Source organism: Eleginops maclovinus, chromosome 6 (assembly GCF_036324505.1).
Source record: "Eleginops maclovinus isolate JMC-PN-2008 ecotype Puerto Natales chromosome 6, JC_Emac_rtc_rv5, whole genome shotgun sequence".
Taxonomy (NCBI): Eukaryota; Metazoa; Chordata; class Actinopteri; order Perciformes; family Eleginopidae; genus Eleginops; species Eleginops maclovinus.
Genome location: NC_086354.1, coordinates 6576694 through 6647827, shown reverse-complemented (window position 1 = coordinate 6647827; position 71134 = coordinate 6576694). Strand labels below are relative to the sequence as shown.

Sequence of the window (71134 nt, the reverse complement as noted above, 5' to 3'; positions counted from 1 at the left end):
ATCAATCATTTTCCGTAACTCACTTTTTCTATAAGGGTCGTCCTTGTCATAAGAAACTCTTAAACTACTTTTTTAAATTCCACTTTTATACATAAAAAGTGTCCCCTTTGTTAGGAGATTCGGAAAGTTTCAGGAAAAAAAGATTCTCTCTCTTTTTGTCCTGATCCATTTATATAAAAACCTGTCCAGAAATGAGCAGATCAGATCTCACTTTGTGATGTCACATTGTTTTTTGAGGGGTTTTGCACCTGCCCACTTTATCACCTGGATCTCCTCCTAGGTTGCGGTCGAATTGTCGGTTTAGCTTAGGAAGGTTCCTAACAGAGCGAAATTACCCGGAAGTACCTCAGTGGCAGCCATGATAAGAGCTGTTGGAATTCTCTAGATGATAGGAAAGGAGCTCTGAAACTTCCTTTATGACCTCCTTGAGTTTGAGAAAATGCTGTCCCACAATGCTTTGCGGCCGCAACCTTTACCATGACACAACATTCGGCCGTTCACGGAAACAGCCGATCATGATGAGAAATGCGTTTCCTGAAAGTTATGGTGCTTATTAAGCAGTTTAAAACGTATACCGTAACTTGCTTTAGTGCTTTGTTTTGAACGTTCAGCACTGTATTAATCAAAAGGAGAAATATGAATGTTACTTTTTTACTGAAATGATCCAATAATGTCCACATTGCAGTGTTTACTGAGCTGTGTGGGGTTGCTCAAACGTTTTAAAACATGTTTGAATTGTGATATACAAAGTGATAGGTTAGGGCATAACTAGTTTATAATAAATACATTTGTATTTATTTAAAAATATTTTCATACAATCGTATGTATTGGGATTCATGTGGATTAACACATGTGGACCGGAGGGTGAGGGTGACAGCATAAGTTTCACTTTCCTTTGTAATTTCAATTCCAACCTTTGTAATGAAGAATATATGTCTCTCTGTGGTCCTCGTTCATAAAGCATAAAACAGCACCATCAGAGCACGGTGCAAAGTAGATGCGCTTTCAGTAGTCCGCTTTATAGAAACCTGTAGTTCCCAACAGCAAACGCACATCAATAACGTCCGCTGGCGCATCATGAATACTTGGGATAGTGTAAGTGCAGTCGGATTCTCAAAGCACCGCAGTCTCTTTTCCTAAGTCCTTTTGAATTACACGTAACACTGTGACGTTTCAAGCAAAGGTCAAGGAATAGTAGATAGGAATAGACGAAAGGAGCTGATGTTTTGCCAATTAGACGGTACCCCTAGAGCAGCCTTTCTCAAAGTGGGTGCCGCGGCACACTGGGGTGCCCCCTGACTGTGTCAGGGGTGCCGCCAAAAAAATTACGTATTTTGACAAAATAAAAAAAATTAAAATCCCTCCCCAAAAAAAATATTTAAATTTGAATACATAAATACATTATTTTACCTACTAATGGATTACTAACATTGTGAATTAATGTTGATAATGTATATAATTTTTATTTAAAAAAAATAAATTTTAAAAATCTGACTCGCGGACCCGCCCACCGGGGTCAGATGCCAGCGCAGCGCATTGTTTGATTTAACTGCGAAAATACATTTAATTTCAAAAAGAGCAAGGAACAAGCAACAACAGCATGGATCGTTTTTTAAAAAGAAAAGCCCCACAAGAACCGGACATGATTGCCTGTAACATGGAGCCTCAGCCTGCATGCGAGCCTTCGTCCACCAGCCCTGAGTCTGCATCATGGCTTGTTTGTGTAAGTGTGAGAGCGTGCCTGCGCTCTGCGTGCACGTCGACCTCTCTCTCTCTCTTCCTCTCTCATTGTGTGTGTGTGTGTGTGTGTGTGTGTGTGTGTGTGTGTGTGTGTGTGTAGGTGCGCAGATGGCACGGATGGAAACACGGACTATGATGACATTTTTTAACCTGCATCTTTTTCTTATCTTATTCATTGTATCTCATTTTATTTATTTGTTGTCATGTCTACCCCCTTTATTTTATTTTAACTGCATCCGGCACTTCATTTGAGTTCTCCTGGTCTCAATTTGTTGTTGAGTTCTTGTTTACTTCTTGTGGTTTTATGACATTTGTGACTGGTTTATTGTTTTCTGAAGCACTTCTGTGTTTTTAAAGGTGCTGCTAGATAAAGTTCCTATAAAGTTGTTATCATTATTATTCACAGTTCGTGTTGCACTTTACTGTCCCGTCTAAATAAACAGGACATTTGCATTTATGTTTAGGCTATGCAGTTATGCAGTGTCGTTTTTAATCATATTTTACATTGGGGTGCCTTGAGATTTTATGCACTTTTGAAAGGTGCCCCGACTGAAAAAAGTTCGAGAAAGGCTGCCCTAGAGCGCCATTGTTTTTTTTTTAACCAATCATCTCTCAGAGGGGCGTGGCCAGCAGCAGCTTGTTAGCATTTAAAGCTACAGACAGAATCAGCCCTTTTTGAACAGGGCTGAAAGAGGGGTTTTTGGCATGCTAAAATGCATGCTCTGTTTGGTATTTTGAGCACAAAAATTCAGAGACATGTTCTGTATATATCATAGACATATCCTATATTGTTGAAAAAAGTATAATAGGGGACCTTTAAGGGTGGTCCTTGTCATCAGAACTCTTGAACTACTATTTCTTTAACGGTCCCTGTTGCCCGAAGTTCCCTTTTGCTCAAATCTACTATAGGACTCCCCCTTGATGTCCAGATTTATCTTCGTGATAATATTCTGTTCTGGTTCTTACCGTCATTATGCGGTCGTTAAGGATACGGCACATCTCAATGTCATCCATGTTGCTGTTCTGGATGTCTGACGCCAGCTTGGAGGAGGCTCGGCTGTAGGAGCCGTAGGCAGACATCAGCCATTGCATCGTCAGCGCCTTGGGCAACACATGCGGCTGCACCTGCAACACACGGAGCAACACACTGTCGCTAGCTGCTCTGAAGACCAAAGAAAAAAAAAAGGAATGCACATCTTCTAGCCACCTCATCAGGGAGTGGTTGAAGTATTCACAGATGTGGAACACAATATTTAGAACTATGTTTTTGTTTAGAATCGTATATTTACAGCACCGTCAATAAATATATTTTAAAAATATACTTTAAAACTTTATGGTACCCTTTAATACTTCTTGGGGTTTTCCCCTTCCTGTAGTGTGTTAGGTTTTAGTGCATGTAAATGGTCTGCAAAGGCTAAAATCCCAAAGTTTTCTCCAGAGGGAGCTTCTCTCCCAAACATTCCTCCCCCCACCCTGCCTGAAATGCCTTCACTGGACTCTTTGATTACTTCCTTACAAAATGACATCACTATGTAATACTGGTGTTACTATTTGCTAGCGCTCCAACACATTGTCATCTCTAAGCGGTTTACCAAATCACAACAGAGCCGGCCAGCTCAACAATCAGAGCAGACTGGGCTCTGGTTTCAGACAGAGGGTGAAAAGGGGTGCTGCAGCAAAGGCAGTATGAGAAAAATAAAGAGCTTTTTGATCATTAAAGCATGGAGACGCAGTAGAGGCACAAAATATGAACTGGGAAATAAACATAATATGGCCCCTTAAATAATAACTTCTACTTGTACTAAAGTAAAGAGTCTGAGTACTTCTTCCGCCTCTGCACACTGCTCCTTTATTCGGCCACTTTACAAAGCTGGACTATCATTTGGGAGAAAAGAGAAATAACAGCGGACGCATACAAACTTACCCGCAGCACAGAGTTGAACTTGTTGTTGATCTGAGACACGCGACTACTTATGATTTTGCTGTACTTCATCACGTCCATGCGCAGCAGATGATCATGGACCAGCCTCAGCACCATATGACCTGCGAACCGCGTGGCGATCGCCGCCAGGTCGGGCACATGGCTGTACGTGGCTAGGTTCAGTTTCGCCCGGGTGTCCAGCATGGTGCGAAAGAACGGGTAGTCCTGAGAGGGGAACAAAAGACATGTTAGAAATAGAGACGACACGATCTTTAATGTAATGGTTCTTCAGCTTCAGAACGTTTTACAGACATGTTTTAAATGTCAGTGTGTGGCTGCAGGAATAGATTTTTTGGAAAGGTAGAGCTAGGTGTAATTTGCATAACAACAAACATCATGGTGATGGGGGGATTAAGGCACTGGATTATTGCTTTGATGATTCTTCAAGTTTGTATTTTCATTCATTTTCATTGATTAACGAGATTTTCAGCAAAAATAATAATAGTTCCATGAGAACTTGCAGTGCTTGTAATGTTTCAAAAACATTTAATATAATTTGTAAGGTTAAAATACTGCTTTGTAACAATTGTTTATTTGACATTGTTCATAAAGTTATTTGAATGCATTACTTCTTGTCAGAAAATGCTAGAAACTCACAGAAGCCTCATGTTTAGGCACCGTTATGATCTGTTTGCATCTGCATGGAAAGACTGACCAATCTATGTATTAAATAGAAACATCGAGGTTTGTTGGATGGAAATATGTTTAAGAAAAACTTAATGTTATATTTACTATGTAGGTAAGGGTGTTTGTACAGAGAACACAAGACTAAGTGTTTTTGCTTTCTGTACTTATCGTTACAGTTTTCACTCCATGTCACGGGGAAGGAGTTACCAGTAAAGTTTTTCAGCTACAAAGCTGACTCTTTTCCTTCATTCTGAGTTTAGCCTCGTGTTGCGGCTGATACAGCCCTGGAAAAACAATTATGAGACGACTCCAAATTCCAAAAATCATTTAACTCAAAGACATATAAATAGTACAACCAGAGAAACTGATAATGCTGCTCAGTCAGTAGGGGCTTGAACTGGGAATCGTAGGGTCGCCGGTTCAAGTCCCCGAACAGACTTGAAAAAATATGGAAAGTGGACTGCTACTTGGAGGTCCCAGTTCACCTCCTAGGCCCTGCTGTGGTGCCCTTGAGCAAGGCACCAGACACCTCCAATCCCCCCTCCCCATTGCTCCCCAGGCGCTGCACAATAGCTGCCCACTGCTCCTAGCACTAGGATGGGTTAAATGCAGAGGACACATTTCACTGTGTGTGCTCTGCTGTGTGCATGTATGTGACAAAATAAAGAGGGTTTCATCCTCCGATTCTATCTATCTGGTCCCTTCATTTTTTCCGGAGCTGTACATCCGGATAAGAATACTAAAGTAATAGCAATGAATATTGAAAACCAAAAACGGGAATTTATTAAAGTTTGTAAAACAAGTTTAGTTTTTTAGTTTGAAATTCTAATAAACCGTTTACAGTTTATTGAATTTTCTTTGGTTGTGTGTAATTATACTGGAGCAAATGTTAAAAGATGGATCACTGTATGGTTCAAACTGATGATGTGGCAAACTAATACAATACTATGAGTCTAAATAATTATATTTCAAAATAAAAAATAAGATCATAATACGCTTATTTTGCTTCTTTTGTGTAATTATACTGGATAAAACACTTAAAGGATGTATGAATCACTGAATTGATAAAACTGATGATGAGGATGAAGGTGCACGCTATAATATAAAAACTATGCAACTTTAAATAAAAAAATACAATCCTTATACTCTGAATGAGTGGCTGATCACAATTGACTGACAGAGGTCTGACAAAATAAACAACATCTCACAGATGTATAACAATTTTCAAACAAATGTTGCCAAATTCTGATTGGTGCAAGGAAGTAGGTGTCATCACCACATTTGAGAAAGAAGGATGTTCTGGGCTAGGTTGAAATTGGCAAAACAGGGGATGACTTACCAAGTTCCCGGAGGTGAATCTGAACGATAATGACGGGATGCCCGAAAAGGCGAGGAAAGGATACGCAGCGTTATCCAACTTCAGAGGCTCCAACCTGGGAAATAAACAAGATGGTGCTTGAGCTGTGCTGGGAGGAGAACACTATCCTATACATTCCAGCAGGGGATGTGATTCTAGTGTGGACGAGGAGGGGATGTATGACACGGAGGAGAGCAGTCGGACTTACACATTGGCTTCCAAGTTGTTCTTTGCGAATTCAGAATAGAGAGTCACAGCTTTGTTCAGGGAGGTCACCTGAGGAGGAAATCATGGTAATGCAGGTTCAAGCTCAACATTCACACAAATATGGAAATCACCGCTGCCCACCGTGCACATTTTGGGGTTTTTCTGTTTGCTGTGTATTATTGATTTACGTCTTGAATATAAGCGATAGCGTTTATTTTTACTTAAAACGTTTTTTTATTATTTGATTCATTTCAAACGTGTAAACAATAAAACAAAAACTAATAATAATGAAATGAAATAAGAGAATTATGAGACTGTACAAACTTAAACAGTATGAAATTGATAAACAAAAAATATAATTGACTTACAAATGATATATAAACAATTGATCTGCCTGATTACACATCCGAAAAGATCTTTATTTTAACATTTTTCTCTTTTTTAGTTATTTTGATTGTGGTACAGTTTGTGACATGATCGCAAGCAGTGCCGCCGCTCCCATAACGCGCATTACGCGCTGTGCGTAGGGCACCAAGTGTCGAGGGGGCACCACCAAAAATAGCCTAATGAAAAATCGTCATAATAATTATAAGGCCGAAATTATTTCAGTAGACTATAGAAATATGAGGCACTTTTTAGGCATACTACTCAAAGGTACCGATGGTGCCCCCCTCTCCCCTCCCCCCTCCCCTCCCCACTCACTCATCACAACTCATAATGTTTTTTTATTGGGGGGGGGGGGGGGGAGGGCATCATGAAGGAATTATGCTTAGGGCACCAAAATGGCTAGCAGCGGCACTGATCGCAAGGTGTGTGTATTGCCTGAACTGACAACTACTGGTCCAGTAAAAAAATTGGAGGTCAGCTTGTAAATAATTCAACTTCTGACAATCCTGCAGGCTTGTATTTATCCCCCTTGTTAAAGTCTGTGGATTTACCTCCTTCAGAGTGCTCTCGATCAGGCCGTGCAGTAAGGGGCTGGCTGCCACTCTGAAATAATTCTGACCTGGAAAAGAGGATTTAAAATCAGGCATTCTGAACATCACATATTGCAGGTAAACTCTAGGAAGCTGTTACATATTTAAAAAAGTCTAGAAATCTGAAGCCGATACCCGTTACAACTCCATCCAGGTCGATGTAAGCGAAGGCTTTCATGCTCAGAGAGGAAAGATAGCCCTGGATTTACAAAAGAAATAAAGGAACAACAATCAGGTTTACTGTTGCATAAAAGCTGCTGATAAAGAAAAAGTCGATGTGCAATTCTCACCTCCAGCCACTCGGTAGCGCCAACACTCCCATACTCTCCAGCGCTCCAGCTGGCAAACACAATGCTTCTCCTGGGCTTGAAACCATCTGTCAAAGAGAAAAGAAATACATGTTAACAAAACAAGAATAGCTCTCGCTATAAAGTCAATAATTAAGATTTAGACTAAGCATATTTTTGGAGATTTTCTTAAACCTATTCAAAGATTTCAAATCAGAAAGGATCTGGCATGAAGTGTAGATCCATCCAATCAATATTATCCTAAATCAAAATACGGCATTATGACATATATAATTATCAGCTCAATATTTTAAATGTCTTATATTTAAATGAACATATGGAAGGAATTACAGGTCTAAAATGACCTGTTTTTTTAATAAGCTTTTTATTTTTTTAAAGGGTGGAATTGATGGGCTAGCTATATAAAAAGGACAGATATGACATCATCAACGGTATGTATATATAAAATATTGTGTTATCAATAAACTGGCTAAAGCAATGCATGAATATAGATCACTCTTCTACTAATATGTTTAAATGGCAGGAGTCCCCCTGTAGAAGAACGTACGGAGGCTGACAGCTGCAAACACGTTACAATGGAGAACCCTAACAAAGGAGAAACACGCTGCAGCATCAGAAAGGATGCAAAAGAAATATCTTCACCGACGTATCGAAATATGCGCAGAGTTTACTAAAAGTGCTGCATAAACAAAATGCTGCAACAATAATATGCTGCAAATACAGAAAGAAGCTCAAAACCAACTGACACTAGGGGACACAGCAGGGACCGGAGCTATTGTGGACATTGGGGATTATAACGGTGGCCAGCTGTCACTGTTGGCAGAGTTAGTCTGTTTCATAACTGATAGTGTTTTGTCAGTACATTTGAAATAGCTAGGTTAACTGGCTAGCTTACATTCAGGTTTCCTATGACAGTTAGAAAAACATTATAACCCCAGAAATATGCATCCCTTTAAAGTGTCTCCTGGTGTGCGTTGTGTTTTGATCTGGCAGAATTCAATATTTGCAGCAGTTTTAGTTTCTCTGCGTTTCTTTTACTAAACAATGTGCTTTTTTTTATCAAGTTGGTAAAGATATTTCTTCATTTGCATGTGGGGGGACCCAGGTACCCCTCAAAAACAAGCCTTTTTGCTATTCTGGCTCCTATATGGTGGAATGAGCTCCATCAGGACAGCAGAAACTTCTTTTGATTGTAGCTTGGCTAATAAAAAAGTACTTGTTTCTGCACTTTCCTTGTTGTTTGAATCTTTATGGTTTTTGCACTTCTTGTAAGTCGCTTTGGATAAACGCTTCAGCCAAATTTAATGTTGTACATTTGTGTTTTTATAACCGAATCGTATCTGAAGCTGCAGCGTGTTTCTCCTAACCGAGTTTTGGGCCGATGTGATGCGTTTGCGCTAGTCGGCCACCGCAAGTATCAGCTGGAGATTGCTTAAAAACGGTATCCCTAACTAAGCCTACTGTAGTCTTCACCATATTACACAACTGGGTCGAAAAAACAACCTCACACAATCATAAAATGAAAGCTCACCATCTCGTTTTGCATGCGACTCACATAGCCGTTACTAGAAAAAGTGTCCGTGGCAGATACAATGGTTACGTCTTTAAAAAGTAGCCAAAAGTGGACATTATGCCCGGAGTGATTTACACATACCGGACATGAACAGACTTTCCCAGTTTGACTGACATGAATGACCAGGTAAGGCTGAATCAGCTGAGTCTTACCGTTCTTCACCATATCTGAGATGGAGCGTGCCAGCTCGACAAGGACGCTGGTGCCGACGGTTGATGCGGCAAAACCTGCACCACAGGCGTCCCTCTGTGCGCCAATGACCACATATCGATCTACGCCAAAAAGACATCACCACTGTTACACAAAACCCAGAATTCTGAATCACAGTATTGGTTATTGTTAGATAAAAATCTCCTTGTACCTGGATCCACAAAGCCTTTGAAGACCCCGAAGACATTAGTAATCTTTTTCTCTCTGAGCACGTTGTTGACGTTCACAGTAATAACATCGTTGCGACTGCCAAGTTTGTTGGAGGATACCCACTCTTCCGGCGCATCGGGACCCCCCAGCTCTCTGTAGGGTGAAGCATATTAACGCTATGTGAGCTGCAACAGGGTCAAATGTAGTGCATTGTTTCAGGGGGTCCACAGATTATTGAGGCATACTTCAGAATGCTGTTGGCCATGTCGAAGGTGATGGTCTGGGCCAGGATATTTGGCAGGCCTGAGGACTGGACAGGTGGGAACTGGGTGTGGTTGAAGGAGGGGAAGCCTGGGGTGTAGGGATCCCCTGAACCAAGGTGGACCTGTGGGAGAGGACAAAAGACGGTTGGATGAAAAGACAGGCATTTTACGATTGCTCAAAAATATGATTTCTAAGGTTTTATTTTAGTTTTAAAACTTCATCATTTGAAATTAAGAAAACTATATGAAAAAAAAGGGGTAATATACACATTCACTTCTAAACTCTTAAGTCATCTCCTTCGCCAACATAAGTCATCTTAAACCAAAGACTCCTGTTGAAGAATTATTTTAAAGGCTTAATCTCTTGTGCTAAGCATTCAACTGCAGGCTCTACTTCAAAATGTTTTTAGGAGAGAAAAGTGGAGTTGTCACACTAAATACAAATAATGTATGGTTAAAAATGGTGTTTATTATGTTGGTTGTTGGTTTTATTTAAAATCATACATTTCACATTGCCTTGTCTGAATATTGCTGATAATGAAAAGTTAAATTCTTTTTTCTTGCATAAATTATCATCATTATCTTTATATTTTTGTGTATAAAACCAGCCTACAATTACTATATCATTTATCCAACTATTTCCAGGACAAAATATTGGCGAAAAAAAAAGTGTAGTCGAGTTACAAACAAACAGGGATCAATAAATCGCTATATGGCACAAATGGGTTTCATCTTCCAACAAAATGTTTCTGTACAGTCCACACTCACATGTCCATAGAGCTCAGTGGTTCCACCAAAAGAGGAATCAGAGGGGTATGGGTAGATCAGCACAGCAGCAGCACCCATTTTGGCAGCATTGGCTACCTGAAAGAGAACAAAAACATTTTGAAAAGATTAGTCACCAACTATAAAATCATTTGTAAAAATCCACACAAAAACTAATATTATTCATACTGAACTTCTGACTCAAACCACCCACCTTCTCAGCAAAGCTGATCCGACCAGCCCTGACCAGCATGACCTTGCCAGTCATATTGATGTTATGATCTCTCAGCGTCCTAAAGTCCTTCTCCTCCCCGAAAAACGCATACAAGACTTGACCCTTGAACAAAGATTCAAAAATGCAGTTAGTGTATAATTCTCAGCTTAAAAAAAAAAAATGTCTAATACTTTCCATGACGCTCATGTCTAAACAGTAGAATACATTCATGAACTGCCTTATAAAATTCTTAGAACACAAGTTATATACATAGTTACAAGCACTTAGTCATAACACATTACTGATAAATGCTGGTCACTCCCTGACATTCTTGGCCAGGGTCATGTTGTTTGATTGTGCCATTTTAAATGACTAGCACTCTTGGCTTATTTTGCCGATTTTATGATTTTTTTTAAACAAAAAAATCTAAAGATTCTAATTTATTAAAACTATGGGAATTTAAATTACGTACGATCCACGCAACAAAAGAAAACGTGTCAGTGAGTGAAAAGCGATTGAAGTATTATGAAACTGACTTTAGAAGTCATATAATGATTCACAATTCCTTATACTTATTAAGGCTTTTTGAGGATTTAATACAATAATTAAACTATAAAAGTGGCATTAGCAGATTATAACATGATAACTATGTTAATAATGCCATATCCACGCTGGTGCTTACCTTTACTGCTCCGTTGGCACTGTAGGACAGGAATCCCTCTGGATGCTCCTCCTTCTCCTTGTAATGATATGTGTTGTAGCCAGACGCTGGGGGGTCCTGAACCTTAACAAAGTGCTCGTCAGTCCAGGTTTTCATCCCGTACTCTTTGAACCTATTGAGCACCTTTTCTCCCAGAGCTTCATCACCCGGGGAACCCGCCCGATGGTTGTCACTGGAGAACTCACTAGGACAGGAGGGAATAAAACACGATGGGGGGGAAAAAAAAGGGAGACAAGAAAACAGGAAGCGGCTCCCTTTTAAAAAGACATTCTTAACCCAGACTCTTAAAAAGGCAAACTTTGGGGTTTATATTTACCTAAAGACAGAATCAAGTTTGTCTGCCGAGACTTTTTCAGCAAGCAGCTTTTTGACCTTTTCCCAGTTCATGAGGGGGGCAGCACCCGTCTCGACGGCAACAACTTCGTCAAAAGGGACCTTGGAGGCTACACACGTGGGAACCAAGTCCTTCTTCTCATGAACCAAGTAGCCAATCAAGTAGCCTGTAAATAGTAGCAGCTTTGTATGAGGAACAGGCAGGGAGACAGAGACAAACTGAAAGCAGCATAACACTTCCCCTGTCAAATGCAGTAAATTAATCAAATATTTTATACAAAAGGCTGAATAGATATAAATGCTTGTAGGTGACACCAGTTTTCCTGCCCATTGGCTTAGAGCAGGTCCTCGGAACATCAATGTCCCTGAGACAACAGCCTATAACTGATTTGGTTTTATGCTGTGTGATTTCCCTGTTTTCTTGTAACAACATAAAAAGATAGGAAGATAATAAAAATGAGTGGCCCCATGATAGATCCTAGAGGAACTCCAAAGGTGTTTTAGAGTCATCCAAACTTAATATAAAGCACAGAATCTTCAATCAACTGCCTCTTACCGATGACAAAGATGAGCAAGGTGGCGACAGCCATGAAGCAGAGGTTCTTTGGTGTGCGCTCGATCTTTTGAGCCACATGGGGATTGCAGTTGGAGTTGTAATTGTGGTGGTCTCCCACGCCGTTGCCCCCTGTCTCCCTATCCATGTCCGACGACAGCTTCATTTCCACCTGGCTGTTATCACCTTCCATGTTCTGGGTCAGGTTGAAACGTGTGTAGGAGTGAGGCTCCCCGTTAAACTGTAATGACAGAAAGATATGAGGAGAAAATATGGTTTATTATTTGGCTACGAAAAAAGATTTGAAAGAAAAAAGGAAGCAGGCCATCAGCAGGCCAAGATCTGAAGCATTTAAGTGTGATAAACCTGCAAGAAAATAAGAAATCAGAAAGGGGGCAAACACTTTTGCACACCACTGTAAATCTTTTTTTAATGCCTAAATAATGAGTAACATCTGAACATTTGCTCGGTAAACTGACTTTGATTTCTGAAGAATCATAGTGAGGCTTTCAGGCAGAAAAGACCACAATCTCCTAATGTGACAATAACAATAAAAAAAAATGAATAATATGATTATATTTAGAATTTCAAACAAGTATATTACAAAATCTACGCCTTTGTTTCTGGAGAGCTACAATAGAAAAACACGGAGGGCCTTTGCCTTGAGAGACAAATGGAGAACTATTCCCTGTTTCGGCCTTTTTTTATTTTTAATTCGGCAAAAAGTCTGACAGGAAGTGGTTTGTCATTGGTGGAACCAAAACGTAATTTCTGTGCATCTTCAGTTGCCTTTCTATTAAAGATCATTTTGTCGTCTACTTGTTTCCCAATTGTATTGATGCACGTACTGTACTTAAAAAGGGTTGGGTTGTTTCTATATTTAATATCAAGAACTATACATTACAACTTATTATGCCTTTGTAAATGATGCCTTATTTAAAAGTGGTACAGTTTCACTTCCTTGAGATTCATTTAAATAATATGCAACAACAACCGGACTCTTCAGGATAATTTCAGCATGGTGTTGAGGTCAAGTAACATTTATTTGTTCCCAGGATGAAAGAAAAACCTTTAAATTATACAATATAGTTATTTATAATGAAACGCGTTGTTTTTATTTTAAGAGGTAACAAGGAAATGACACAAGGCATGTCATTTTAGGATTTATGTTTTAATACTCACAATTTTTGATATTGTTGACCTTGCCTGGTCCATGGTTGCTTCAATCTAAAAGATGAAAACAAAAAAGGATATCATGAGTGAAACATTGTCAAAGTTCCCTGCAGAGGGAGTTTGGCCTCCATTGGACTCCTTTGTTTACTTCTGTAACATAGTGACATCACTATATAACACTTAGGCTTCTATTGGCTAGCCTTCAAACACACTGAATCTGATTTGCTGAGGGGCAGGACATCTCTTACCAGTTGACAATCACAACAGAACCAGCTAGCTAAAACCATCAGGGCAGACTGGGCTCTGGTTTTACACAGAGGGTGAAAAAGGGGGTGCGGCACATGCAGTATGAGAAAGATAAAGAGCTTTTTGAAGCACAAAATACAATGTTGAACATGACAATTAACATATGTCCCCTTGACTGTCGTTAACCAACATTAACCCCTCATAGACTTGATGGTTTTTAATAAAATACGTTTTCTTTTATTAATACAACTCCCTTTTTCAGGTTTAATTTCAATACAGTGACTACATTGTTACAGTTTCACTTCTGGGAATAATTAGGTGTCCAAAGAACACGTCCCACCTCTTGCCCAAACATTCATAGGGTTTCCTTTTCTGCTAACTTGAAAGACAGCACTGTTCCTACACAAAAGACCAGTGTCCAACACGGGTCAACACAGACACCATGCCTCCATGTGAACTCTATTGCCAGGAGAATACAATAACAGAATAACTAGCTGCAATTACAAAGAGGAGCCAAACAAAGCACGGTTTCAATTTTTCAGAAGAAACAAGACCTGAAATGCAAGTCTTCTGTACATATTTGCTTTCATATAGTATAGCCATATCAGTGAAATAAGAAATATGTGTGCGTCGGCCCTCAGGGGAGAGGCTTGTTATGTGAGGGGGTTCAGGTACAGAGGGACGAAAAGCCTGTAACTCTTTTGTTTGACAAAGACTACCTAACCTTTTTGCGCAGATCCTTATACATATAATCATTCAACCATAAGAACAATCATCGCATCTAACATAAATGCAAATTTGGTGTCAGAGAAACTATGTTACAGTATAGAATTTCTATCCACCCAGCGAAAAAATGTCTATTGATTTGCTGATATTTGACACTTAGGAAACTGCAAAGTCATTTCGTGGCATTGTACTGCTGTTTTTCAAAGTAGGCTAAGGGGGTTTTTGAGTACCAATTGTGTTTTCTGAATACAACCGACTTCAGAGCCCGAATCACTATATACGCCCATACCAAAGGTCACCAAATACAACTTAACTATTGATTAAGCTTAAAAAAGGTGGCATGGGTAAGTAATGTAGGTAACAAACACAAAATTAGCTGTGGTTTAAACAGTGTATTTGACTACAATGGTCAAGAGGTTTGAACAAGGCTAATGACAGACTTAAATGACCCTTTGTGATAATAAGGCTTACAAGCTAAACAGCATAAATCTATTTAGAAAAAGCATGCAAGTGTGGGGTTTTTATGACATTAACTGAACATTTGCAAAAGCGTGATAAGCATGTTTTGACCCATCTGGCTTACCATATTCTGATTCACTGCAACCGTACTGGTGATTGGTCTGAATAATCAACACTGTAACTATACTCCTGCAGTGACATTTAAGCCTATTTGAGAATCAACCAATGAACAACATGTCGTATGCTACAGATCAACAACAGAAGCATTACTTCCATGTTCGCCATGATAGCCTTTTGTTGGAAATGTTTTTGTTTTTTTAATATAGCTTGAACAAAAAGGGACGTTAACAATAGAAGTAGTATAAAGTAACACCACGATTCTACAACAAATGCACCAGGCAGGGTAGAAAATAAGAAGAGAACCTGTCTAACCGGTAACATGACGTCACTAGACGACAATAGGCCATGTAACACGACTAGATGATTGTACTCGTTTGCCCCAATCTCCTGGTTGTATGTGGTTCTGTTCCCAATGTATTCTTAAATATACGGATCGGAGAAGGAATATCAGCACCGGACCTGATCAAGAAGGGAACGCTTCACCAAAGCAAACTGATTTTAAAAGAAAAAGACAGTATTTCAGCTAAAAGGATATAGAGTTTTCAAATGTGGCTTCAGAGCCTGGGATTTTCTTTTATAGACATACTTTGGTGCAAAGTTGTTGGCAAAATTATGAACACTCGGCGGGGACGCTATAAAATGGGACGCAGAGAAATCACAATTGTCCCCTCCAGAGGAAGAATCCCAGTTTTTTTTTCTCTGCTGAAGCTACATTGTGCACAACAAATCGGTTGACGGCAGATTAATTCAGTGAAAACATTATCACAATCTCTTTATGTAGTCTTGTTAGGTTAAGAGTTTGGCAAGAAATTGTATTAAATATGGTTGTTTGAGATGTTTTTACATCAACATAAAGGACATTTAGAGAGGGAATGATGACTCGTTTGACTTAAAATAGTTTTTAAACAGTAAAAATATGAGTGTAGGTTGAAGAACATGGGATACATTGTTTAGAATTGTTACCATGGTGTCTAATTGGAAGTGAATTGTAAAATGTTGAAGGTATTGTTGACAATGGCATCCTTTCTGGTATTGTGACATCCCCAGGCAAAGCTTATTTGTATTTCACATCATTGTAGGGTTTCTCTTTAAAATGAAGGTTTAGTTACATGTTGATAGGTGAAAAATTAACCAAAACTGACATTCCTACTGTTGTGTGCATATAGGATGATTTGGCTGCTCTTGACCTCCTATCCTGTCTGACCTCCAGCAACAAAACAGAACAACGAAACGTCACAAATAACCCTGTTCTTATCAAGCCAAGTAACAGAGAATTATATAGGTCAAACCATTACAACACGGACCGGACTTTGGACGGATTCAAACAATCCTTTGTTGACAGGAGGCTCAAGCACAATCCATATATTCCAAACAAGGTCTAATTTGGCTTCCAACTTTATTCGTGCACCATGTGTTCAGTTTATTCTGTAATGTTTAAAGGTTAAGGTTAAACTCAAATAGACAAAAAGACGCCAAGCTTGTCTGGATTGATAATGATGCGTGCAGTGCAGCCAGAAAATCATAGAGAGAAACTGTTAATGATCCTTACGCGCCAAATTACAAGCTCTGCTGGAAGGAGATCCCAAACTGGGCATTGCGTGAGGAGAGCTTGTGTGGGCAATTGCCAAGCGGACAGAAAAGCAGGAGGCAGGACTGCACTAATTTGCACTGCCAAAGAATGGCCTTGAAATCTCCAACAGCGTTCAGCATAGACAAAAAGCCTAGCCTTGAACTCTAAATGTTTTTCTATTTCAAGTTAGGATACACCATGTTGGAACCTAGCCACACAATAACTTACCTCTGCAAACCACTTTTGCTATGTTAAGCATTGTGAATGGCTAACTTTAGAACAGACCCTGGCCTCAGACAACCCTAGGAATCCATCTACTTCTACAACCTTGAAGGGGGGATACAACCCAAGGTTACAAACTTAACAAATTGGTAGCCTCATAGCTTGGTTTGCAACACAAAAGACAGACACTTGGAGAATATGGACTTCTAAAATGGTATCAGACCAGTCGCTTTGTATGGCTAATTACTCTGTAAAGGTGGGCAGAGCTCTGTCTATAATCTCACATACCAAACATACCAGCTCTTAATACTTTAATCAGATTAGCTGCTCTTTCAGTTGAGAGACCTATGGATATTAACATTAAACTAATCAGTAATGAAATAGGAACCTCAAACGAGACTTTTAACTCTATAAAATCTCCTCTAAAAAGTGATAGCATGGGCTTTGTGTCCTTGTGGGGGTCAGTTTGCGTAAAGCATTGGTCGAACCAAGACCACAAAGAGGCACTACTTGTATCGCTTGGTTAAATATTTTTTAGGGTAGTGTGTGCAGAGGGGAGATAGTAAGAGCAAACTTGAGTCACGCCCTTCTGGGAAAGACATGACCTGTTAGGCCGTCTTGCTTAATGATGGTGAGACAGCAGTCCCCTACATTTTAACAAGAGGTGATATCGGACAGAGGTTATTTGCAAACTGAGCGCTTGAAGTAAAAAAAAGTTGTGGAACAGACGGCCCTTTCTCACCTGTTATGAGGACCAACGAACAAATGAAAGGGAAGGCAAACTGCAAAGGAATTGAAAAGCTTCCAAGTGTTGCAAAAGTAGTCATCATCGTCTGCCTCAGCAAATTCCATTAAAAACCATTGGTTCTTGAATATTAAGTAGTGCTCACTGTGGCCAAAAGACTCTTGTTCTATCCTTACAACAGAACTATTGTGAACTCAGTTAGGGGTCAATGAGGGGGGGAAATAAGTCAGAATTGTTACATCTCTTCTCATCAAAATTAAATCAAATCATACTTATTTGCTAAATAGACTTTATTGAACATGCATGTGGTATTACTGTTAGCAAACTGTCCAATTACAGGTATTTAAAAACCCTGACATCATTTATCACCTCACCTTGAGAGGTTAAATTCTAACATAACAACATAGCATTATGTGAATTGCTCAGTATGTTATCCAGTTAAAGACCTAGCTCATTCTGTAAAAGGCAAGTAGGCTATGTTTTTAATAGCATAAAGAGATAGCATCAGATGTGCTTTTGATTAGAAGACATCACTCTACAATTCCAGGAAGAGCAAAGTTGTATTCCGACACGTACAGTGAAAGCTTCCTGGTGGTTAAGTAAAAATGCTGTCAAACTAGTGGTTGAGAAACTGGAAACACGACATAAAGCATGGGGATACAACAGTTTGAAATCAAAAGCGTTTTTAAAGCACAAAATGCATCTACATATGTACGAGACTGAGAAATTGAAGGTGCAAAAAGATAGATATCTTATGTTATAACTTCTGATTATATTAATAAAATCCTTATCCCACAAGTTAAACATTCACTAGTTTTTAAAGGCAATATAACAACCTTCAGCTGTGACTGAACAGATACCAAATCAAGTTCACATAAAAGTTTATAGAATACAAGCTGACAAGTCTAAACAAAAACTCATTTTCAAAGATTCGATGTGTTCGATAATTCCTTTCGTTATGGAATTTCCTAGGTGTGTCTCCTAAAAATTCCCAGAAATCATGAACATAACAATTCCTTTAAGAGCCCCCCATCCCACACTTAATCACAAATGAGTCTAACTCTGCAGGCGTCTTGCAACATAACGCTTTCCACCAAACTTTGTCCAATTTCGCAAAAGGACCATGGGACAGAGACATAAAGATGTAAAAAACATTGGCGTTAGCGAGTGAGGAAAAAAAGAGAAGAGTGTGGGAGACGAAAAAGAAACGGGGAGAAGGGGAGAGGGGTCAATGGCACGTAGGAGTCATTGTGCAGTGGCAAATCATGTGAGAGTCACATTGGAGAAAAAATGCAAGTAGCTCATGGGAAAATGGGGCCAATGTAGAACAGAAAGGCAGGCAAATCCCATGTATTAGGCCTCCAGATTTTTAAAAGCAGGACATTCTAAATAATAAACACAAGGAGCCACACAGGACATAATGTGAGCAGAGGACACAACAAAAACCTGCACTGTTAAACTAGGTTTCTTTTATATGAAAACACAAGTTACTGTAGTAAATTTCACTATAGTAAGCCCTGTACAGTGCGGTCCCACCAGGGGGCAACACAGTATATGCCTTTCTTTCAGATAATGTATTAGTTAAAGATACATTAAGGTAACTATTACTACTACAGACACATTAAAGCAGATCTTTTATTTTGAATGCTTTATTCAATAACTAGTTAAACCGGTTTCAATGTGGTTTTTATTTTTTAAATTAAATTAATTCACCTTGTCACAGAAAATAAAAGGCAACAATTTGGCTTTTCACCTGCTGCTAGTCTGAACAGGCTTTTTGATGCTTCAGTTATGAGTAATATCACAGTGTCACCACTTCCTCCATAACGGAATATAGCGCCAATGTTACCATGTGTTATTAAAAAAAAGTCCCATAAAAGCATTTTGAGCTTTATATTTGCACCTAAATATGGAACAGCATGTTGGTTTATAAAAATAGAAAACACAGTCTAGAATAGATGTAATATCTATGATTGTTTTAGTTATCATATCTTATCTCTGCAGTCTATTGCAGTCTGTCAAGGTCAGTCCACACAGGGACAGTGTCATGTCTACCTACTGACACGGTTACCCCTGGGGGTCATTCAGGGAGAAGAGCTGCATTTAACCCCAGCACTGTGCAGCAGACCACTAAAGCCTAGCAGGACGTGAGTACTTGCATCCCTCGCTATGGCGCCCGGGCAACGTGACAGCCACTACCGTATCTGAACGTTATTGTAATGAGAGGAGGCATGACTTCAAACAACACGCCTGCGCTGCTGCACGCTTTGTCTAACACGCAAGGACACGACAGCGTTAGCGTTACATTCATAAGTGTAACACAACAGGTCATACATTTGCCATGTGATAACAATCCCTCTGAGGTAAAACGGAGCTGTATTTGCTCCAGCCATGTAACGTTTATATTTCAGTACAATTACACCTCTTAGTTAGAGCTTAGCTGTATGTGAGTGGTACACACTCTGTAGGAAATGTTCTTTTACTCGAAGTCCAGGAGTAGATCTCACCTTCTTTTCTCCGAACAGCTTTGACCCGCTGACTTCTTCTGTGACAGCCTTTGACACGAGGTTCTGCTCCTACCTGCTGCTTCCTTACTTTCTGATGTAGTAGAGCCGGTGTCCTTGACCATGCGTCTTGCAGCTTTAACTATATGATTGGCCAGCACTTACTACAGAGGCGTAGCTACAACGTCACTTCCAGATCCACATATCGCGAGATCTCGTCCTATTCCTTTTGCTGGTGAAGCTGTGCTCCACGTAATTTTTGACACAGTATTCTTATGCGCATACGATGGGGCAACTTTTTGTATTTGTGTTGTACCATATATGTTTTTGTTTGAAGAGGAAAGCTGTTAAGAAATAATTATTTATTTTAAAACATCTCTTTAATCATACTATACTGCGCTTTTTAAGATCAAAAAGATACAGAGTTGAAATAAGGTCATGGTTAGTGGTGGGAAGCACCCGTCGTCCCTTGTGCCTACAAGATAAAACAATTTTAATATACAAATTTGATATCCTAGTTTACTAGAATATTTCCATTTTGTGCATCTACTTCAATATATTTCTTATTGGAAAATTGCAATTTGGACTCCTTTAGATTTATTTAATGGCATATTTATGGCATATTGTAGCCATAGCATGAAACCTGTTCATGTCATTTAACCACTTTTTTAATTCCAATATTATTTTAATAACATAGTTATAAATGTTGTAATCACACCAAAAATTGAGTGTGGGGAAAAAGCTACCTAAATTGTGGATTACCTTGAATAGCCCCCTGTGCGTATTAGGGACTTCCGAAGCCTTGAAATGAGAACAAACATAACACCAGTGTGCCACAGACTGTTCACTTTTCCGAACCAGACAGAGTTTTCTCTATGCTGCAGCTGTGATAATATCAACTTGGAAAAGGAAAGTGAGTGCAGGACTTTTTAGTTTGGTCAGCACAGTTTTTTTCAAGTTAGGTTGTCTGGGTCTATTCCTGCTCCCTTTTCTATGATCCACAATTAAAGCAGTAATATATAAGGAAAACTTAAATACAACATTTAAAACAAATGTCCAGCTTCTGGAGCCGTTTCTGGTATATTATTCAGTACAAAGACAGAGGATAAATGTGCTTTTACATAACAGATAAACACTCCTATTCCAAGAGCTTAAAGTGGACACAATATTGATAATTCGGCGCCTTGTTATGTCCATACAGACAGGGTTGACAAATCAGCAGCTCCTGGGATTGGGCCTTTGTGGTGGGTAGATGCAGAGCAGGCGTCTGTGGTGGTAAATTATTAGTAAGTCTTTGTAAACAGGTGGTTCTTTTATTTTTTTGATAGCTGGTTTTGCAATAACATTTATTTACTATCACATTTAATTATTGATTCTTGTACCAAAACAGCCCTAGCAAGGTTATGTGACTGTTCATTTAATTTGGGGTACTTTCTGTAATTACATGTTTATGGCTATTGCTAAGCTGCTAATGTATATTTTGTACAAACCATGTCATTGGGAGGTCTGAGCTTAGGTTTTAATATTTTTCCCACAGTGTGATCTTCCCACAGTTTGGGTCAAATTCACTGCTTCAAAAATGTTCAGGCAAGCTAATTAAAAGATCTATATTCTCGATATACATTAACCTCCTTGGTATTTTACAAGCTATATGTGCTTACCCTTATAAAGCCACTGTATATCTTCTGCTAAACAAAACACTGGACATGATGGCAATTTATTTCTCTTCTCTCTTCGAAAGGATTTAGAGTTCTGAAAGTTTAACAGCACTTTCCACGGTGAGTCGTTGTCCTAGTTTTGTGCGGTCCCATGGCCAAGAATGTCAAGTCCCACTAGAGGCTGTCAGCAGATTGAATGAATCTTTTTTCTGTGTAATTATTACTTGACACTCTGTGGCTGTTGTGAAGCAACAGGTAATACCGTCTTAGCCTGTGTTGCTGTTAACTCTGTGGCAAATGTGTTAAAGTGGACAGCACAGCTACATGTAAACTAACAGATTTCCACAATAATGAAAATTTGCCCTCTGCGGGACGATTAAAGGTATTCTGATTCTGATTCTGAATATCTGTACCTACTGTGTGAATAAATTACAGGGAATGTTTTCTCACAAAACATTTAAACTCAAGGTGGAGGAGAAGATTGTTCAGGGCTTTCCATGGTACACAAAAAATGTGTGCAGTTTGCAGAAGGTAGGCTAAAACACCAAACTGTGATGAAATGATTGAGAAACAACTCAAGCAACACTTTAGTTCCCTTCGTGAATGTGAAAACATCCTAATTTGTGAATAACTAACATTAAATCTATTCTTTGACAACAGAAGCAAAAGTGTATCCTCTTTTTTCCTGCACTTTCTATGTTGCCCTTCACTTTAATGCACTATAAAGTGGTTTAATCCGCCTATAGCAGTGTATAATTATAGTTCTAAGCACTGATTATTATTCAGTGTGCGTTATGATAATCTAAATATATGGGCAATTTATTAAGTAACTAACACTTCATAATTACTGGACAAGCACTGACATTTTTTTGAAAGGATAGAAGTGGACATTAATACATTCTTAGTTTAAAGCTGTAACATAATTACAGTTATAATGCATTATAGTATGACTGTATGTTTGTTTGCTTTAAGTGGTGAGAATAATCATTAAATCTAGTGACCACAGAGAGACTTCTCTCAGTATGATGTCTATAATGTGTTATAGCCTAGGCTTGTTACAAAGTGTTGATATAATTTCTTTATGTCAACATGTAAACAGCTAAATAATAATATCCCCACCTGGACAAGGAGACGTTAGAGAAGTTAACCATTAACATTGTAGAGGAACTTCAGCCACTTCAGCCACACATTTGAATAACGTCTGCAAACAAACTTGATATTCAGGAATGATTTTATCCCGCCGAGAATTGAAACTGCGGTTCAGAGTGAAATACACTCAGATCCAACTTTTAAAGGTTCACTATAATCGAATGCAATCCAGTATAACTTGATTAAGAAAGTCATACTGCTCATGTTAAATAGGTCAAAATGTGGTTATCATTAACCGGACTATAATTTGTTTGTCTCCTTCCTTTACAGTACATAAGAAGGGACGGATATTACAAACATCTCTAAATATAATGCAGTCAAGTACAACACCACCAGTAACTATGACGCCTACATATCATTTAAGTAACACCTCTATGAATATCTGTCCAAACAGAACATAGTAGGCCTCACAAAATAAGACTTTAAGGCAGAATAGTTATATTTGATAGCATTATATTGTGCTGTTGCTCGTTCAAATTTAGCCCGGCATGGAACTTGTCCTTGATGTTAGCTTGTCGCTGTTAGCACAATAGCATGTCAGCATTGCTTACCAAACACTTCATAGACCATCAAATATGCTTAAGTAAATGAAACACAATTCTTTAATGTGAAAACTGTACTGCTGCTAGTAAAACCGACACTGATCTCAGAGAAACTCATTTTTTCTGAAGACGTCTGACCTGTATGAGAAAGGATAGTTCCCTCAATGCTTCTGAATCCCGTAATAAAGAACTCTTGAAAAACAATAAACACTAAAGTCAATAATGAGATCTGACTTTGCAGGATGTAAACTCAGTAGCGGTGATCCTTTCTTTGAGAAAAGCAAACATATTGTCCCAAGCTGGACTTATAGTCTTTCATGGATCAAGAGTTCTGGTTGAGTATGGGACAGATAAGCTGATAATGATACCGTATGCTTATATCCACATTCACTGACAGTACAAAGCCAGGTGAAAGAGATTTATTTAGTTTCTTTGTCTTCCTCCAACAAAGGTTTTGATGTCTCCTCATTTTGCAAACTATCACATTACAATGGTATTAGGCTAACGTTTTCTATCGAAGGCAACAAACATAAACTTAATACCTTCGACATGCCTACTGAGCAATTTGGGGTTAGATAAAGACACCTTGACATGTCGACTGCAGAGGCTGGGATCAAACTGCTGACCAGGGGCGGCTGGCCCATAGGGGGCGATAGTGCACCGCCCTCCTTAAGCCAAACGAAAAAAAAAAAAAAAAAAAAAAAAAGAGAGAAAAGAGTTTATTTTGCCGGTCTAAGTCTTAATAGTATAGTCCAAACAGCAGCCTGAATATCGCTGCGACAATCAGCAGCCTGGATGTCACTGTCCAACCAGTAGCCCCGCCCCCTTGGGGCGATATCAGTCAGATTGAAAATCGCCCCAGGCGCTCTCATAGACTTACATGTTGAGACTCGTTTTTTCAAAAATCGAACGATACAATGCATTTCTATGGGCTCCGGGGGGGCTTGCCCTAACGTGATTTCGTCATACGCAGTTACGCACTGATGCGTGCAATAGTTGAACCTGGCACTGCTATTTTTTTGAACACGCCCCTTTCAGTAAATGATTCAGTTTCACAGAATCAGCAGCATGCACGTCATGCCTGTTGGGTCTGTTGGTTTTCTATACCTTTACTAAACCTGTAAACTGTATAGTGGTAAATGGAATATGTTCTGGAAAATTTTGATTAATTACAGTTTTGATTATAGTATAATTTGATTTGATTATTGCTATGGCATCCATGATGGCTATAAATTGTAGACTGTGCTAAAAGTGATTTCAAGGGCAAACTATTAGATGACAAACTATCTGTTAATGTGTGTTTTATTGTGGAACCAAATGTATTGTATATTTTATGTCTGGGGTTGCATCTAGTGGTTGAAAACCAAATTAAACAATGAGATGTGACACTGTAAAGCTGGCTATCTGACTTTTATTTATTATTATTTTACCCATTGAATGGGTCATCTTAGCCATCATCACAACTTTTGCCCCCCCTGAGAAATTTGTCAGGAGCCGCCACTGCTGCTGACTACCTGGTTTGCAGAGCATCGCACTAAGCCTTTGTTTTGTTATAAATGACAGAGGAAGTGTGTTAAACAGTGTACACCTGCGCTTCAGTTATGCATAATTACAAGGTGTAAGGGGAAGTAGTTGTGAAAACAAGTTATATGCAGTTCTCTTTTTCCACTTTGGGTTATTTCAAGCAGATGTTCCTTGGCTAATGACTGAAAGGGTTAAGCACTGAGGGATTTTAAATAAAGGTTCACCCATCTGGCAATGGTTAGCTTAGAAAACTGAGTTTCCAGAGACTCAGACTTGGTGTTTGGCCTTGAAAAACGATTTTTTGATACAGGAAACCGAGATTCTGCAGCTGTAAGCAAAACACACCACACACCTGCAAGCAGGAATTGTAACCAAACCATGACAACTTCTGCAATGTTCAAATTCATGTAAGCTGAATTTCCAGACTCAATGTGGGGTTTGATACCACCATGAAAGCCGCCCAAATCTATGCCATTAAATAAGGGCTGGTTCTGGTTCGTCTTCGAGCCAGCCCTGAGTTATGCTGCTAGAAGCATAAACTGTCCCTTTCACCAATCCTTCTTTCCTCTTAACCTGTATGCACTCATGTCTCAAAAAGTTTTTAAATTAGCATCGGGGGCATCTTTTCTAGAGTTTCTGTCTCTCACCTGGCAGGTTGCCAGTATTAAAGGTTACGTCTTCATTATGATTCATGACTGGGCCTGTTGGAGTGGTCCGGTCCAATGACAACTTTATTAAAGGCTTTGTGGGGTTTCCCCTCTTCTGTAGTGTTTTATGTGTGGCGGGGTGGTGAGGTGAAAATCTAGAGTATTAAAGTTTAATAAAAAGGGGGACCGACAACGCCACCTGGGGACTTGCACCCCAAGATATAAACCTTCAAAGATTTGGGCACAAGTTCGTACTGAGGGGTAGAGACGTGTTTTGTACGGAAAATAAACTTTTATTAATTATGAATAAAACAACAAACGAAGCTAAGGAAGAGGATGCTAAAACGAGAAAATACAGAGTCATCACGTTGTAAACAATAGTACAGTTTAATATCTTTATTACTAACAAAAGGTTTTAAAATCTTTATGTAAAAGCTGACATTTAAATCAAAACAGAAAAATAAACTGAACCTCGGTGAGATGAGGCCAGTTAATGGGGTCGCATACTACTTTGTGACACTCGGGTGCAACCAAATACTCACAGGTGCAGTCACAGCAAGTAGGTCACTCATTCGTGCTCCCCGGTGATCTCCACCACAGCAAACAGTGATACGGACTAGCCCTCCCCATATACTGGCACTCAGCTTGAATAGCAAACTAAGACTAAAAACTAAACCTAAACAAACAAGAAAATCCCAGCTGGCAAGAGGAACTAAACTAAACAAAACCAAAGTAACTATACAAAACTAAACTAAACAGCAATGAACAAAACAGCAGCAGATAAACCTAAAACAAATGGTACAACAATGGTTAAAAAATGGATGGCCATGTGGTACAAACAATTTGTATTCCTTCAGGCTCCACTTACCACCATAGGAAGTCAGCAGACAACTGTAAGGAAATATAAGCAAGTCAGTACAAAGAGACAATAACTTGTTGTCAACATGTGGTCAAAGACAGCCTACCTGCAACACCGACCATGAGGACAGGGCCATGGGGAAGGATGATTGCAGCAGGTGCCATTTATACTCTCTCTAATTAGGGGGAGTGGTTCGGGGAGGAGTCAGGCCCTGAGCTGCTTTTCCCAGCACCCAGCTACATATAGGTTTTTGTGCATGTAAATGGTCTGCAAAGGCTAAAATCTCAAAGTTTCGGAGAGGGAGTTTCTCTTTACCCGCCCTGCCTGAAAAGCCTCCATTGGACTCCTTTGTTTACTTCTGTAACATAATAACATCACTACGTAACATGTGCACTTCTATTGGCTAGCCCTCGAACAGATTGTACAGAATTTGCTAAGGGGTGGGACATCTGTAAGCGGTTGACCGATGGTTGTATGATTGTACACAATGTTAAAATAAAAATAAAATATAAATCAAACATGCTTAATTGATTTACTGTCTTTTGATATTATTTTTGTCTTACATCATTTGTAAGCTCTATCAAGCCTAGGTCCACCGACACAGCTCCTGTAAGATGTATAGAAACAAAGCTCCTATCCTTTCACGCTCTCTAGATAGCTCCTTTTTCACTCTAATATTATCTGTTGTCGCCTTCCAACAGCCGAACAGTAATGCATCACTTTCTCAGAACAGATATCCTTATCACCGTCCCACCCATGAGCCCTTCGGGTGGGAAACTCACTGACAGTTTATTATGAGTACAGAACAATCTCTAATAGAACCTCACTGAAAACGTGGGAGAGACAATGTGAGCGGATAACCGGAAGCCAAGGGGCTGCAACAAGACTTCTTGGCACAGTTTTTCCAGGAAGTCTGAAAGAGAGTACAGCTGCACCACTGTAAGACCTTACAAGTAAAATAAATAGGGAAGTAGTGATTTGTAATTATGGCAACAATACAGAGCACACAAAGGTACATAAGAGTATTAGGTTCAGGAAGAGGGGCAAAAAATTGATGAAGACTTTGTTTATTTTGGTTTCGAGAATACATTTGAAATGTTGAGAATAATGTTGAATTACCCTTTAAGAACAAGTGGGTCATTGGTATTTAATAAATATATTTGCATTTACATTGGGGAACGCTTCCTGGAGAGCAGAAGGGTGAGATTGGGGGTTTACAATTTAAATGCTCAACCATTTGTGCTATTGTGAAAAACTGATAAATACATTTAAAAAAGAATTGAACAACAAACATTTATATTGCGGAAAATAAATTGAAAAATAAGTTTGAAAATAAACTAAAAAGGTTAGAATAAAGTCAATAATCAAGAATAAACTCAAAATGTCAAGGATTAACGTCAAACTTGGGATAAAATCAAACTTCCAGCAGTAGCTAATATACTGAAAATTGGACTTTATTCTTGAATTTAAAAGCAACAAAATAAATCTCTGTTTGTTTCCTTCTCAGTGCAAGCAGAACATTCACAAAAGTAAATGATGAAGAAGTAAGGTAAAGAGGAAATAGAAGCATGAGGGATGATGCAACTCTCTTCCTGGATGGGAGCAGTTGGGGTCCCGGGGGGCTGCAGATAAATGATAAGCTATCTGTCTAATCGCAGCGCTAAGCTGATGCACACAGGGCTCAGCACCAAGAGCTCTGACATATTTAGCAACGTAATGAACCACGTTATATTTTGGGACAGAGGTGAACAGTATGCAGGAGATATTTGTATCTTTGTTTGTCCCCTTATGGGTTATTTTGTTTTTATTTTATTAAAAGGCAGGAGTTGTGCTGAACATTTTTTAACTTTCTGTATGTTTCACAGATATAATATTCCTATCTTTTAGAGGTTATACAAAGCATTATCAACCTTATTCTTACCATGCACAAAAGATATGAAATATTGTGGAAAATCAAATGCACACAATATATTTTTCTGCATTAAGAGCTATAATAAACTTTGGTTTCATACAATAACTCTTGAATGGGCAATCAAATATTACTGCCACATTACTCCGTTATTACACCCAATTTAAACAATATCATAATTATGTTACACATAGACACAGCCTGTCAAATGACTGCCCCCCCCAGGATACAGACGCTATTTAATTGTTAAAAAGCCACACAGCTACGATTTGCATAAAGCATAATCATGCCATCTTGTATTTTGCAAAAATTCAAATGATGCCCTCTGATACCGATTCTGAAAGCTGGTGTATTGAACTCGGCGACAGCAGTGACACCGAGTGGTTGCTAAAGGAACAACAGTAAGAGTTAAGTAAAAAATAATATTTATTGGACAACGTGTTAGCCTCACAGACTTTCAGCAAAAGCAACATTGTTATAAATCACTCGCATCGTAATACATCACTCACACACATTCATTCAGTCAACTGACAAAAACACTTCCCTTCCACACACACATTAACACACACCTTCACATTGTCTGCGTTAGTGGCTGGGTCTGAAGGGGAAAGGCACCCCCGTCATGAAAGGCTGAGCGGGGTACTGAGAGGAGGGGTGTGTGGGTACAGGTGGGTGTGTGGGTAGAGGTGTGTGTGGGGGGGTGTGCAGGGTGTGTCGGGTGTGAGGCGATGGGGGAATGAGATGCGCGCGGGCTGAAGGCCATCGCAGGAGAGATGGGGCTGTAGTACATCACGGGGCCGGACAACACCAACTGGAGCAAACTGAGGGGGAAAAAAGCAAGCACAAAAAGGGATTAAATGTTTGCATGGAAGAAAATATACAGAAATAATATTTTAAAGTACAATTTAAATACGTTAGAATATTTTACGGTGTTACTGTACTATTTTATAAGTGGTTTGAATTGAATTGAATAAGTCATTTTAACGCACATACAAAACAACAACAAAAACAAGGATTGAGAAACATCCACAATACATAGGGACGCCAGAAAAACAAAAATGTGACGACTAATTGTTGTCTACTCGACTTGTACCGCAACCGCAATCATTTCTGTCTATTGTCTTAAAATACTTGATAACTTCCCCAAAGCCTAACGATAAAAAAGTATGCTTTTGAAAGTGTGACGTGTGTGTTGAAGAATTGGATTTATTTGAGTTTTTTCAAAGCATTCGAAAAGATATTAAATTGTCTAAATGTATATATTATGTAAAGATGTAAATAAAGTGTAAACTGCAATTTTTCATAATAAAAGATCATTTAAAAAAATGTGTGTGACATGAAATGAGTCACTCATTTCCACTATTTATTCTTACGTCATTTAATTTGTGTTTTGTGACTCTAGTCGAAACCTCTGCATTTCAAGCACAGAGGTGAAAGCTGGGGGACCTGACGACAGTTCACTTCATTTGAACAAACCTGACAACAATCAATGAAGTTGATGGAGAAAAGTGAATGTTACCGAGGGGGGAAAACTATTCCAAAAATAACTTAGTTTGCATACAAGAAAATGTGGTAGGCAACAAAAATGAGCAGGTGGAGCCACAATGTCATTTTGTTCAGGACATGAAACTCTTGGCAGGGGGGGGGAGACCAGATGGTGGAGGGCTTTGAAGGTGAGGAACAGGAAATGAAGGCATGGATAAGTAGTTCACCGACTTGTGATGAAAATGATGGTCAAACCTGAAGACAGGTGTTGGAGTTTTGTAGCCATTTAAATTAAGAGATACAGTCTATTGTAACCACAGCCTGGAGCAGCAGGCGACCGTGGACAAGATCTTAGGTCCATTGGGAAGAAGACAGAAAAAGGTTCTTACTTGTTGTGTGGCAGGCGGGAACAGATGGCTCTCAGGTCCTCTGCAGAGACATGGAATAAGCAAAATGAGACAATCCATATGACGAGCGATCAAACCTGTTAGATACTTGTTTATTCACCAATTCAAATCTGTAGCTTTCCACACAGCTACAAAATTAGCTTATGTGGAAGCTTAAAAATCATTTTGGTTTTGGTGCGTTTGTTATAAAATATATTTTTTTTAAAAGGAAAATGCACTAGCTAGGAAACAGATGGGGTTATGTTTGTTTATTTTATGTAATATAACATGAGTTGCGTAGCCTCAATTCCTAAATGCAATTGGTAAACCAGGACAGCCCTCATGTAAAAGGGTCTATTTGTTTTATGACACTTCACACGGATGGAATCTTCGAGGTCTCTCTTATGAAAACACAATGTATCCTAAGATTATCCTGGATACATAAAAGATAAAGACATGTAGATACCAGCTTTATTGAGTGTAACAATAGCATGAAAAAACAGAGCCTTATAAAAGTGTTTGTTGTTGGATGTGAGCATTAGAAAATGACAGGACAGAGAGAGGCTCAATAAGCATCTACCAATCAGAGGGTCAGCAGTTTGATCCTCGCCCATGCAACACATAGAAGTGTCTTTGGGGAAGAGACTGAATAGCTTTGGATAAAAGGATTTGCTAGATATTATGTAACGTACCCTCAGCTGAATTATAATATTTGTTATTTCCAGTCAGAGGCCCAATAATGCAGGTTTTTTTTGCCTCTGAAGCCAACTGTGTCAAGGCACGAAAGTGTTTTGTATATTCAATGAATGTCCTCTATCGAGCCTCTACTTCCCTACAGCTTCTTTCAGTCCTCTCTTTTACCTCTGGAGCAGAGCAGAGCTCTGTTGGCCATGGACACCTGCAGAGCCTGAGCCAGCCGGTCCAGGGCGAGCTGTGGCAGCGCGGGAGTATCTGTAGATGGCGCGTGTTTGTCGGCCTGGTCCAACAGCCTGGAGAGGTCGGATGTGAGTGATGCCAGAGACTCCATCTTCAGCAGCGCCAGGCGGCCAAAAAGCCCCTTTTCATTCAGGATGTTCGGCAAGAGCATGAGGACCTGGATGTGGTGGGAGGAGACCAGTTTAAAAAACGCATAACTCAATACATGACTCGGCAGCTTTAAGGCAAGAAGAAACTATTATTTCCCACTTCGCTCTAATGCATTATTGTCACCCGAAATTGGGCGAGGCCGTCATTTTGACCAGAAGAGACGTTAGAGCCCTCATACTGTATTTCTCTAGAAAAACCCCTGAACATAATATATCAACTGCTTGCAGCGATTGGTCAACTAATCGCCTGAATTGACGACTATTGGTTGACTCGAATAGTCTTTAGTCGAGGGCAGCCCTAACGTCAACAGTTTTTCATCAACTCTGGAAGACATTAAAATGATGTAAGAGTTTGAAATAATAATCGAAGTCACTGGGAAAAAAACAAGATTCAAGATCATGTACAACGCTTTTCAGCTCCGCTTTAAGCAAATAGGCAAAACCTCAAACCTGCTTTAACTCAGACTTAAACATCCAACTGGGAGGAACTGCTTTTGCAAAATCTGCTTTTTCCATTTACAGCCATCAAACATTGGAATCGGCTTCCAGCTGAGCTATTAGGGTGCACACACTAGTGCAAGAAATAGGTATTGATATGTTGTTTTCGTCTATTATATTTGTTATTGCACATTCCTTCTTATGTGTGTATAACTTTTTTGTTTTATTCATATTTTTCTTATACATTATTAAAAACTAAAAATCCAATTTCCCCTAGGATAAACAATTCAAATCTGATTCTGAAAATGTATATTGAGCACCCGTTCTTTTCAACATAAACTCGACTGTAATTTGATTTTTTTTTGGTTTGAATTCATTGTAATATTATTGTTCTTCTTTTCTGTACTGGTATTTAGAATTCATAGATCTGTACTTTGATCTTTTCTGTGTAAGTGTTTGATGATTAAATGAGTATCTGCACAGAAACAGCACAATGGCAATGAGCTAATAGCTAATAGCTTCTCATTTAGAGATCAATGTACTTGTTTTAAAAGACATCATTTTAAATTAGATACAGTATATAAAAGGTGTGCTGTGGGCAGATGTATCTACACGCACCTGCAGGACGCTCAGATGCAGAGCAGAGAACAGAGGCCCCACCTCCGGCTCACTCGCTGTGCTGCCATTGGTCAACGCCTGCTTTTTGTCTCTGCTGTATGCTAGGGGTGCTTTAATGCACCAGCGCATCAACCCTCCTAAAGGTGTGACATCCATTGAGTTGACTGGGTGATTGCCGGAGATGGGCGTGTTCAGGAAATTGATGAGGACCAGCCGAGGGTCGTCTTGGATCCACGACACGATCATCTGGAGGAGTTCTAACGGAGGGGTGAGCTCCTCTGGAAACACACACAAAGAGAAGTGAAGGTGAATAAAAAGATACAAGTTAACTGGAAGTTCATTCATTCCGATGGGAACATCTTCATTGTTTTTGCAAAATTCTTCCTTTCATTATTTTATAATCCCAAATTTGCCTCAAGTTTGTTGAAAAACGTGACCATTTATCAGCGTTAGATAGTAGCCTATGCTAAGCATTTTATGCTAAATTCTTGTGGAATGGGCTAAAATTTAAATAATGTTTCCATATAGCTGGCACATAAAAGTGCATTAATCTCCATGGAAACCTCCGTCATCTGTTCCGATTTTCCCCAAACTTTTTCTGTTTTTTCATCTGGAATTTGCCTTGAATAGCTGCAAAAGTTTTGACTTTTCTGGCAGATTAAGGAATGCTAAAAAACGCTAAAAAAATGCACGCTAACTTCCTGTGGAAAGAGTGAACTGTTTGAATTGTGTAATAATTGCATAATTAAATAGAAACAAATTCAACTAGTTTAATTATATGAATCAAAGTTTGATGAAAGTGCGTGAGTTTATTATTACATTCATTTAAACGTTCTATTGTTCTGGTCCTGTTTCTGTGTCACATGGGGGTCATGCACAATATAATGTACAGAATTACTGTCACAAATCAAAACTGTGTGGACACACGGAGTTAGTCAACAAACAATTGACTGAATGCATTTTACTGCCCAAAAACATTTTTACGAACGGAGAATCTCTTTTTATAGTTTTTCAGGGCCCAGTTTTTAGACGTGTTTTGGTACTTTGGTGTTGTCCCACCTGTGGTGAGGTCATAGAGCATGGTGACCGCAGTGATGAACTGGCAGCAGAAGCGCGGGCTGGCACTGTGGATGTTCTGCAGCGTGGGCCCCGAGCCCGGCACCAGACTACAGTAGTCGTCTACGAGAACCTGAGCCAGGCGCACGCAGTACACACGGTACGTTCTCTGCGGGACACAAACATAACCACTTTATAAAATACTGGAGGAGTTGCAATAAAACACGCACAACATTTGTCTACCCAATTTAAAGACTTTCGGTAAAAAACTCAAACTGCATAGAAGTGAAAAAACACAGTTTAAAAAAAAAGGTAGAATACGCAACAATAAGACGACGAGATGACCAGAAAAATCAAGCACACGTTTGTCTGTTAATCTATATAATATATACTGTATGTCTATGCTTCTGTAGTATAAGCGTATATTCCTTTTACTGCAAGATTTTGGACTTTTTCAGAATATTTTAATTATCCACAATATTTGATATTGTTTGTATTTGGAATTGTTAATTCTTTATTCCACTTTGTAAGTATTTGTATTTTAATGTCTGAACACACTGCTGCTTCCGTCGTGTACTTGGATTAATTTCCAAACCTTCAACTGTTATTTTAATCAAAAGTCTGTTTCATTTGGTCCGCTGTAGCCCCTTGCGCATGAGTCAGCATTCAGGCTGTCGGTGGGAAGCGTTCTTCAATAGACTTTTACATCTGATAAAATGTCAAAATCTCAACAGGGAACTACATTTACTGTGTGTGGTGCGTGAACATCTGGATCTTAAGTATTCTTTCAAACAAGTTAAACAAACACTAGCAGCAGCAACAGCGGAGTGGAGAGAAGGGTAGTTGTCGAATTGTCCAGAAATCACCTCCTATCGTCTTTTCCTATCCACTATTCCTTGACCTCTGTGTGAAATGTCAAGGGGTTAAGGAATAGTGGATAGGAGAATTCAAAAGGACTTAGGAAAAGAGGCTGCGGTGCCTTGAGAATCCCACTGCACTTACACTATCCAACGTATTTATGATATGCCAGCGCATGTTATAAATGTGCCTCTGCTGTTGGGAAGTACAGTTTCCTATACCCTGAAAATTCTCCTTAAGTTTAAAACAAACAAGCTGAGCAATCATTTGTGGCCACTCAGCGAACAGCCCTTCCAAGACATCAATTATCCGGCAAGCTGTGTCGGAGAAACAATGATTTGTAAAGTAACACCAGTTTATTCTGAGTTTTTACCATTGGTATTGCCCTGGTCAATTAATTTTGGAGAGTAAGAGTTTTGTTATTGTTTTTATTGAGAGACCCTTAGTGTCAGAAAGTTACATCTTGTGCGTTTAATGCAGATTTTATGCATGTTTGAATCCTCACCTGTAACCACGTAGCAGCACATTCCAAGATGGGAACCCTGCCCACAGCAATTGCCATGGAGACAAGTTTCCCTAAGAGCGCCATCCGACTTTCGTCAGCCTGGTTGCCTTGGAGACCAAAGAGTGCGGAGAACATGAGCTGACGGACAGTATCGCGGCTCTGTTCCTGGAAACAGCTGCACATGATCTCCAACAGCTGGAGCTCCTGGAGCGCACTCATCCTCTGAAAGAAACACACAGACGATGAATCGGCTGCCCCGATGTGTGTGTGTGTGTGTGTGTGTGTGTGTGTGTGTGTGTGTGTGTGTGTGTGTGTGTGTGTGTGTGTGTGTGTGTGCGTGCATGTGTGTGTGTGTGTGTGTGTGTGTGTGTGTGTGTGTTTATACAGTGCAAGTACATTTTGCTGGCATTACCCTGGCTGGTGTGTTTCTGTCCTTTGGTGCATGAAGAATGAACTCCTCCACCAGCTCCTGGGTTTTGGAGTCCACCTGAGGGGGCTGCCGGCCAGACTGCACCATGTTAGAGATGTAGATGTCCAGGTGATACAGCAGCTCCTTGGCTGCACTCAGCACATCGCGAGGCAGCAGCGACTGACGGATGTCGCCCATCACCACCTAACAGAAACCAATACAAAATGTGACACATGTAAAACCTTCTTTACAAGTAAAATTGATCAAAGTTGAAAACAGACATGATAAAAAAACGCTTAACAATAAGTTGATTGAATGCGGTAGGCAACTGGGATTTTCAACATTTAATGGATGGGCATTATGGTCTTAAAAGAGTTTTTCCGGTGTTGAAAATTAACCATAACACACAACACTTCACTAATCTTCAGCCATTGTTTACTTTTCCATTCACGAAAGACGAAGAATGCCTGAAAAACGAAGACTAATAGAGCGAAAGTAATATCCAAGTCCAGTTTAAACGTTACATTTCCATCAATTTATGTCGGCGTTTCAAACTGTAGGTTGTAAGTCAACTCTTTTTTAGGCTGAGGAGCTCCACAGTCAATCGCTCTCCTCCATCCTGCTACAGCTAGGGCTAGCAAGGTTAGCTAAAAATACTGTTTTGTATCCGGCAGAAGCCTCAATGTGCGTTAGTTATGGTCTGAGCCATTAAATAAATCACAAGTATTTAGTTAAGGTCTTACCTCTTGGGAAAAGCCCTTAATATACTTAATAAATTAGCCGACGTAGTGACTTGTGAATTGTCTCAAGCCGCCGAGGGTGACACTTCCTGTTGTACGGAAGCCTGCGTGGGATCAAAAGCATGCAAAAGGCATTTAACATACGTGCTAAAATGTCAATACAGAAATGTATTCTGTAGGTGCGACATTAAAATCATAAAAAGCAATGTTACCCAACAATTACGTATTATTTAAAATCCCAAAATAAATCATAATTACATAAAATGTAATATTTCAATGTAAAACGATTGAAATATGCATGTGTTATGGCTCTACACTTATAACATATCCTGGTATAGCAAACAAACACTTAAGGGTTAAATGTTTTAATGTATTCATAGTCTTAAACGAGCATATATCAACTCATTCCGTTATAGACTTGTATTTATTTCATTTAATTTTATTTGTATTAGCCTATTTAACCAAGCAAAACAATAGTTTTACGTGGTTTTCTTTCCAAATGTATTCATGATATAATCTGTATGATATGTGTTAACTACTTTTAAATATGGTTTTTTTCCTCAGCATACTTGCAATAAGCAAATCAAAAAGTCAACATAAAAAATGAATGCTGAGAGAAATAATGCAACAGAGATATAAACACATATGTGTTGTTGTTTTCCTTCTGTACAGGAACTTTATATCATATCGAAAATCACTTTGGCACATTAATCCTTTCTAATCTACACAGGCGCGCGCGCGCCAGGCACAGGACCGCCTGCTGGGGGAAAAGAGAAAGAGTGTGCACGCTCGGCTGCGCGCTCCCGCGTGCAGCACTTCGGTCTCTAGCACTTTACCGTCCCGTCGAGTGATTCACAGCATCCCGCAAGATGACCATCAACACCATGGCTAAAGGAGGCTGGCACCGGGATCAAATGTCATGCTTTCGAAAGGTAAGGCCATAATATTCTGTCTCCTTTAGTTGCATTATGTGAAACAATATACTGTATATCTAAATTTAACCCTGAGTAAATCCGACAACATGGTGCTGAAGAGAACAAGTTATTAAAGGTTGGAACATGCAATGTTTATCTGATATTCTGACTCAAATGTGTGCCTTTGTGTTTAATATTTTCAGTTTTCTTTACTTCTGCATGTGCATGTGAATTTCTGTGTTTTCCCTTGACAGATGGAGAAAGTGATCGTGGCCATGCAGGACCCTGACATGGGCATGAAGATGAGAAACCAAAGGCTCCTTATCACAGTCATTCCACATGCTATGACAGGTGTTTGTGTGTGTGTGTGTGTGTGTGTGTGTGTGTGTGTGTGTGTGTGTGTGTGTGTGTGTGTGTCCGTCCTTATGTCAGGGCGCATTACCTTCTGTGTGTGGACATGCAGCTCGTGTGTGTCCCAGCAACCATGCATAATGCAGCAGTGATTTTTGGAGACTACTGTGGTTGCTTTTCTGAGTAGAGTGAGGAAGTTTGTTTTCTTATTTCTGTCTCTTTTTTCTTCAGGCCGTGATATTATTGACTGGCTGATGAAGAAATATAATATCTGTGAGGAAGGCAAGTAATAATACATTTTGTGTGTAAAGAGTATTTGTTGTGGGATTTCCGTTTCCCTTGCTTGTTGTGTATCGTTGCTTTGTAGTGTTGCCAGGATATGGTGTTTTCTCTCAAGCTGACATGGTAATGCTTTATGTGTGTAATGTGGGGGTAAAGGTTTCACGTAAACAGAAATGGGGTGAGCCCCAGAGGATACAAGTTTGATTAACTCACCTGATGATCTGGGTTTGATTAGCATCCCCATGGAGCTTTTTAACCACAGGAGACTTTTCCGTACCAGAAGTAAATTAGAGGTTGGAAAAAATAGCCCATAGGTCCCTTTTGGCCTCAGAGCAGACTTAAGGAGGAAAGAGAAGAGCCAGTCAGCAAGGGAGAGAAAGTGGAAAGAGCTGATTAGAATGCATCGCACAGCTCTTTTTTTGGGGTAGCTGTCCATCATAAAGCAGGGCTCTCTACAAAATGAGGAGAGACTGAAGATTGATGAGGCATTTCATCACTGGGTCTTGATTTATGAGAGATGCTGACAGGGTGCAAATGTTTGATTAAAAATCAAACAAATGTATTTCAGCTGCAGAAATAAGTGGCCTCTTGTTGGTTAATCATAGGATTTCCTTTATGCGAAAATGGCACAAAAAAAAGAAGAAGCCGTTTTTTGGAGTAAAATATGGATATTTCCTTCCTTTCTCTGTTTTATATCATATTAAAGTGAATATCTTTGACAAAATAAGCCACCACCATGGAATCAGAGAATCTGGGATGGATATATTTCCAAATTTCATAGACTTTAAGATGAATTGATAATAAAAATAATTGTTGGTTGCTGGTTTAATAAGCATTTAATTGATTGATTATTTATTTTCCATGTTAAGGAGGTTCAATTTGAGAGCTTTATGGAAAAGATCTTTCATGAGACATCAAACAAATAAAAACCTGGATAGCCTCATCTGTAATTACTTAGTGCAGCCTAATAATGTCTCCAATAAATAGACATCAAAACATTTATGGTATCTTTAAAGGTCGGAGTAAAAAGCTGGATGAAGTACTTTAAATGTAAAGCCCTGATGAGTTTCTTCTCTGGTGTTTCACAGAGGCGCTGCACCTCAGTGGCAAGCTGGTGAGGTACGGGTACATTTACCCTCTCAAGGAGCCCCGATCTCTGGTGTTACGGCCTGACGAGTCGCCCTACCGCTTCCAGGTTAGTCACTCATTCCCCAGTATATTATTTTCATCTGCTGGTACAAGAACACACAATCCAGTGTAAATGCTGTATCACTTTTGGCTATCCCATCTCACTTTTACACTTTCTAATCCCCCATCCTTCTGCCCTGTTACACCTCTACTGTTTGACCCACTTTATGATCGATCTTTATCAGAAATAAGAAAAAATGTTGCTTGTTTTTTCCAGACTCCTTACTTCTGGACTAGTACCCGCTGGCCTGCATCAGAGCTGGACTATGGTAAGACAATCCAAAAACAAACTGAGGGGTAAGAGGAATTCTCAGTTAAGTACTTTGATGTATTTAATGGGATGGAGAACATTTTTCACCCACTATCACATTTAAAAATATTAAAAAACTACCAATAATTCAAAGCAAGACAGTTCATATGAGATGTATGCAAAACATAATGGGAGAAAACCTCTTAACCTCTTATTTCTTTCCTTACTGTTTTTGTTTTCCTTTGTACATGCCGTCAGCAATCTATTTGGCTAAAAAGAACATAAGAAAACAAGGAGAACTGATGGAATATGAAAAGGTGAGGAACGTGTGTGTGTGTTTAAGAAAGACAGAGAATATGTCAGTGCATAATGAATTATGCAGTAGTCCGGGGTACCAGGCCTCCTGTCATTTTAACTGTTCACTATTTTAGTCCTCTTCTCTCTGTTTGCATTTCGTATTCATCCCTTGTTCTTTTTCCTCTTCCTTTTTAGGAGAGGTACAGTGTGTTACACAAGAGGATCAACCACACCTGGGACTTTGTGGTGATGCAAGCAAGAGAGCAACTCAGGTACTCTCACACTCATACACACACATACACCGACAAAAATACACACACATACACCGAAAAACACGCGCATACTTACAGTGTGATTTATGTTTAGAGCATCCAAACAGAGGAGGAAGGCAGACCGCATTGTTCTAGAATGTCAAGAGCAGGCCTACTGGCTCATCAACAGACCCCCGGTACGTTAACTCTTAAACTACTCTACTGTGATGTATGAACTATTTACTACACTTTACAATACTATACTAATACCATACTATACTAAACTATATTGTTCTCCACTGTAATGGATTAGACTATACACTACTATACTAAACATATTATACTAAACATAACAAAACAAAACTATACTATACCATACCATACTATACTATACTATACTATACTATACTATATTTTTCTCCACCGTAATGGATTAGACTATACACTACTATACTAAACTAAACTAAACTATACTATAATAAACTATACTATACTATACTTTTCTCCAACATAATGGATTAGAGTATACACTACTGAACTATACTTAACTATATTAAACTATACTATACTATACTATATTATTCTTTTCCGTAATGGGTTAAAATATACAGTACAATACTATACTGTACTGTACTATACTATACAATAGGATATTCGATACAATATAATACTATACTATACTATACCACACTATACTATACTTTACTATACTATATAAGAATGCATGAAATACTAATATGAAGTGCAATACTATGCTTTACCATATTAAACTATACTATAGTTCTCTTTACTGTGATAGATTTGACATACTACACATTACTATGCTATGCTATGCTATGCTATGCTATGCTATGTTATGCTTTGCTATGCTATGCTATGCTATGCTATGCTAAGCTATGCTATGCTAGACTTTTCTTTACTGTGTTGGATTATCATAAATACTAAACTATAGTTCAGTAATATTCATAATAGGCTACAATATTTTGCTATTTTACTAGATATTAGAGTGCACTTTACTTCTCTTCAAATATGTTATATATTATGCTATAGGCCTGCTATCCTGTACCATGCATTACTAAACTTGCTTGTATTATATTTTCAATGTACAATGCTGTAATATGCTATACTATAATATTCTTTGCCATACTTCTATAGAAACATGTTTTACAGAATTAACTCTCTGAAGTCCCACTAATGTTCCCTCACAGTCCCTTTCGCCTCACACATGAAATATTCAACCCATCTGGTAAAAGCCTCAGCTGACAAAAGGGGAGGAAGGAACAGAGAGAGAGAGAGAGAGGATGGAACAGACCCAGAGATAGATATCAGTCATCATATTCATCTTTCTTTATGTTGCCCTAACATCATAGCAGTCCATTTGTTTTTAGAAATAGACAGTAAGAGAGGAGGATCAGAGGGAAAAGTGGGTGTATTTCTGTTGGGGGAGGGAAGGCTGCAGGAAGGCAAGTAGAGGTACTGTGGGCAGAGGAGAGGGTGAAGCCGAGGGCAAGGGTTTGCAGGAGGGACTCCATCTTGTCTTGCCCTTATAAATTAGGGACGAGGACATGGAGAAAAAGAAAGAGAAACTCAAGAGTAAAAATCAGATCCAGTGGAGTGGAAAGCTCAGGGAGGGATAAGTGCTCACTAACACGCACATCTCATCACACACACACACACACACACACACACACACACACACACACACACACACACACACACACACACACACACACACACACACACACACACACACACACACACACACACACACTACACTTAGTTACTAAGTGTGCTTATCTGTGAGTATTTGTTTTCAGCCCGGGGCACGTAATGTGTTGGACATGGGTCTGGAGAGACCAAATAACACCGCACGAGTTACAGTGGTCAGTGACATCATCACGCCTTTAACTTCCTGTTTGACTGTTTATTCCCCTCTGAAAAACTCAATGTGATAACACCTCTCCTACTTTTCTCTTCTCTCTTTATTTGTATTGCTATGTTTTTTTTTTTTTGCTGCTCGGATTTTTTCAAAGTAAGTGTCCAAGACAGCTATGTTATACTGTACGTTGGACAATGACAGTATATTATAATGTTTTAAAGGGGCCCCTTTATGCTTTTTGGGGTTTCCTTTTCCTGTAGTGAATTATATAGGTTGTTGTCTTAAATCCCCCCCGCCTAAAACGCCACGATTGTATTCCTTTGTTTACTTCTGCCAACATAGTGACATCACTATGTAACACTTGCGCTTCTAACACATTGTACGTGATAGGCTAAGGGTTTGACCCTTCACAGCAGAGCCGGCCAGCTAATCATTGACAGACTGGGCTCTGGTTTCAGACAGAGGGTGAAAAGAGGCAGTATGAGAAGAATAAAGACCTTTTTGAAAATGAAAGCATGGAGGCATGTCACAGTAGAGGCACAAAATACAAATATGAACCTGAAAATGAGCATAAAACGGCCCGTTTAAAAATATAAATAAAGGTTGCTTTATAGTTAATGCCATGAAATGCCATACAGAAATTACGGCAGATTAAAACAATTACTAATAAGCAGCAAAAAATAAAAATGACGACCTGTATATAATCTCCAACTGTGCATTTCTCATTTCCCAGAATATATAGGGTTTTAATATTTAAAGCCTTGGCTGAACCCATATAGAAAGCAGGGAAGCTGCCTTCTACTACTGATATGATTAAGTTGAAATGAATAATGCAGTTATTGTGTGATTTAACGTGATGACACTGCGTTTCTCTCACAGAACTAGAACAGCGAATACTACAAAAACGAGGTAAACATCATATATAATGTATACACTCTCACTTTAAGTACATTGAGTGTACCTTATAGCGCATTATGTGTGTGTTAACATTTGCACTTCTTGCCTTTGTTTACAGATTGAAACCTGTAAGAGGGCACTTGGAAGAAACCGTGTAAAGTCATCCATCTGCTTAGAAGGGTATGTGTCAGTTTGACGAACACACGTGCACACACACACACACACACACACACGGACTAATGGACTTGAAGTCCTGCAGCGTAATTCAGGTCTCCAGCACACACACACACATATAAGGCTTAGTGCGCCCACTATAAGAGCCACTAATGGATGCTTCCTGAGCATGCTTCCTCCATTAACTGTTATGATCTGCAGCACTAATACAATAATACCGTGTGTGTGTGTGTGTTTGTTTGTGCTTTTGTTTTTGTGTGCGTGCATGCCTCTGCATTTGTGTGTACGTCCAGTTTTGTGAAATACAGCGAGCAGTACCAGAACCATGACCCCATTATGCAAGGATGCCTTCCAAGCAACCCCTGGATCTCTGATGACAGCGCACATTGGACAATGAATTTAGAAACGTGAGGAAAAACACATAATAAGCATACACATTATAGCAAATCCAAACTTCTCTATGGTAGTTCAAAAATATTAATTTAGTTGAGGTAGTTTCAGATTTTGTAGCATCTCTTTACATGTCATTTTGTTTTGTGTGTTTGCGTGAGCAGGGTACCTACACCGACACGTCTTCGAGTGGAGCGTTGGAGCTTCAGCTTCATGGAGCTTCTCAATGACGAGATGGGGAGGCGAGAGTTCATGACCTACCTGGAGAAAGAGTTTAGTGGTAAGAAAGATTAACAACATTTTTTGAATTTTAGCTGAGTGGGAGATATCAACAGCGATGAACTTTCATTGCTATGCCGATGATACACTACTGTATATCTTTTTATCATACAGTGACACTTGCCTTAAAAAACTTCGATCATAAGACTGAGGGAAATTCTGTGTACAAACCTCAAATCTAAAGCAAGTGCTACTGTTTCTCTCCAAGGAAGATAAGAGGAGACCTATGCATGCTTTTATCACTAGCAAGCTCAATTTACTGCAATGCTCTACTTTCTGGTCCACCTCTGAATCCTATAAATAAGCTACAGATCGTGCAGACTACACCAGAAGGAGAGCACACATTCATAGAACCTTTAAACCATCTTTCATTGGTGTTTAAATAACTCAACGAACTAGCACTTGAAAATTTGCCAGACAGGCTCGCCTTGTATGTTCCCTCTAAATCCCCAAGGCCCTCTGACACTGGGCTTTTAATTATTCCCTGGGTGAAGACCTTAGGGGAGGTTTAATTTACTGTGTAGGGTCTATGGTCTGTGCTTCTGGCTGGAAAAGCCTGCCAGAAGAGGTGAACGGACCACCATGTTTCAATACCCCTGAATAACCTGAAAATAAATCACAAAACATACTTTTTTAATTAAGTCTAAATCTTTGAAACCAGTCATCTCTACTGAGCTTTTTTCATTACACCTCATATTGCAATTACAGAAAAAGCACTTTATAAATTAAAAAAGAAACAGTTAAATCAAAACCTTAAAACGTTTGGTTATAAGGTTTCGTAATCAGAGTCAATTAAACTTCAAATTCAAACACAGAATATCAAATATTTCTTTTAGCTTTTTCAATTCAAAACTAATTTCTGTTTAACATGTTGAATCACTATTATATGGTAAAAACTGGAGATGGAATACTGCAAACCAAGTAATATATGGAGAAGCATTTTGCAATAATAAAGACTATAACAATTAATTGAAATGTTATCATAGGAAAATAATCTAAAATCAATTGTTACTCTTATAAGCAGTCAGCATTTCATTATCTCCCCTACTAACATTTTCCAATCCCAGCGGTGATAATGGAACAGTTGAGGTAGTGGAAGATTCATTTCATGATACGGTCATTTGAGAGGATGGAAAGAATAGATAAGGAAGAGGTGAGCTGAAGAATAAAAGGGATCTGTTCATCCATGCACATGAAATATTACCAGGAGCTGAAGTTTTCCGCAGAGGACAGCCATGCTATAAAAAGTTACTAATTGTTTGTCACATTTCCCTGCGTCATTGTTGTGTTATTCACCACCACACGTACCCAACACCTGATTATCTGTCTCCTTTCTAGGTGAGAACCTGTGTTTCTGGCAGGCCTGTGAGGATATTAAGCATGGAGAAAGTTCAAGGATCGTCGAGAAAGTGGAAGAAATCTACAGGTAAGCGTACATGCAAACAAACAAACTGAAATAGACACATATATAAGTCAGATGACGGCCATTCTCTCATGTGATTCAGAAACTTCCTGGCTCCGGGAGCTCCTCGATGGGTCAACATCGACAGTAAAACGATGGATAAAACTCTATCGGGGATCAGACATCCACATCGTTTTGTCATGGAAGATGCACAAATGCACATCTACTTTCTCATGAAGAAGGTTTGACATTTTAACCACTGGATATAAATCTTAAAATACTGTAAAATGATCACTTCTTGTCTTAATGGACCATACCCATGGTTATGCACCTTGTGATAAAAGTCACTACCTAAGCGAGTTTCAAAAATCTGTTAATTGTTAATCATACCATTAAAAAAGGGAAAATCAATTGTTTTCTGTATGGATTTTGGTTTAACTGTAGATATTATTGTATGTCATCAGCATATTTATTCTAACTAGCATGGGGTTTCTGGATTGTGTGGATAAGAAGCACAATACAAACCAAACAGAGGTTCCAGTAGTGACCCCTGAGGGACGCCGCATTTGATGGCCTTTCCTTTAGTGAGCATACAATTCAGAAACCAAAACTGCCATTCATTCAGATCAAATGCAAACCAAGACCATTTAATTTGATTAAAACATATATTTTCTGCCACCTTTAGGTAGAAATAGTATCTCTTTTTCTTTTGTCTATGAACTAAAATCACATCTAAATGGCATATTTAAAGGTAGCCGACAGTCATCAGAACATGTTTAGCTGATAATCTTGTATTTCTGTGTGTGTTTGTGCATTTAGGACTCTTTTCCAAGATATCTGAAGTCTGACCTATACAAAAACATGCTGGCCAGAGCAATTGTCCCCCAGGAAACAAAGAAAAGGTAACATTAAACATTAACTACCACTTTCACTTCACTATTACTTACATAAATACATTATTTCTCCAACATCAAACCTCCTTTATTGCTGTTCTTCTTCTCAGTGTGTTCCCCTTCATGAGACGCCAGCGCCACTCGAGCCCCTCCCCTGCTCAGGTTGCCACCCAGGCGACAGAGGAAGGCGGGAATGCCAAGGGGGCCGGGCAAGCAGGTACCAACTCTGCAGCTGGCTCCAATGTCTGATGCTGGGCAGTCCTCCTCTGTCTCCTCTTTCAAGTCAAACTGTCTGATGCTGGGCAGTCCTCCTCTGTCTCCTCTTTCAAGTCAAACTGTCCGCATGCAAGCCAGAGCTTTACTTCCACTGCAACATTACAAAAGCTAGGATATCAACGGTAAAGCTTCTTTTCTGAGCACCGGTGTTAATGCATACCTCAGCGGCGCCACATTTTATTCCCAGAGCACTGATATGGACTGATCTAATATCAGTCCAAAAAATCTTTCCTGTTGTATTTGATATTGACTCCTTAAAACAAGTCTTCCCTTTTCCCTCAGTAGCTTTTATATAGAATATTCTCTGTATCTCATGAGCAGGTTTAGCAGAAAGATTGTTCAAAAAGCAACAGAGATGTAAAATATGTATTTATTCAACACTTTGCCTCAGCATGTGTGTGATTATCGTGCAGTTTGCTTGTTTTAATCATTCCATGCCAGAGCTTCACATTGCAATGGTTGTTGCTGTTAATTTTGCTCGAGCATGTTTTCATCCCAATAAAAAATGTCACAACAGCATTCTGTGTTGTGTTGTGCTCTCAGTGCTGCATGCTATGGTGAACAGTGCGTGTGTGTGGATTTGTAACCAGGCTTTTTCTATCTTCACTTTCTTTCATGTGTCCTGTTTCTATTTTAAGCACAGAGCCTTTAGTGTGTTTTTTTTTGTTGTATTTATTTAACTCCAGATGTGAAGGCTTTGTACTATTGAATAATAGACTTCCAGTAACTCAGCCCATATGATAACTACTTCAAAAGGCTCAGGTCTGTTTCCATGTTGTTCTCTTTTTCTTCCAGTGCTGTGTCTGAACTTGGTAACTTCTTTTTACACCTTTCCCCTTCAGCTAATAACTTTCAGGTTTCACTTCCAGCAGCAGCTTTTTCGTACCGGACTGGCTCCATCTTCTGGCTGCATGAAGTCAAAGTAACATAAATGTTCATACTCACTGTAAATAGGTGGTTCCCACAGGGATGGCTTGTGCCACCTGAAAGGGAACAAATCTCCCCCCTTCATTACAGGTTAAAGCACATTTAAGTAGGACACACATTTGTGTCCCTACAGTTTTAAATTGCAGTTTTCTTAGCCAATAAAATGGAAATCAAGTTGCATTCAATTTATATAGTATATACAGTGGGGCAAAAAAGTATTTAGTCAGCCACCAATTGTGCAAGTTCTCCCATTTAAAAAGATGAGAAAGGCCTGTAATTTTTATCATAGGTATACCTCAACTATGAGAGACAGAATGAGAAAAAAAATCCAGGAAATCACATTGTAGGATTTTTAAAGAATTTATTTTCAAATGATTGTGGAAAATAAGTATTTGGTCAATAACAAAAGTTCATCTCAATACTTTGTTATATACCCTTTGTTGGCAATGACAGAGGTCAAACGTTTTCTGTAAGTCTTCACAAGGTTTTCACACACTGTTGCTGGTATTTTGGCCCATTCCTCCATGCAGATCTCCTCTAAAGCAGTGATGTTTTGGGGCTGTCGCTGGGCAACACGGACTTTCAACTCCCTCCAAAGATTTTCTATTGGGTTGAGATCTGGAGACTGGCTAGGCCACTCCAGGACCTTGAAATGCTTCTTGAGAAGCCACTCCTTCGTTGCCCTGGCGGTGTGTTTGGGATCATTGTCATGCTGAAAGACCCAGCCACGCTTCATCTTCAGTGCCCTTGCTGATGGAAGGAGGTTTTCACTCAAAATCTCACGATACATGGCCCCATTCATTCTTTCCTTTACACGGATCAGTCGTCCTGGTCCCTTTGCAGAAAAACAGCCCCAAAGCATGATGTTTCCACCCCCATGCTTCACAGTAGGTATGGTGTTCTTTGGATGCAACTCTGCATTCTTTCTCCTCCAAACACGACGAGTTGAGTTTTTACCAAAAAGTTCTATTTTGGTTTCATCTGACCATATGACATTCTCCCAATCCTCTTCTGGATCATCCAAATGCCCTCTAGCAAACTTCAGACGGGCCTGGACATGTACTGGCTTAAGCAGGGGGACACGTCTTGAACTGCAGGATTTAAGTCCCTGGCGGCGTAGTGTGTTACTGATGGTAGCCTCTGTTACTTTGGTCCCAGCTCTCTGCAGGTCATTCACTAGGTCCCCCCGTGTGGTTCTGGGATTTTTGCTCACCGTTCTTGTGATCATTTTGACCCCACGGGGTGAGATCTTGTGTGGAGCCCCAGATCGAGGGAGATTAGCAGTGGTCTTGTATGTCTTCCATTTTCTAATAATTGCTCCCACAGTTGATTTCTTCACACCAAGCTGCTTACCTATTGCAGATTCAGTTTTCCCAGCCTGGTGCAGGTCTACAATTTAGTCTCTGGTCACCTTTGACAGCTCTTTGGTCTTGGCTATAGTGGAGTTTGAAGTATGACTGTTTGAGGTTATGGACAGGTGTCTTTTATACTGATAACGAGTTCAAAAAGGTGCCATTAATACAGGTAACGAGTGGAGGACAGAGGAGCCTCTTAAAGAAGAAGTTACAGGTCTGTGAGAGCCAGAAATCTTGCTTGTTTGTAGGTGACCAAATACTTATTTTACCGAGGAATTTACCAATTAATTCATTAAAAATCCTACAATGTGATTTCCTGGATTTTTTTTTCTCATTCTGTCTCTCATAGTTGAAGTGTACCTATGATAAAAATTACAGGCCTCTCTCATCTTTTTAAATGGGAGAACTTGCACAATTGGTGGCTGACTAAATACTTTTTTGCCCCACTGTACATTGCCTTCAATCTTATTCCCTGAGTAGTGGTTAGTCTTAATTTTCCATTTTGTAAAATAGAGTAATCCTGTGGTCCCTTTTTAGTTTGGTTTGTTGATCGTTGGATTGGCAGTTAAAGCCATAGACACAACAGTGCATATCGAGTATTTTGTTTAAAGGTTTAAACTAAAAGGTTTAATCTACTTTGCTAGCGGAATGGTTAGTCCACAGGTTGCCGTCGATGGTACCCTTCAAAGATTCCCACCTTGGTGTTGATGACGTCACATTCCCATTCTGTATTCATGACTAACAACTTTAATGTTACACATGCATTTTTAACGATAACATAACTTTCAAAATCAAGCTGACAACTTTACAACACAGCCAAACATCAAGCAAATGCAACAACAGAAGACATAGCTAGCCAGCGAATTTTACCTACCCAGTTTCAGTTGCCCACTTGCATGGCTTCGGTTCTGAAAACCTCTTCGTCCCAGCTGTTCAAAGCTCCTGGGGTACACTCCCCAGTGCTCCGAGGTCCTAGTACTGACAGAATAGTCACTTGAAAAAAGCTTTATTCTTTGCTAAAATAGCACAAACTGTTGCTAACATTAGCTTCAGTCAGCTACTGAGCTGTTAATTTAGCAACAAGTAAAGATTTATTTCACAATTAGTAAATTGTGCAAGAATTGAGTTAGAGTAGCTGGAAAATATCAAAGTGAAATCATAAAAACAAACATTTCTCCATAAAGTATGTGATCCAGTTTGACCAAAATCAACTTACTGCCTAAACACCTTCCACTTGTTTCGTATTTTGAAGCTGTTCGTTTCGGCTGAAATAGTTACATAATTGTTCAACACCATTTTGTGGGAAGACTTTTATTTTTCTTTATCCATTTGAATATCTTGAGACCCTCTGAGTCATCCCAGTTCGTGAATCACTGCTGCAAACGCATCACATAAAATCACTTTCCAGATACATTATTCTATCCTCATGACAGGTCACCACTATGACTGAGCAAGGTTACCTTTTAAGTGACAATTCAGGCTAAGGGGCACTCCAATCATTTAAACCTAATAGATACTAGAGATTAAATGTCAGGATATGTCAGGCTTTGTTGCTTTGTTTTTAAAAAGACTGGTGAGCGGTAGCACTGATGTTTTTCAGCTTTGCTGGCCGCAAAGCCCAACACATTTACTAATGGAAGTAAGAGAGAGATATATATATATATATATATATATATATATATATATATATATATATATACACACACACACACACACACACACACACACACACACACACACACAATATTATTATTATATATTTCTGAGGATTAACATAATCCGCTTATGCCCATTGCTCCATCTACTCTTGGCCTGAAAGTGTGAGTATGTGTGAGAGAGCGAGAGTGAAAGAGCTTCAGGAAAAAAAGATGTTCAGATAAAAAGCAATAAAAAGGAAACCTTTCTCTTTACACCATAGATTTATTTTTAGAGACTGAATGCTGTTTTGATTTTTTTAGCAGATTGAAAATTAGCTCACCAGTACAAGGAAGAAAATCTTTTTTCTTTTTACATAGAACATTACATATCTTCATCCTTACACGCATAAAAGATATAATCTATTATAGTGGTACAATACCTTTCATATTCCTACTTGAATATAACGTGAATAAAGTGATGAACACACAAGGAGAAAAAACAATATTTTTTAAAAAACAGAAAGGCAAATGTGACGGAAACATTCAATTTGTGTAAAATCACTACTGCGAAACAGCTTCACAGCATGGGGCCATAGAAATAAACGTACTATATGACTTACATTTGAATGGTAAGTGCTCAGTAGCTTCACAGGTGCAAGAGACAAAACACATTCACACACACAGACACACACATTCTCTCACACACATAAGAGGAGGCAATAGACACTGTAATCTAAATATACAATCGTAGTGCCCATTCGTACACATACTGCCTACAGTATGTACACAACAGTACATAGTGTAGGGACCTTTTTTTAAATTACAAAGTGCTTAAGAATGAGTGGAAAAAACTGAGGAAAACTGAAAATAGTAGTACTGCCATTCAGATTCAATAAAAGCTACATTTAAAACTGAAAATTAACTTAGCCTTTTGCCATGTACAGTGCATACAAATGGGGATTTTTAGAAGCCATGATACATAAGAAGATTCAAGAAGATTCATGTGGCAGGCAGAAAGAGCAGTTGGCTTAAGGGGCCATATTCTGCTCATTTTCAGGTTCATATTTGTAGTTTTGTCCCTCTACTGTGACATGTCTCCATGCTTTAATGTTCAAAAAGCTCTTTATTTGTGCAGCCCATCTTTTCACCCTGTCTGAAACCAGAGCCCAGTCTGCTCCGATTGGTTGGCTGACCAGCTCTGTTTTGATTGGTCAACTGATTAGAGATGTCCCACCCCGTAGACTATCAAGTACAATGTGTTGGAAAACTAGCCAATAGAAGAGTGCGTGTTAGGTAGTGACTTGCACAGAAAACCTATATAACACATAAAACCCCTAAAAGCATAATACACTTTAAGAAGTGTTTTTGATCACTTTTCTTCAATGAGACATTTAAAGATATAAATATATGTGCAAATGAAGAGCGACCATGTGAGCTCCAATATAGAACTAATCATTTTGATATTAGCTAGTAAATATCATATTTCAAAGTCTGTTTAAACCACATGGCAGTCAAGAACAAGCATATTTTAAAATAGATCAAGTTTTAGCCCAGGCCTGTGTGGAAAAAGACAACACAAGAGGATACAAGAATGAGGAGTGTTTGAATGGACTATAAATATATCACACTATCATGTGATAGGCAGAATATAAAGACTTCAAAGATCTCTACAGTGTGATTCCTAATAAATATTTAAAGGATTAATTTTGTGTCCAATATGTACATACACAATATGTACAATTGACGGTCATGAGGTCAGCTTGTGGGCCACCTGGCTGTTTATACCCTCGCTTGTGGAAGGGAACACCTTAGGTATAAGTCTGATTTGGATTAAATGTGGTAAGTATTTCCGAAACCTAATTGAAGACTTTTACAAACCTTTTTTATATAAATGTTAAAAGAATTTCATCATCTGAAAATGTGAACATGGACATTGTAGACCTCTGAGAATATAGGTAAAAAAATCCTTTATATAAACATAATAATATACTTTGAAGACTCAGAGTCATAATGGGTAACTTTTCAACCTGAACCCTGTTTTTTGTCTAAGTACCTAATGGGGACTACAATTGTGTTTAATGGTTTGAATTGGCTGTGAAGTAATAATATGAGGCATCATGAGAGCACAAGAGAAATAAAATCCTGACGTAATTGTGAAAGACTCGCTCAAAGACAAGTCTTTTTCAGATGTCTTGCATCGCATCCAAATTCTTGAAACTTGCTGAATTAGCTAAATACGCTAACCGTATATGCGAAAAACATTTAACTTTCTGAAGGGTCCTTTACTTAATGTTGTCAAAAACCTTTTATTACAAATTGAGCATGTCAGTGAAAAAAAAAGTTTGGGATTTGCCACGAGTGATTACGTTGCCGAGCCCGCAAGAAAGCTGTAGCTGACAATTGCAAAAATGGTGTCCCCATGAGTCACTTAGAAAGGTAAACAAGTGTAAATAGGATCCAACTACAGATGTATCTCTACCCGTGTGTCTTTTTACCTTTTGTGATTGTTTGCAGAAACGTTTAACTATCAATGCCTCGCCACTTCCTCACAGCGTGTCCTGTCGTACTATGTGACAGTGTAGAGTTCGTCCTTGTCATTCTGACAAAGCGTGTAGCCACAAACCCGGGGTCTCCAGCTCCAGGTCCAGCTCCAGCCTCTGCTCCAGCCCAGCGCCTCCCTGTTTTTCTCCTTTGGCGGTAGCAGGAACACCACGCAGCTGGCCACCAGGATGTGCCACAGTGAGTGTGTGTAGTAGTAGTTGTCCTCTGTCTCCGCAAAAATGTACAAACAAACCCCTATAAGAGCGCAGACTGCTCCCGGGATCAGGAAGAGGACCCAGCGCCTCCAGGAAGGTGGGTAACAGTGTCGGCGCCGCACCCCTCTGTACACCTGGAAGAAAACTGGGTTTAGCAAAACTCAAGAACATAGCTTTATAATCCATCTTCTGTTTTCTTGACATCGTGGCTGCCTAGATTTGGATCAACAAGGACCTTATTAGCCAATCCCATTCACTGAAGTGCATGTCTTACCCAGGTAGTGACCATGAGCAGTATGGCACAGATGACAGGGCCCAGCAGGTTCCATAGGCCTTTGCGGTCCAGCTGCATAGACATGGCTATAAGCAGAGCCCCGAGCATAAACAGAGTCTGCACACACAGAAAAAAAACTATTAAAATAGCATGTCCTTCCTAAATTAAGGGGAACATTTGGAATTCTGAAGTGAGGTTGACTAAGGTACTTAGCCATAGTGAATGTATTGACAAAAGGTTTATGGTGATCAGAAGGCTCCCAGTTTGTAGAAACAGACAGAAAATTAGCCAGGCAATTATTTTGTAGTGGCCAAACATTAGTACTACACTTCCGTGTCAGTCCTGGCGTTATTTGGCCAATAAAATACCTTTTCCCAGGTTGTTTTTTTAAATGAGCTAAAAAACTGGAGTTATTTTCCCTCTCCATTGAGTTGACTGAGCAGATTGGAGGCGGGGCCACAGGAAAATGCAAGTTAACATGCTCTATGAGACCTATAGATGTGGCGGATCATTATTAGTTAAGGTGTATGAATATTTTCATTGCTTTACTTTTCAATCAGAGAGCCTTTTCTGATCGAGAACGATGGTCGCTATTTATGCTCTATTCATAGTCACCAGACATCATTGACAAAAACAGTCATTTCACCTCAGCAGAACACAGAAGTTGCCGGTCTAACGCTGGCTCTATTTTTGTTTGTGTTATTGTGTGGCATTGGTGTTTAAAACGACCAAGTTTTGATTCAGCAACGTTTTTGTCAATGGATCTGGCTCTCTGATGGCAAAAAAAAAAATAATATAAAAATATAAAAATATAATAAAATATAGCGTACATGTGAAATTCTGAATGTGTTTGGTGGGCCTGCTTTTTTAGGTGGATAAACACATATTGCTGATGCAACCATCCACGGTAGTACATTGCTGATGACCTGCCGGGTACCATCTACTGTAATTAAAACACTAACTATAGATAAGCATTTTATACAACCGCAATTAGAAGGATCCAAACCATCCCTTTAAGTGTAATAACTACTGATAATATAGTGTAGATAATAGTATTGTAGTAATAACCAATCGTCTGTGTCTTACATATTTGAATACGTCTTTGATGCGGGCCATGCACAGGATGGTGACCCAGATGGAACAGATTGACCCGAGGAAGTCACAGTATTGCAGGGCATCGTAGTCCATTATACACATGACGGCTACACCCGGCTGGTCACATGCGTGGTAGAACTGAAATATAAAGAGAACAAGAAGTTAACACAGATACATAATGATTTTAGTATTACTTATTATCCAACGGAGCATATTACAGCAGGAGAAAAAAAAAGCCTTGTGGTTTACTTGTGTGAAATGTTTATCTAATGTCTTGATTTTTTTTATATTAAAGATAGTTATCATCACAGACAGAGACTATACCTAACACCTATAAAATAAATTAAATAAATAGTCAGCATATTCAATACCACACCTAGTGATAGTAAAAAATCAAGATGAAGTCTGTAGTGACCTAAAATACATAAACTGAGACTAAATAATACTACAAACCCTAACTTCTAAAACAAAATCACTGTACAGTATATGAACATCTATTGTACATAGCAAATGTGAGCAATCAGCCAAGTGTTCACCCAATGTAAAACCATAGGGCCTCAAGAAGATGAACAGTACTCTGAAGAGATGGCTAGAATTCCCACATGTACGCAAGGGTGTGTTTGTGTTACCGTGGAGAAGAACATAGTGAAGAGGTAGACGGAGGCCTCCGTGATGTAGCAGCGTTTGACGGCCACAACGGTGGCGGGCAGGAAGGCCAGGTTGCTGAGTGTGAGCAGGAGAGTGGCTGTCAGCTGGCGACCGTACGACTGAGCTGTGGAGGAATCTGTGCAGCCCCACCCGCTCCACCCTGCACACACGCAAACATTATGTTCACCAGAGTACTTTTTATAAAACAAGCCATGTCATTTACTTACTTTCATCATGGTCTATCAATGCTTAGCTAGCCCAGGTCCTCTTTGTGTTTGTAGTTAGACTCCAGGGGAGCAGTGATGTAAACTAAGTACATTTACTAGAGTACTGTACCTGAGAAACATTAAGAGAGACTTGTACTTTAGTATTTAAATGTGTTGCTACTTTATACTTCGTCCCCACTACGATTTAGAGGTGTTACTTTGCAGATTTTGATTAATGATGTGAAATATAATCAACACTTAAATCAGCTACCCTGCAGTATACAACGCCATTAAAACTAGCTGCACCTTTACCAGCTCTGAGAACACTTTAATGATCAATCATTATAAAACATATCAGAGATATTACGGACCAATCTGCATAATGAGGACTTTTACTTTTGGTACTTTAAGTATATTTGATGATAAGACTTAGAGTAACATTTTGAATACAGGACTTTTACTGTAACAGAGTATTGCTACACTCTGGTACTTCTACTTTTACTGAAGTACAAGATCTGAGTACTTCTCCCACCTCTGTAGGGCGAGACAAACAAAGCTGATGACACGATTTTTTTCAAGAACTATTAAATATAGCATTGTAAGAATTAACATGTACCTTTCTTGTGATTGAACTGAAAGCAGGTATCTTTGTGTGTGTGTGAGTGAGTGTGTGTCCGTACCAGCCTTGCAGACACAGGCAGCGTACAGGTAGCTGTAGGATCTGAGCAGTCTACATTCACCATATTTCCCACAGTCCTCCACACAGGCACTGATGAACACCTCTGGGACCACAGACACCATGGACGCATTACCACAGTCACTGCTGCAAGAAAACAAAACACAGGTACATATCAAACACAGGAGAGTTCTAGAATGAGGGTCAGGTTTTTTTATACAGTTTTGAAATGCTGAATAAAAAATATTCCTCCTCTGATTTTTGTTTTTGGATGCCTGGCACAAGTACAGTATCAGATTGATGATTTTATAACAGCTTAAATGGTGTTAAAAAGTCTTTCATTCTAACACGAATGAGAGGCCCTTTTTTGTGTAGATAGTTTAAGGTTGTGTATGGGTGAATTTCAAATAGCAGCGTTATCTTTTTCAGAGGGAAAATGTCACAGGTACAGAGAATTTGCAGAAATATTTAAGAAACTAATAGATAGATTGGAATGCAGTATTGTGTGTGTGTGTGTGTGTGTGTGTGTGTGTGTGTGTTACCTGTTACATGTGAGCTGTAGGGTGAGGTACCACGTTGTTGACTGAGGGAAAGGCAGCCTGACCACAGCTTTAGGATCACTGATGTTCACACGGACTCCATATCCTCCGAACAAAGCTGCAGACACACACGGGAGGATATTATTTCCATATCACGAGGCAAGCTCCCTGATTTGTTTACTGCCTACACACTGCCGCACAATTAGACATAATTCCTTACAAAAGCTTGGGCATTTTACTTATTGAAACCTATCCCAGCATGCACTTGGCAGTTACCAGGAAAACACATTTGAACGATTGCCTGTCCTATTTAATACATTTCTAATTTGACTTTAATTAGATGAACCCAACTGTACATTCCCTTTCCTGTTTCAATCAGCAATCCTATATCCATTTCCTGCTATTCTTATATTATATAATAAACATTATATCTATCTTTCATGTTATTCATTCTGTAGTCGTATAACTTTCACGAAAACCAATCCCCCCCCCCCCGGGATAATTAAAGAATTTTTGATTCTGACTCCAAATGATGTTGCCCAATTCATTAAACCCTGGGTCCTAATACTAATAAAATAACAAATAAATAAAATAACATAATGAAACAATGGTTTAATGCTCCTGGTGTCTAAACATGTCTGGCATGTGACTACTGTAAGCCTGACAGCTGAGGGGGGGAAGGCGCTCAGGCTGTAGGGACAATGCTTTGGAAACGAAAGGTTCAAGTAACACTAACCCAACAATAGCACAGTTTTTCGATCAAATCAAAATAATAAAGTTCCCCTCATGGGCAATGCTGAGGTATCCTTGAGCAAGGCAATGAACGCCCACTGGCGTCTAATGTGTATGTACCGTGCATGTGTAAATGTAGTGTATTTCCCTAGGGGACTGCCAAAGTGGGTATTGGTGCTGTTAAACATGGTTTACATTGGGGCTGCTTTTGTAGGTGTGTCGATGTCCATAGCACTGAAAAGACGGTGTGAGGGAGATCGATAGAGTGACAGATGGAACACGTCTTAGCCCCAGTTTCCTGAGCTTTATTTCGTGCTTGGTAATAAAGATAAAACGAAAGAGGGCTAAAGAGAGCGCACTGCCAACGGCCATTTATTTTAATAATGTGCAATTTTTTGTCCCCTCAAATGACCTAGCAACTCCCTTAGGCTTCTCGACCCACAGCCTGAGAACCACTGCATTATGACATTGCCGCTATTTCCAAGCGTACAAAGTATGTCAGTGTGAGCATGAATGTATAAGTGTGGTTATGTGTGCTACCTGTGCGGCATGGCTGAGAGTGGTTCAGGTCGAGAACTGGAGCCCAGGGAGAGAGACAGCCCACCACACTGCTGCTGTTCGCCAGGGTTACATTAGTCTGAAACACACACACACACACACCAAAGTTAAACTTTTTGTCGCAGTAGCTTGTCTTGAAGTAAACAGATGGACGCTGGTTTGCGCACAACCCTGATCGACTAAATTCTGTTGTTTCTTAAGTGACTGTTAAGATCATAGGTAACGAATTTCAAAGGAAATCAGCCACTTCTTGATAGAAAGTCAGAAAGTCTACAAAAAAGTCCTGCTAAATTAGACAGATTTATTTTAAGTTGCTTGGCCAGGAACGACATAAATCTGCAAAATCAAACAAGTCCATTGCTGTCAAAGTTATCCCTCAAGCTTATCTGGATGTGCATTCCAAAAACTTCACAAAGTTAGGCTTTTTTCGTGAGATGCGATGGATTGAATACAGCCAGGACTGCCTTTATTTATTTCAAAAGACCGTAGCAAACTCATTTCTAGCAAGCTTGGTTCTTTTTCCAATAATGACCGCCTCGCTGCACATTATTCCGCTCATTACACAGCAACATACTAAGCAAACTAAAGACTTGACTCCCAATATTAATTTAAATGATTTTATGGACTTGAAAATGATCGTATTGCCTCTGCTAAGAAAATAAACTCTGTTCCACGGCGCACCAAAGACTGGAACTCCGACAACAACAAGTTAATTTAAAATAAAGTCGGCTGTGATTGATGTTTCATTATAGTGCTTAGCAGCGGTCTGTCCTACTGTCATATTGACCTGTACATTTTCCGAACCAATCAGAAAGAAGAGCATTCAACTAAGCCATGTAATAATCGGGACTATAACACAGTGGCGTGCAATGAGTTTTTATTTCACAATGCATAAACTGGCTGCTTCTTTTCTGTTTTGCACTACTCAATACTGTACCAACAATCTTGTAGCTTGTTCACTACTTTTGTATGTTCCACCTACTTTTAAAATGCTGCTAACTATTTTTTTTCTACTTTGAATTTGTACTTATTTTATTTTTTCAAATAATTGTGTATTATATGCGAGTATAATGTTGTTTTTGTCTCTATCTGGATTGTAACAGTGTAAATGTTCCTGCTGTGGGACGAATATGATATCATATGAAAGCAGAAGATCACTAAGGTTCACTTCCACATCCTCATGTGTGTGTAATAGTGTGTATGGATGTGTAATAACGCGGTAGTACCGTGTTGAGTGTGAGCTGCAGGTTAAGCGTCCCCCCGGTTGCCAGTGTGTGCAGGGGGTAGGTGAGCAGGGTGGGGTGTGTATCCGTGACGCTGACGTTGGGTCTGTTAACGGGAGTGAAACGCAGCGACAGAACATCCAGCTCCTCGTAGAGAACGGGGATGCTCCACACGCACGCCGACGGCAGCAACGGCGTTAACAGGGACGCTGAGTCGTTGCTCGGGGCGACCGCCTCTGTGATCACCGTGTCGTTGTCGGCTGAGGTTGAGTTGGTGATGTTGCTCTTGCTGCGGAGCTTGTTGATGTCGTCATCTACTTTAAGGCCGACGCTTTTTGGCTTACACCCCACTGAGGCAGACACACACAAGCAGAATAGAATTAATTACACACATAGAGCAGGAAGTGGATTAAAACAGAGCTGCTTCGATTAGATGACTAATGGATGAAAAAATAAGGTTTTGGGGGTTTTTTTAGGCTTATTTTTGGGGCCAATTGTAACCTTTATTAAAGACATCGATTAAACACAGGCTGGATTTAAACCTGCGTCTGATCTTCCGGGTCTAAGTCCAAAAAAACGGGTCGCCAATTGTGAAGGCTGTGGAGCATAATCACCTATTTCAATAAGGTAATTTATGCTTTGTTTTAAATGCAAAAATGGCTGTTTTCAGCTGCTTAAATATAGAGAACAGGCAGTTTAATCAGTTTTACATCAAAATAAACCCCATATTATTTGGGGTTTTATATCATTTTTTATATTATTTCTTCACAATTTGACATTTTTAGAACAAACAACTAAGCTATAAATCTACAAAATAATAAGCAGGCTAATCTATAATTGAAATACTAGAAAAAATTACACACACGGTAACGCCAAGGAGGTGGATTGGAACAGAGTAGCAAGATATCTTATAGATAGAAAACAAACTATTTGGATTACTTTTTGGGGCTAGTTTTAGTCTTTTTGTAAAAAAAAGGGGGACAGGTAGGCAACCCACCAATAACTGTTTATTATTTATCAAGTATTTCTAATGCATAAAAAAGGCATACAATGCTGTTTTCAGCCTCTATAAAATGAAGAATAGCTGGTTTGGTATGTTTTTTATCATTAAAATCATAAAATAATAATAATAATAATAATAATAAATGTATATTCAATATAATTTTAGTTTTGGAGTATAAAAGGAAAATATCCTCTTTGACTCTTGGACAAGGAAATTGGGACCAACTTGTATATACATATAATGTTCTGAAATGTTTAGAGTTAAGCAACTAATAAATAAACCACAACAATAAGCAAACTTATCAATAAAGAAAAAATAATAACTTCGACAAACACACATCATGAAGTGGATTAGAACAGAGCTAATAATAAACCTACAATTCAACCGACAAAAAAATATTGATCCACTACTAACAGATACATTGCTTGTCTTTCTTTTTTTGCAGAAATTGCAAAAGATAATGTCCCCAAGTCTTTCAAATATGGACATTTCCTACCCAGGACAGATATATATTATTCAAAATGAATATCTTTGGGATTTGTACTGACAAAAAAAACACAACTAATGGACACTTTTCACTATATTCTGACATTTTATAGAACACATAGGTAATAGATTAATCAAGAAAGTATTCAGCAGACTAATCAATAATGAAAATAATAATGTGTTCCAGCCCTGTAACAGATATTCAAGTGTGTACGTGTGTTTATTGAAAGCGTTCCTGTGCCCACCTGTGAAGTTTGAGACGATACTAAAGGTGACAGTGCGGTTGTCTAGTCCACTCTCCACGACAACTCGTAACCAGGTATCCCAAGGAGGGTTGGAAAGAGTGGCTGAGCAGCCAATCCCTGAGCAGTTCACTGTTACCGGGCGATGCTGCAGGGAGGTGGACCCCAGCTGGAGCACCAGGGAACAGTTCCCATCGTCTGCTGCCTCTCCTGAAGAACAGTCCGCCACGGAGACGGAGAGAGAGGACGCAAACTCTGGAACATACAATCTAACACAGACACAAAAACATTAACCAGACTCGTATATAAGAACATATAAAACAGAACAAAGAGTGGGACTGGGGATTTGGGACTTTATCACAATAACAAAAAACGAGTAAGATGATCTTGGTAAATGTCCATTATTGAGGTAATTGTGAATTTGGTTATTATGGTATTTTGGGGCAACCAGTGCCTTTAATATAGTGACCGATGAGAAATGGGGAGACAGAGGGGTCCGAACCTGGGTCCACCGCATGGGGATCAAACCCCAGTATATGGCCGACAGCTCTACCCACTGAGCTATACAACGGCCCAATGGGGCTATTTTTAATATTGTATTTATCAAATATTTATGCAGGAGGACATACAATTTGTTCAATTAGAATTAAATGACATTATTTGAGACTGTTCGATTTTTTGTTTTTGACTAAAAAGGTTGTTGACTAATAAAGATGTGCCCTATCAATTCTTAAAATAAAGTGAGTCCAGTATGATTTGGTGCCATTTTTGTTTCAGACTTCTTGATTTAGCATATTTTGATGATTATCGATGACAAAAAGATGAAAAGCAATTATATAGGCATGGAATTGTGATATGAGATTTTGACATTGTGCCTTACCTAGATGGGAAAATAGAAAAAAACTAAAAATTACTTAAGGCGTGCAGGTGTGTCTGGAGCTACGGTCTGCTGGAGGAATGTGCCCTGCTGCAGGATGGGGGTGTCCACCGCTCTCCTGATTGACAGCTGAGGCTGGAAGAAGTACGAGCAAGATGGAAAACCCTAACAGAGAAAGAGAAGAAAATGTTATACTGCCACATCATTTCATTCAACTTATCAGCGTGGTCTAGTACTGTTCACACAGGCACTTTAAAGTCTTTCAGGTGACTGATGAACTAATTAGAGTAAAATAATAGAAGTGAGGTTAACAGAGACATTTGGGGAAATTACACACAGAGTTATAAGACAAACATAAATACATTCAGACATTTTCTTTCAACACCAGTTAGTAAATGTCACTGCACTACCAGTTGTAAGTCAGCAAAATGAGCCAAAGCAGAGCAGGTGAAGAATGTGGCGCAGCTAGATTCCCCCCACTCAGGTAGAACAGGTTGGGTACAACTCTACAAGTAGAGCGTGATGTGAATACAGACACATTAATGCTGCCTTTTAATGCCAACACATCGGAGACTGCACCGATCTGTTCGTGTTCGAATCACAAATCAAAACTCACCTTTAACTGCTTTTAACGTGTAAACAATCATTTATGTGTTTTAAATTATGCTTTTAAGATTGTACTAAAGTACCTTATAAAGCGCTGTGTAAATAAAATGTATTATTATTTAAAACAAATTTCTGAGTGAAAAGTAGACATATCCAAGCAACAGAGAGTTTAAAGGGGCCCTAATGTGCTCTTTGGGGGGTTCCCTTTCCTGTGGTGTGTTATATAGGTTTTTTTGCATGTTAATGGCCTACAAAAATCCCCCGCGCACTTCCTCTCTGTGCTCCTCTGGCATAAGATAACGGCCTTGCAGGTGCTGTTATCTTCATTAAGGAGGGGCAGCCTGGGCTTCCGAAGCCTTGTTGTTCCCACAGTGGGTACAAGCTCAAGCTGACCTAAGATTGGCTTTATTGTTTAGGGACAGCTAGCTCCAGTTTATCTGGACCCAGATGCTCCGGTAAACACCTTATTTGTGACCTAGATGACAGTTTAAGTTAGTCATATTGTCCAAGCTTGTTTAGTCTGCTGCTCTGAGAATGTTGATTACCCATTTGGAACTAGTTAAAACCTCTCTTTATCCCTGAGATCTTCAGAATTGGTTTGGCAACCGCTGTGGCAACTCGTGTAAATGTCTTGTCAATTCTCCGGCCGTTACTCCGAATAAACCCAACAGTGTTTTGCCATCAAGTTCCTGCTCTCCAGCGTCTCTCTGAGTTTCGTCTCCATTGCTTCAGAAGTTTCCACCACACATAACATAGAGACATCACTATTTAACACTCGTGCTTCTATTGGCCAACAACATATTGTACTTGATAGGCTAAGGGGTGGGACATCTATAAAGGGTTGACCAATCACAACAGAGTCAGCCTAACCATTAACAGTAACCAACACAGTGGGTGGAAAGAGGTGCTGCAGCACAGGCAGTAGGAGAACAATAAACACCTTTTTGAACATCAAAGCATGAAATTCTTTACTGGTGTTGGATTGTTTTTTGAAACTGTCTTCATATAAATTGCAGTAATTTTAATTAGCATAGTTTATGTGTGCATTACCTCCAGAGGGACAGTTCAGTAAATGTGACGAGGGGAAATAAACCCATGAAATCAGGACTAAAACAACAAACACATCAGAAAGTTAAACGCACATACTGTATATGACTCCATACAAACCTTCTGCTCAATTCGCCCATCATGTTCAGGCAGGTGGGCACCCACAAACCAAACTCCAGGAGCAGGGTTGGAGAGGTTAAAGGTTGTGGAGCTTTGTGATGTCACCGGTAGGATCAGAGATAGAGGGGGGCTCCATAGCGTCATGTTGGGAAACACCCTCCCTGTTGGATTTATGACTGGAGGAGCACCGTATTGTATATGGCTGCAGGAAAAGAGAGTTCCAAAGTTAGTTCCATAAAATCAGATTTGATTATGGGCTTAATGTTCAGCACAAAACTGGTTGAAATAGAGACAGAAGAGTCAAAACAGGACAAAGACTAAAATAGATATCATAGACAATGGGTGGAGGAATACATGACGCTGAGATAAGTACTGTTTATCTTACATGGTCACATTGTGCTTTCCACAGTTGAAGTTGTGGCCCTTAGTGACGGAGAACAGCCAGCGGGCGATGGCTGTTTCCTCTGGAATATGAAACCTCTGCAGCCTCACGTTGCCGTACCAACCGTACTTTGACAACTTCTGGGCCGGTTTGGACGAGAGCTCTGAGACAAACGTCACCTGTCCATCTGTGGTACGTAAGATATAAGACACTGTTTTCTATACTGAATGTAGTTAACCAATGTGCATTTTGTAAGGGCGGATAAAGGTAGATAAAGTGGGAAGAAAAATGATGGAAATGTTTGGAAATAGAAAAGTTTTTCTTAACATTATGCTAAAGTGTTGTATGCTGATTTGTAAGGCTGTCCTCAACTACAGGCAATATGAGTTAACTAACACATATCATTTTGTAGACTATTTGAATAATTGATTTAAATTGATACATCTGTAAACTGAGTATATCCATGCAAAAGTAACCCCTTTAAATCTTTTGTAGTCAGCTGTTTTTTTATTCTTTTTTGTTGTAAAAATTCCAAAGTTAACATCCGCAATACTTTCTGTTGAACGTACAAAAAAACTCAATAAGTATAAAACAAAATTTAAAAAAAGATTCTTATGCTCATTATGTGCTCAATATGTTTCTTGGAAATAAATAATACAGCATAAAAAACGTTCTGATTAACGAAAGAAATCTAACCCAGTTGATATAGGCCTGATTAAATATAAACCGCCCAACGGCCATTGATGGCCGCACGTGCAACTTTCTATCAGTCAAACAACCTTCGCTGAAATATTGTTGGTTTTTTCCCTTTATTGTATATTTAGTCTTTGGGCTCATGGTCCTACGGTTTTTTTTGTAATGAATTATATTATATGATTTGTTATTATATTAAAATGATCTCAAAAACTACAAGAAACACAATGAAGGAATATCAATGCTTTACACATTATTATTGTGTAAAACAAACTCCCACAGAACACTTTCATCAAACAGTGCAAGTGTTTTCCATCAGTTTTGTTGGTTATTGATGAGTTTCCCTTTTTGTGTGGTAGGAAATTGTCTAATTGGATTAACCTTAGCACATTTCAAGACTTTAACCAAGCAGAACAAATGATGTGGCATTTCCCCAATGAAGTTAATATAGTCTTTGGGTAAATAATTAAAACAAACACTGTGCTACAGAGATAAAGGGATGCAAACGCATACAGCATATCAGAACTCTAATGAATCAATGATATGCACTAAAATGCTGACACACTCATAAGGGCTACAAAAGTCTACACATTGATGCATGTCAAGCAGACAGTCTGTCTTTAAACGCGTTACACAACCAATTAGCAGTATAGTTCCGTGGAAATAATAATAGTAATACAAATAATAATAATAGTTAAATTGTCTAAACAAATCATTTTCATGGAAGAGAAGTGTGATACTTTTGTACAGAGCGCAAACTGTGTTAAAGGTATCTGAAAACTCGGGAGCGAACATAGTAGCAAACATGCTAACATCAGTTTCATCTGACTCCGTCCCTTTGGCTTAAAAAACACTTACCGTCTGCTAATGTCCAAGCCGACAGGGCGAGGAAAAGCAGAGCACGTAGAAAACGAATTTCCATGGTTTGTTTGCCAGTTTTTGCAACATTACATCGTTATTTATCCACCTGTAATGTCCACTAACGTCAAACAAATCTAACTACGGACATATCATTCCACCTGCACAGCACTTCCTGGTTTCTGTGTAAATACACGACGTCACAACATTTGCCGCGTGGTGCCTTTGGTGTCTGTCGGAAAGAAGAGTATTATATACAGAAACAAACTGAAGAGTGATAAATCAGCATTTCATTTATAATTTTGAAAAATATAATGTAAAAAGTATAAATAAAGTGACTTTAAGGCCAACTTTATGTTAAAAAATCAAATATTATAAACAGAATTAATTAGGGTAGATATTAGGCGTGGTCATTATGATTTAAACACTTAAAACTACGAGCTTTAGACTACCAATAAAGGCAACGCTGCAATTCATGTGTTTAATCACCTAAAATGTGTGTGTCTGTCATCATGAAGGACTTTAATATCGAACATTTAAATAGTTAAATATTATATCAAAACAAATGTTTGAACACATACGTTATACTTCCTCTGCTATTTGGTGTGGAGAGACAAAAAGGGTCTCGTCTTTTGGTTTATTCACAAAATATATTTTAGGCTCATCATAGCTTAACAATCACCAGAACAATGGCAACATCTTTAAAAACCTCACAGTTATTGTTGCCTTATCAGAATCAGAATCAGAAGTACTTTATTTATCCCAAACTGGGACATTTTTGTATATACAATTTTATATTTACAATTGTCAAAGATTTAAAATGCACTGAACAATATCAGAGAAATAAGCACAAGAAAGTACTAACATGCATTTGTGTCATAAAAAGGATAAGACAATCGAATGAAATTCATTGCAATCGCATGAAAACGAGAGAACAGTTTAAAACCAATATCTCTGCAATTCTAGTTGTCTTCTAAAAGAGCTTCTTCACATTTGTGGTTGCCTTCATTTTAGGATAAACATGTATTTGGGCTTTTGAAAGTATTAAAAATACACATAGCAAACAATGTACATCTACTTCATTTATTTAACAGCTTCAAAGTGCATTTTAAATCCTACTGCATTACTGCTTCAACCCAGATCCATTTAAATGGTGCTTATGGGAGGTCATAGAAACATCACATCGTCCAGTGACTCCACCCAGCACCACTGAGCATCATAGCCTAGCAAAGCAGTCTCTCTATTGGGCGCAGTCTTTTTCTCTTCCATGGTGTTCTGAGAGGTTCTGGGATGCTCCTGAGTTTGTTGATCTGTCTGTGACTGTTCAGTGATGGAAAAGCTACCACTATCTGCTCTCATGTCTCTTCTTGCCCTGCTAGATCTGTGGAGAGCTCTTCTGATAATGTCAGCACCGGCTTTTAGGTTTTGTGGTTGTGACTTTGGAAAGTTGGCACTAACCAAACCATTACCAGGAGTAAATGATGCCCGATGGTGCCTGCCATGTGTGGAAAGACTGACTTCAAACTCAGATGTGGAAGGACTAGAATGCCTTGCTTCAGTAGACTCAGGGATCTCCATGTCAAAGCAGCTCTTGTGGTTTGTATCAGCGTCATCAGTGGATGGTGTGTGATCAGCTGATTCCTCTCCAGAGGTTTCAGTAAAATCCTGAGTTGGACTCAGGCTTTCTCTGTGGGAGAAATTGGTGGAAAAAGTCAGCAATATCGAATGCCTGAGAACTAAACCACTAATGCTTTAAATTGACATCCAGCATGATTCAGATTTGAAAAGCTTCTTCTGGTTTTCACTAAAGGTTTACCCACAAAATGCAGCAATAAATTATAATTAACAATGTTTTGGAAACTCAGTTTAAGGTTTCTGAGTTTGATAGTTGAATGTACACATCTAAACTGTATCGACCTGGCCAAGATAAACTGTGTTATTTAGAAAGGATGTTAGGAAATTCTCAGTTAAAGTTCAGGAGCTTTACCTCAGTGCTGGGCAGTGTATTCTCACAGCAGTGATTCTATAAAAAGTGTGTATATTTGTATATATATATATCCTGAAAATGAACTGTTGTTTACTGTCCAGCAATATGCCAAATATGAATGTGACATAACAATCTAGTTAAAAATAATTGTCTGTGTTTATGGGTGTCTTATCTGGACAAATATTGCGTATTGCAGACTTTCTGCAATGCAAACACCCATGGTGATAATAAGAAGACTCAACCAAACTACACTAATATTTTTGGTAAGATGTAGGTCATGGTTTTACTTTGTTTATTGCACATTTTCATACCTGTTTTTGGGGCAAACAGTGCCTTTATTGAATTGACATTGTTGAAAGGGGGAGACAGAAGGGATGACACATGGCAAATGGTCCGGATTCAAACCTAGTTCCTCCGCATAGTTCTATCAAATGGGCTATACGGTGGTCCTCATACATTTCATCTAAAAGTAGTTTGTATACAAATATATAAGATTTAAATGAGTTCCTGTACACTTGCCAAACAAATCACTATACAGTACAATACCTGCAGGGGAACATGGAGGCCTCCTCCTCCGTTACCAGGCTGCTCAGGCTTCCTGTCAGGCTGCTGCCATGACTGGTTAACGAGCCTCGATCCTCCATCAGCCAACGCATCGCCTCGATTCCTTCGTGCACGGCCACCAGCTGCCGCAGAATCCTCACATCAGCAGAACGCAGACACCTCTATATGCATTAACAGTGCAGAGTTATATATATATACATGTGACGCAAATAAGGATACTAAGAGTGAGTAAAGTATGTCAACTCATAGATCCTTTACTGCCTGGGCATACCGGGCACTGGACCAGGACCCCAAAGTATCATCGGCCAGCCTGGCTTTCACCGACAAGGTATTGCTCAAAAAGACATGAACCAACCATGAAGAGACTAAAAATGACCACAAGAAATGGTGACAAAAAAGGGCAAAACAACCCCAAATAAAGGCTACAACACGTTTAAATGAACACAAAACGACTAATAAATGACTAACAACTAGAATGACCATGGTTTGTATGCCTCTGCCAACCAAGTTTCAGTAAACAGACAAAATGGGCAGTTACAGTATGTGGAGAGCTGTGTCCATTTAACCTGCATGAACAACTCTGTCCCCCCCAGTGAAGAATCCTGCTATAGCCACAACACATGAGGCAGAAGAAAGAGCAAAACACCTTGGAAAAATGAGGGAAGAACAAAGATGATATGCAAGGCTAGAGAGTAAGCAGAGGAATCCAGAAGCCAGTGGAAGTGAAACAGAGAGGCCAGGTGAGGGGTGTGGTGGAGAGACAGGTGACTCTACCTGTCATTAGAATCAAAATAAGCAGGTGAAGGGCCACACAACAGAACCCTTTGACTTTGACATTTCTTCAGTCTAGAGAAAAACATGTCATTAGTATAAGAGATTAGGGATAGAGTTATAGCATAAACAAGTTGTGCAAGTTCGAAAAATGCGCAAGTATGCACAGGCATATTAAGAAAACATGCAGTGTCTATTTTACTATATCTTCATTGCTGAGAATGCTCACCATCTCTTGTTTTAGGTTGCTTATTTTGTCAGAAAAACTAGCGGAGCTGCGGTCTCCCATGTCCACCACATCAGACCTCCATCCATTTTCGCCGTCCGCAGCATCCCTCATCCAAATCAGAAGACTTTCTGGTGTCTTCCTGCCAACTTTATTTTCCACTTCTTTCAGATCTGGTAATGAATCGTTGAAGGTTTCCTCCGCCATCCCACCGCGCAGTGGTCACTTCCAAGTCTTGGATTGAGGTTATCTTGTGCGTAAAGTCGCTTTCCAACTCCAAATAAGACCCGGCAGCGGGAGAATCACACCCATAAACCTCTCAAACACTTACAATAATGTCCCACTCGTTATATTCCTCCTGAACAGTCCACAATAAAATGCGACCACGAATGATAAACGTGCCACAGAGGCGCAGAACGAGCCATGAAAACGCTGGAAGTGTGCGAGCATGTCACCTGTGTACCTGCTGACTGCTGTCACCATTCAGGCTACAGAGGTATTGATGGTATGCAGCCGTGAATGTGATGCTGGAAAGTGGAAATGCTCTTTTTGTTGTCCTGAAACAAAGGTGTGTGTTTCATACCAGTAGTCACGTGACTACAGTAACACCTGTGCACACACTACATGTTCTAAATCTGTGAAATCACGTGATGACTGACTGTGTTAGCATACTGTATTTAACTTTGGTGTACCACATTGAAAACAAACAGGCATTTCTTAGTGTTAGTAAATATTTTTCAGCTTATCTTTATTTTTATTCTAAAATATTACATCAAAATGTGATTTACATTAGTATCCACATAGACATGGGTCAGCTCAATGTCTGGTTAATGTGAAGCTAAGTTTAGGCTTTCGTTAGCTAACAACATTAGCTTACTTTCTTTCTGAACTGTGAAGAAACAATGTTACCTGTTTCCTGTTACAAAGCAAAATTATGACTAACATGTTGCTTTATTTAGGTTTTATAAAAATCCTTGGTTGCAATAAAAGCAGATTTGCTAATGTTAATGCTTTTAGTTAGCCATTCCAGTAACCTCAAATTTACAAGAAATCTACAGTAATCTAAATTTCACTGGTTGTAAAATAAGTAATTCACATACTATTAAACCATTTATTTATGCTGAGACATGAGCCCATCACTGGAAAAACCAACAATGAGCATCAAATAAATGTGTTCACTCATTCATCCACAATATTCTTTTTAGGCTTGATGTGTGTTTCTATATTTTGGGGGTTTCTCGGACCTTGTGATCGATGTAATTTTGGAAATATAAATACAAAATTTGAAAATATACTCAGATAGCTCCTTGTAAATAAAATAAGATTTCTGATAAATAGATAAATACATGCGTAAAGACACATTTGTCAAAAGGGCATACTATACATATCCGTACACTAGTAACATCAAGTGAAATGATCATCATTTTAGTGGATCTAGTAACATCGGGGGCTTAGCTGAGCCTGACAATTGTACATTTGAAAATATATACACTGAACAATAATATAACCTAAAACTCAAATATCTGTCTCTGATTAATATGTTTTAGAAACTTTTGCTTCAGAAATATGTAAGCGTGTACTTTTTTGTGTGTAAATGCTTAACACTTTTCAAAGAGACTATAAAAGAAACAGATCTGTGGAGTTTCAACTCACTTTCAGACGCAGGGATGGGCCAAGGAAGCAGTGATGAGGCCAACATCTGCCATCCACTGAAATAGAGGATTTATTTTTATGCATCTGTCATTTTGCCCCATATTGATGTCTTTCAAAATGTAGGGCAGCTGATATTGGAGCTTCTTGCTTCTTCACCATTAAGGGTAAGACCAGTTAAGTTAAGTTGGCACCGCAGTAGCTCAGTCTGAAGGGACCTGGAACCGAAAGGTCAACTGTTCAAGTTTCCGAGGTGTCCCTGAGCAAGGCACCAAACCCCCAAATCCCAGGCATCGGAACACTGGCAGAGCGACGAAAAGCAGCCCCAGCGCTCTGTTACTTCTCCATTTAGTGCATGTCTGTTTTGTGCATGTGGGTGTGCATTTCCCAACTTTGTGTGTTTGTAAATTAAAACAAGAGTAAAGAACTGAATTTCCCCTCTGGGATTAATAAAAGTGATCTGAATCTCTTAGAAAATACAAACTGATGGTGCAGTGAGAGAAGGAAGACAATACATTGAGGAAGGTTTTACCACTGGGCACTGATAGAGGGAGACACACACAGGGTAGTGAAAGCTTTATTTTATTATTATTATATGGACGATGCAATTAGCTTACATAGCATTTCAGGCAGGGGGGTGAGTGTGTGGGAGAGAAATTCCCTCTAGTTTCCATTTACATGCAACAAAATCTATAACACACTACAGGAAAGTGAAACCCCCAAAATAACAGGGCCTCTCTAACAATAGTAGGTCTCACACAAACATAAACATGGTATGGTAAGAGAGGTTACAGAAAAAATTGTCAAAAGAAATATCTTCACTTCAAGTTTGTAAATCTATGTTACTTGTATAATGGACATGCATGTGTGTATCATCCTATAGTTATACATTTTGCATATATTACAGTGCATCTAACTTGTGATGTACATGTTATATTGAGTATTCTATGATATGTTGATATGTATATTCTGTTTAGGTTGTATTTTAACTCATGAGTAGTGCATTGTAAACGTGATGTTGTAAAAAAACAATGTCCCAACTAAAGTATAACTCATCTAATGTAAAAATACAATGACACAGCAGTAACAGTACAACCAACAAACAGCTGCTACTGATACTGATGAATTAACACAACAAGTTAGAGACAGTATCTCAATCTATCTGGAATCTGGATGTCACAGGTATGATTTAAAAGATGACATTTTAGTAGTCCCCAGCCTCACCTCCCTCTGTGGGTTGCGCCACAGTTTAGGGCCTCGTAAAGCTCAGTCACCTTTCCTCTTAACCCTCAGCAGTGCAACAGAATCCCCTGGTTGGTTTTACAGGAGCAGCTCTGCAGAGACCAATATAACACTGTAGGTAATAGGCCGTCCTGAGAGGAATTAAAATGAATGCAGGGTAGGATTGTGTTAAAGGCTTTATTGTCCTTATTATATTTGGGGAAATGTTCCATTTTAATCTTATTAGTTAGTGTTGAGGATTAAAATCATATTATGAAATGAAGTATGTTGACAGTCTTCTAAGATCTATTGTTTTTACAGCAGCAATTTAAATCTAGAAATAGTTTTGTATCATCCATTATATTCTTAAATTCTTAGAAAACCCGGATGCAATGCAAACACAAGATGAGTTACAAAGCAAAAAGCAACATTTTGAAGGG

General features: G+C 39.1%; 5 protein-coding genes across 7 annotated transcripts in view; 1 reads left to right on the top strand and 4 right to left on the bottom strand.

The window, feature by feature from the left end:
* The window catches only part of LOC134865784 (transferrin receptor protein 1-like), a 23108-nt gene extending 3220 nt beyond the window's left edge, over nucleotides 1–19888 (bottom strand). The window contains exons 1-17 of the mRNA XM_063885500.1: nucleotides 19748–19888; nucleotides 13162–13206; nucleotides 11983–12220; nucleotides 11410–11593; nucleotides 11055–11277; nucleotides 10373–10495; nucleotides 10162–10257; nucleotides 9376–9515; nucleotides 9132–9283; nucleotides 8923–9042; nucleotides 7180–7265; nucleotides 7025–7088; nucleotides 6851–6918; nucleotides 5914–5981; nucleotides 5688–5781; nucleotides 3665–3886; nucleotides 2707–2865 (exon numbers count right to left, since the gene is read on the bottom strand). Of these exons, the coding sequence (XP_063741570.1) occupies nucleotides 2707–2865; nucleotides 3665–3886; nucleotides 5688–5781; nucleotides 5914–5981; nucleotides 6851–6918; nucleotides 7025–7088; nucleotides 7180–7265; nucleotides 8923–9042; nucleotides 9132–9283; nucleotides 9376–9515; nucleotides 10162–10257; nucleotides 10373–10495; nucleotides 11055–11277; nucleotides 11410–11593; nucleotides 11983–12220; nucleotides 13162–13194 (2070 nt within the window). The 5' untranslated portion in view covers nucleotides 13195–13206; nucleotides 19748–19888. The remainder of the gene's footprint in view (nucleotides 1–2706; nucleotides 2866–3664; nucleotides 3887–5687; nucleotides 5782–5913; nucleotides 5982–6850; nucleotides 6919–7024; nucleotides 7089–7179; nucleotides 7266–8922; nucleotides 9043–9131; nucleotides 9284–9375; nucleotides 9516–10161; nucleotides 10258–10372; nucleotides 10496–11054; nucleotides 11278–11409; nucleotides 11594–11982; nucleotides 12221–13161; nucleotides 13207–19747) is intronic.
* Nucleotides 19889–28440: 8552 nt separating this feature from the next.
* Nucleotides 28441–35711, bottom strand: ints15 (integrator complex subunit 15). The gene is given in 9 exon segments (XM_063885144.1): nucleotides 28441–28731; nucleotides 28733–28853; nucleotides 29907–29946; nucleotides 30765–30996; nucleotides 32045–32322; nucleotides 33104–33269; nucleotides 34464–34685; nucleotides 34876–35076; nucleotides 35616–35711. Coding segments are annotated over 8 exon segments (1368 nt in total). The 5' UTR covers nucleotides 35071–35076; nucleotides 35616–35711; the 3' UTR covers nucleotides 28441–28617.
* A 699-nt stretch (nucleotides 35712–36410) lies between these two features.
* Nucleotides 36411–45834, top strand: rgs11 (regulator of G protein signaling 11). Of its 2 annotated transcripts, XM_063886345.1 has the most exons (17): nucleotides 36411–36544; nucleotides 36781–36877; nucleotides 37109–37159; nucleotides 38248–38354; nucleotides 38565–38616; nucleotides 38856–38914; nucleotides 39090–39166; nucleotides 39261–39342; nucleotides 40963–41028; nucleotides 41910–41933; nucleotides 42040–42101; nucleotides 42389–42502; nucleotides 42650–42765; nucleotides 44103–44190; nucleotides 44270–44408; nucleotides 44986–45068; nucleotides 45170–45834. In XM_063886345.1, exons 1-17 carry the CDS (start codon nucleotides 36482–36484, stop codon nucleotides 45306–45308), a joined length of 1419 nt encoding a protein of 472 aa, XP_063742415.1. In that variant the 5' UTR covers nucleotides 36411–36481; the 3' UTR covers nucleotides 45309–45834. The 2 variants fall into 2 exon arrangements, with proteins under 2 accessions (XP_063742415.1, XP_063742417.1); XM_063886347.1 differs by lacking the exon at nucleotides 40963–41028.
* A 3683-nt stretch (nucleotides 45835–49517) lies between these two features.
* pgap6 (post-glycosylphosphatidylinositol attachment to proteins 6) lies at nucleotides 49518–64463 on the bottom strand. 2 transcript variants are annotated; one of them, XM_063886033.1, is made up of 13 exons: nucleotides 64276–64463; nucleotides 62728–62911; nucleotides 62343–62544; nucleotides 60607–60734; nucleotides 59696–59961; nucleotides 57965–58311; nucleotides 56721–56817; nucleotides 55452–55566; nucleotides 54914–55056; nucleotides 54009–54187; nucleotides 53371–53517; nucleotides 52285–52401; nucleotides 49518–52144 (listed from the first exon to the last, which is right to left on the bottom strand). In XM_063886033.1, the coding sequence occupies exons 1-13, from the start codon at nucleotides 64337–64339 to the stop codon at nucleotides 51821–51823; spliced, it is 2313 nt and encodes a 770-aa protein (XP_063742103.1). In that variant the 5' UTR covers nucleotides 64340–64463; the 3' UTR covers nucleotides 49518–51820. The 2 variants fall into 2 exon arrangements, with proteins under 2 accessions (XP_063742103.1, XP_063742104.1); XM_063886034.1 differs by lacking the exon at nucleotides 62728–62911 and having other exon boundaries at nucleotides 64276–64442.
* Nucleotides 64464–65344: 881 nt separating this feature from the next.
* LOC134866088 (leucine rich adaptor protein 1-like) lies at nucleotides 65345–68343 on the bottom strand. Its single transcript, XM_063886035.1, has 3 exons — nucleotides 67827–68343; nucleotides 66809–66987; nucleotides 65345–65962 (listed from the first exon to the last, which is right to left on the bottom strand). The coding sequence occupies exons 1-3, from the start codon at nucleotides 68028–68030 to the stop codon at nucleotides 65443–65445; spliced, it is 903 nt and encodes a 300-aa protein (XP_063742105.1). The 5' UTR covers nucleotides 68031–68343; the 3' UTR covers nucleotides 65345–65442.
* Nucleotides 68344–71134: the final 2791 nt, after the last annotated feature.

What these genes read in the sequence shown, in the direction of transcription:
- LOC134866088 (XM_063886035.1), bottom strand. Translation starts at nt 68,030, where the DNA reads ATGGCGGAGGAAACCTTCAACGATTCATTACCAGATCTGAAAGAAGTG. An exon ending in GCAACCTAAAACAAGAGATG is followed by an intron (nt 66,988 to 67,826) that starts GTGAGCATTCTC and finishes TAATGCATATAG; the next exon opens with AGGTGTCTGCGTTCTGCTGA. An exon ending in GCCTCCATGTTCCCCTGCAG is followed by an intron (nt 65,963 to 66,808) that starts GTATTGTACTGT and finishes TTTCTCCCACAG; the next exon opens with AGAAAGCCTGAGTCCAACTC.
- pgap6 (XM_063886033.1), bottom strand. Translation starts at nt 64,339, where the DNA reads ATGGAAATTCGTTTTCTACGTGCTCTGCTTTTCCTCGCCCTGTCGGCT. An exon ending in TATCGTCTCAAACTTCACAG is followed by an intron (nt 58,312 to 59,695) that starts GTGGGCACAGGA and finishes TGTCTGCCTCAG; the next exon opens with TGGGGTGTAAGCCAAAAAGC. An exon ending in TCAAAGACGTATTCAAATAT is followed by an intron (nt 52,402 to 53,370) that starts GTAAGACACAGA and finishes CTGTGTGTGCAG; the next exon opens with ACTCTGTTTATGCTCGGGGC.
- rgs11 (XM_063886345.1), top strand. Translation starts at nt 36,482, where the DNA reads ATGACCATCAACACCATGGCTAAAGGAGGCTGGCACCGGGATCAAATG. An exon ending in AGTCGCCCTACCGCTTCCAG is followed by an intron (nt 38,355 to 38,564) that starts GTTAGTCACTCA and finishes TGTTTTTTCCAG; the next exon opens with ACTCCTTACTTCTGGACTAG. An exon ending in ACACCGCACGAGTTACAGTG is followed by an intron (nt 41,029 to 41,909) that starts GTCAGTGACATC and finishes TCACAGAACTAG; the next exon opens with AACAGCGAATACTACAAAAA.